The following is a 72,089-nucleotide window of genomic DNA, read 5'->3' on the forward strand; positions in this document are numbered from 1 at the left end:
AAATAGAATACAAGAAAGTGAAAGAAAATAAGGTAGTTGATGCCTTATCTAGGCTTCCATCAGTAGAGTTAACAACCATAACCATCACAACTGTAAAGAATGAGTTGTTAGAGATGATCAAGAATAGCTGGGAAACTGACAGTAAAGGGTATGCCTTTGTGCATGATCAGCTAAGGAAGAATGGCAAAGTTATAGTGGGACCTAACAAGCAGCTCATAAAAGAGATGTTGCAACTCTAGCACAGCACACTAGTAGGTGGATACTCTGGAGCTAATAATACTTATAAAAAGGTATCTACACTTTTATATTGGAAGGGAATGAGAGAAGAGGTACATGAGATGGTCAAAACCAGTGACATATGCCAAAGGCATAAATATGACAATGCACCATACCCTGGACTACTGCAACCACTTAAAATACATGTAGTTGTTTGGTGTAGCATCAGTATGGATTTCATAGAAGGCTTGCCAAAATCCAAGGGAAATCAGTAATTTGGGTAGTGATAGACATGCTTACTAAGTATGCTCATTTTATTAGATTATCTCATCCCTATTCTGCAACTGATATAGCCAAGTTGTTTATGGATAACATTTACAAACTACATGGAGTACCTAAAGACATTGTTAGTAACAGGGATCCAGTTTTCACTGGCACGTTTTGGCAAGAATTATTCTCTATGATGGGAGTAAGTTTGAGCACTTCAACAACCTATCACCCCCAAATAGACGGGCAAACAGAAGTGGTAAATAGATCCATCCCGGAATATATATATATAAACATAAGTGGTAAACAGATGCCTAGAGAATATATATATATATATATAGGAAAATATTGGTATCAATATTTAGTAATGTCATTTGGACTAACTAATTCCCCCTCTAGTTTTCAGGGACTGATGAACCATATATTCGAGAAGCACCTTAGAAAATTTATCCGTGTTTTCTTTGATTACATTCTGATCTACATCAAGAACTTAGCTGACCATTTAGAGCATTTAAAGATTACTTTTGATTTATTGGTTCAACATCAGTTGTTAGCCAAAAGGAGTAAGTGTGTATTAGCAGCAAGAAGGGTAGAATACCTGGGGCACTACATCGCACCTAATGGTGTATCAACTGACCCTATGAAAATTGAAGTTGTGCATTCTTGGCCAGAACCAAAATTTGTTTCATATTTGAGAGGATTCTTGGGACTGGCAAGATACTATAGAAGGTTCATCAAGGGATATGGTATCCTCAGCAAACCTTTGAGTGATCTTCTGAAAAATGATGGATTCAGATGGTCCGAGGAAGCTATAAGTTCATTTGAACAATTGAAAAGAGCCTTGATCACAGCTCCCGTCCTAGCATTGCCAGATTTTTCATCTACATTTGTAGTGGAAACTGATGCCTGTGCTGTAGGGATTGTGGCAGTACTTAGGCAAGATAGATAATCAATTGCATACTTGAGCAAGGGTCTGTCAAGGCAACATCAGTCCTTGTCTATTTATGACAATGAGTTATTAGCTTTGGTAATGGCTATGAACAAGTGGTATCATTACTTAATAATCAGGCCTTTTGTTATAAAGACTGATCGAAAAGATCTCAAGTTCTTATTGGAGCAAAAACTACGTACTGGGAATCAACTCAAATGGATAACTAAGGTGATGCAGTTTGACTTTGAAATAGAATACAAGAAAGTGAAAGAAAATAAGGTAGTTGATGCCTTATCTAGGCTTCCATCAGTAGAGTTAACAACCATAACCATCACAACTGTAAAGAATGAGTTGTTAGAGATGATCAAGAATAGCTGGGAAACTGACACTGAATTAAAGAATTTAATTCTGCCCTTGAGGAGGAAGGGAACTGACAGTAAAGGGTATGCCTTTGTGCATGATCATCTAAGGAAGAATGGCAAACTTATAGTGGGACCTAACAAGCAGCTCATAAAAGAGATTTTGCAACTCTGGCATAGCACACTAGTAGGTGGATACTCTGGAGCTAATAATACTTATAAAAAGGTATCTACACTTTTATATTGGAAGGGAATGAGAGAAGAGGTACATGAGATGGTCAAAACCAGTGACATATGCCAAAGGCATAAATATGACAATGCACCATACCCTGGACTACTGCAACCACTTAAAATACATGTAGTTGTTTGGTGTAGCATCAGTATGGATTTCATAGAAGGCTTGCCAAAATCCAAGGGAAATCAGTAATTTGGGTAGTGATAGACATGCTTACTAAGTATGCTCATTTTATTGGATTATCTCATCCCTATTCTGCAACTGATATAGCCAAGTTGTTTATGGATAACATTTACAAACTACATGGAGTACCTAAAGACATTGTTAGTAACAGGGATCCAGTTTTCACTGGCACGTTTTGGCAAGAATTATTCTCTATGATGGGAGTAAGTTTGAGCACTTCAACAACCTATCACCCCCAAATAGACGGGCAAACAGAAGTGGTAAATAGATCCATCCCGGAATATATATATATATATATATATATATATATATATATATATATATATATATATATATATATATATATATATATATATATATATATAGGAAAATATTGGTATCAATATTTAGTAATGTCATTTGGACTAACTAATTCCCCCTCTAGTTTTCAGGGACTGATGAACCATATATTCGAGAAGCACCTTAGAAAATTTATCCGTGTTTTCTTTGATTACATTCTGATCTACATCAAGAACTTAGCTGACCATTTAGAGCATTTAAAGATTACTTTTGATTTATTGGTTCAATATCAGTTGTTAGCCAAAAGGAGTAAGTGTGTATTAGCAGCAAGAAGGGTAGAATACCTGGGGCACTACATCGCACCTAATGGTGTATCAACTGACCCAATGAAAATTGAAGTTGTGCAGTCTTGGCCAGAACCAAAATTTGTTTCACATTTGAGAGGATTCTTGGGACTGGCAGGATACTATAGAAGGTTCATCAAGGGATATGGTATCCTCAGCAAACCTTTGAGTGATCTACTGAAAAATGATGGATTCAGATGGTCCGAGGAAGCTATAAGTTCATTTGAACAATTGAAAAGAGCCTTGATCACAGCTCCCGTCCTAGCATTGCCAGATTTTTCATCTACATTTGTAGTGGAAATTGATGCCTGTGATGTAGGGATTGTGGCAGTACTTAGGCAAGATAGATAATCAATTGCATACTTGAGCAAGGGTCTGTCAAGGCAACATCAGTCCTTGTCTATTTATGACAATGAGTTATTAGCTTTGGTAATGGCTATGAACAAGTGGTATCATTACTTAATAATCAGGCCTTTTGTTATAAAGACTGATCGAAAAGATCTCAAGTTCTTATTGGAGCAAAAACTACGTACTGGGAATCAACTCAAATGGATAACTAAGGTGATACAGTTTGACTTTGAAATAGAATACAAGAAAGTGAAAGAAAATAAGGTAGTTGATGCCTTATCTAGGCTTCCATCAGTAGAGTTAACAACCATAACCATCACAACTGTAAAGAATGAGTTGTTAGAGATGATCAAGAATAGCTGGGAAACTGACACTGAATTAAAGAATTTAATTCTGCCCTTGAGGAGGAAGGGAACTGAAAGTAAAGGGTATGCCTTTGTGCATGATCAGCTAAGGAAGAATGGCAAACTTATAGTGGGACCTAACAAGCAGCTCATAAAAGAGATTTTGCAACTCTGGCATAGCACACTAGTAGGTGGATACTCTGGAGCTAATAATACTTATAAAAAGGTATCTACACTTTTATATTGGAAGGGAATGAGAGAAGAGGTACATGAGATGGTCAAAACCAGTGACATATGCCAAAGGCATAAATATGACAATGCACCATACCCTGGATTACTGCAACCACTTAAAATACATGTAGTTGTTTGGTGTAGCATCAGTATGGATTTCATAGAAGGCTTGCCAAAATCCAAGGGAAATTAGTAATTTGGGTAGTGATAGACATGCTTACTAAGTATGCTCATTTTATTAGATTATCTCATCCCTATTCTGCAACTGATATAGCCAAGTTGTTTATGGATAACATTTACAAACTACATGGAGTACCTAAAGACATTGTTAGTAACAGGGATCCAGTTTTCACTGGCACGTTTTGGCAAGAATTATTCTCTATGATGGGAGTAAGTTTGAGCACTTCAATAACCTATCACCCCCAAACAGACGGGTAAATAGAAGTGGTGAACAGATGCCTAGAAACCTAATTGAGGTATTTTGTTCTGATTCTCAAACTGACTGGTACCAATATCTGGCTGCAGCAAAATGGTGGTATAATACCACTTTCCACTTATCAATACAGTGCACTCCTTATGAAGCACTCTATGGACAACCACCACCCTTACACCTCCCTTATGTAGATGGTGATTCAGAATCCATGGAGGTTGACAAAAGCCTGGTCACAAGGGAATTCAAGTTGCAATTGTTGAAGTAACATTTGTAAAGGGCTCAGCAAAGAATGACTGAGCAAGCTAACAAACACAAATCAGATAGACAGTTTCAAGAAGGGGATTGGGTATATGTGAAAATTCAGCCTTATAGGCAAATTACTATGTCTAGGTCGCATTTTACCAAGCTATCAGCCAAATATTATGGGCCTTACCAAGTGTTGCAGAAGGTGGGGTAGGTAGCGTACAAACTTTCACTTCCTCCCCAGTTATTGCTACACCCCACCTTCCATGTGTCTTAATTGAAGTGATGTCATGATCTGCCAAAGGCCATATCTCATCCACCAGTGCTAGAGCTAGCAAGTCCCTACTGCCCTCAGCCCCACAAAAGTTTAGACAGGCGCATGATTCAAAAGGGGAACAAAGCAGTCGCCCAAGTTCTCATCCAATGGGAAAGGTTGCCATCTGATCTTGCAACCTGGGAAGACTACCAAGCCTTAAAGACTCACTTTCCAAAGTTCTTTCCTTGAGGACAAGGAAGTACTTAACGAGGGGGAAATAATGTGAGATGAAATGAAGAAAGCGTGCGTCGATGGTACTGGAGGCTTGCGAGGTTGTATGTAGCCGTTATAGGTGGTTAACTTAGGTTCAGAGTTAATTTTTAAAGTTATACAGTTGAGTCCCTCGTTCGTTTATATTATAGGTTTTTATAATTACATATTAGCCCGTAAGTTGTCACTGTTGAGGCACTTTAGGTCCTGTCAGAGTTAGTTATATATCCTTGTCTTGTAGTGAATAGTGAAGGCTTATATATAGTCTTGTATGCAGCTGAATGGGTATCAATCAAAACCCTATTTAAATTTTTGCCGTAGCTTTTCTATCTTGTAGCCGTAGCTTTTTCTTTATTGTTCTTCGATTATTCTCTCGTTGCAACAAATTTTGCTTATAAGTTGACGTAGTTTTCAATTGCATAATTCATAACATTATAGCTTGTAAAGGTCCTTTTTTATGTTTATTGACTACCGAAATATTTTTAAAAAAATACAGAAAAATATAGGCAGCCGGCTTGAGGCATTCATATAAGAGGAATTTACACAGAATACAGCTTATTTAAAAATTTCCCTTCATATAAATAGGAAACAACCCCTAAACCCCTTAAAGTAAGCATCAATTACTGTTGATTCAAGAGTTGTATTGTTGGACCACCCCAATTTCCCAGGATTCTGTTTGTGGCTGAGGATTATAAGGTATTATATGTGCATGTGTTGGGACACAACATCTACTATATTTGCATGTGTTGGGACACAACATCTACTATATTTTTGCAACTGATAGTAATACTTTCATAGGGTACGAAAAGTGTCACATAAATTGGAATAAGAAGAGTAATTGTTGACATGGTAAAGAAGCAGAGTACCAATAATCTGAACCTACAGAGAATCATTGAAAACGTAGTTTTTAAAATGAAACAATCAAATTTCAGCATTCTCCACTGCCACGGGAAAGCCAACCAAGTGGCTGAGTTTCTAGCCAAGTTGGGATCTTCCACTGGACAGAAACAATCTTCTTGAATTATCGGGATCTACCTGCTTGTGCCAAGGGCTTGATATTGTTAGATAAATAGAAACTTCCTTCGATTAGATCCAAATACGACAAGGCTAACTTTTGTGTGAGCTTAGTAACGTTGAATAGGCCGGATAGGATGATTGTGTAGGATTGTAATTTGGAGGTAAGGTTTGGTCCCCCTCGTGTAACCACCTTTTCTGATGAAATACAACTCCTAGGCAATGCCTTATTTCTTTTAAAAAGATTGAATTTTGTCTAACCACTCTAATATATTTCTTCTCAGGTCAACATAGTCAAGAAAACTAAAAATAATGGAGTTGGAATAAAGAAAAAAAGTGGATAAGTTTAGCAAAACATACAAGACACATTTTTATTTTTCCCTTTATTATATACTTTATAATTTTCTGTATAGACCTTTTGTGTATTAGTTTTTTACATTTGAAAGCAAGTTAACTTATGTTTTTCAGTTTACCTTATTGACAAGCTTTTATAACCACGAGAATGTTATGACATGTTTATAATCATAAATTTCGAAAAGATTAATTTTTTTCTTAAACTCTGTGCTCCTTGAAATTAATTGAAACAGAGAGAGTATTATTTTTTTAGGAAATTTGTTATATAGATTATTTTAAATGTCGGAACTTTAATGTGACATTTCAATATTGAACTTTGTGACACTTATTTCAAATCTAACTTAAATGTCGGTGAGTGAATTTGCGCCATTTAAGTTGCATTATACAACGTTTATATAATGTCGTCGTATGTTGGTAAGTGAATATCATGTGCATTAGTATGAACTCAAAAAAAAAGAGGAGGAAGTATTACGAATTAAGTGAAAATTGCACCGTAATAAACAACATGTTCCATGACTATTTTACTGGCGGATCTAGAAGGTCGATTACGGGTTTAGTAATTATATATATATATATAATCCACTGTCTAATTGCATGTGAACTCAGTTATTATTGTAGTATAAAATTGAGGTCATTATAAGAACTCATAAACATCAAATTCGGAATCTTGTAATTCTAATATGGATCATATTGGACAAAACTCAAGGCCTTCGATGATAAGACCACACTTAGCATGAAAAGGCCTAGAATCCAACAACCAAGCTTCTACATCACCATTATCATCTCCTTCACCATTGTAAAAGTTTCCAATTTCTACTTCTAACCATCCATCTGTTCGTTTTTCTGGTAATTTTTCTTTTAGATGCCTCGGCGCTCTTGCTGCAAGTATTACAGTAGTAGCTCTTTTTTCAGCCTCGTCTTCGCTTTCTTGATTAACAAATCTAACCATTGCATTTGTTGATTCAAGGCCATGGTACCTCTCTGATATTTTGAACACTAGATAAGCTGCATATTTTGTTCCTAGAGATAACGCTCGAGTTCCAATCTTACCTCGGATATCTAGTAAATCAACAGTGTTGAGGAATGCTACTTCTGGGAATCTGTAGTTGAAGAAATATTACCTCAAATAGAATCTCTAGTTTTTGTGTACTATTTAGTTTGAAGATATTGTACCAAAAAAATTAATAGCATGTAAAAATCAACTTATTTTGAGAAGTTGTTTTTCTCAAAAGTACTTTTGGCAAGAAGCAATTTGTGTTTGACAAACTTATTTGAAAAACACTTATGAGCAGCAATTACTATTTGACCAAGCTTTTAAAAAATGCTTGTAAGTCTATTTTTTCTCAAAAGTGTTTTTGGAGATAAGCTACTTTTTTCTACTTCTACTCAAAAGTATTTTTTTCCTCTAAAAGCTTAATCAAACACTTCAACTTTGAAAAAAAAATACTTTTTTTGGGAAAAGCTTGACGAAACATGCTATAAGTTTAATTTGAAGGTATGAAATTTCAAGAGCAGAGCTGCTGTAAAACATATTGTGAATCTTATAGTAACCATCTAAGGTTATATACGATGATTTTATTTCTGAAAATTGGTATCTAAGATATTAAAATTATGTCACGAGTTTGAGCCGTGAAAACAGTCTCCCAGGATTTTATACAAGCGGGTTCAGTCAAAAAGCATAGTAGCCACTTGTATAAGCGGCAGCGGTAAATAGAATTTGCTCACTACTCATTTTTGCTCATCATGTGACCTCAAAATAAAGTCATTGACGCTCTTTTTTAATCAAATTTGAGAATTTAAAAAAAAAAAAAAACTAATTACTTTTAATAAAGTCATTGAACCCTCTTTGTCGCTGCTTTTCAGTTTCCATTTGTGTCAAGTGGGTTCATGTTTCATAATATTAACTGCTTTCATGATTTTCTGAAGAAGAACACAGGTGAGAATAATTAATTTTTTTAACGAATCTACTAAACCCGTTACTATAAGGCGGGTCCGCCCCTGCTAGTATATAGCTTCCAAGGAGGACAATAAGAAACTCATTTTGATCTAAGCAAATTTTGACAAATGATTAACAGTGGTTAGTTGGTAACCTTAGTCAGGGGCGGATCCAGCATTCTTGCAACGGGTTCAACTGAACCCAATGCTTTTATTGCGAAGTATAAATTTATGTATAAAAATTTATTAAAATTACAATAAATAATAAATTTGAACTCATAACTTTAAAAATATAATGATGTAATACTAAAAACCTTAATGGTTGAACCCATAGAATTTAAATCTTGGATCCGCCTCTGATCTTAGTTAATAGTTAGTTAGATTTAATTTGTACAGCTGGATATTAGTTGTATTAGTCGGTTAGTTAGTTAGTTGGTTGGTTAGATAAATAGAGTTGAATCTCTTCTATAATTCATTCTAAGCAATTGGAATCAGTTGTTGCTCTCATTTCCTCTCTTCTCAATTCTGTTATCTGAGTTTCTTCTTGCATTGATGGGCAATGTTTGACAAAGTTGAACATAAAAGTGTCATTGTCACTTCCTCATAGGAGAAAGGGTGCGCGCATACCGAAAAGAAGAACAAAAGGGAAGATCGCATAAGAGCCTCACGTAGAAAACGGAATCAGCGAGACCTGGGGACTCATCGAACGAGAAGTTCGAAGATGGAGACCAGGTTCACGGGGATTGAGTCCTTTTATTCAGACGCTTAGTTTGACGACCTTTTTTTCGGTAAATGAAAAAGTCAATTTTTTTTATAGAAGTTCATTAAACATAATGGTTTGGTTCATTCTTTGGCTGCTCTATTCCCCCAAACAAAAAGAGAGACAAAGTCGTCCCTTCTACTGACCAAACCCTCAGTTCGGGGGCCTTCGTCAACATGTTACGAAGCTCCAGTCTTCGGTACTCAACAAAAGTGTAACACGTCCAAATTTGATATAAAAGACTCAGGTTACACTACTAATTAATCTATCTTAACCCAACTCATTTTGACCTGAATAACCTTTAGAAAAGTTGGATCATAACTCACGTGTTGAATCAACCGTTTAATTCGTCGCCAAACTTGTAACCTACTCATTTGACATAGGGGTGGAAAGTGGGCCGGGCCCGGTCCTAAGTGGGCCGGTTCTAAGTGGGCCGGTCCTATACGGTCCGGTCCTAAATGGTCCTGGGCCTCGCGGGCTTATTGCTGGAACCGGCTAACGGGTCCGAGTTTAGTGGGCCGGTCCCGGTCCGGTTCCGGGCCCGAACGGGCCTAAACGGGCCCAACAGAAACTTTTTATTTTTAATTTTTTTTTGTATAGAAGTTAGAGAAAAAAATAGTAATAAAGATATATAAGCTATATTCGATTTATATACTATATATACATCTTAAAAAATATATATACAATATTATATATACATAGTATACATCTTAAAATATACTATATATACATCTTAAGATATACTATATATATATATAGTATAGTATAGTAGATCTTAAGATATATATACATCTTAAGATATATAAGCTATATATATATATAGTAAGATGTATATATAGTATATCTTAAGATGTATACTATCGAATATGACTTATAAACTATGTATATATATTATAGTATATATAGTATATTATAAGATGTATATATATAGTATAGTATATACAGTATATCTTAAGATGTATATATAGTATAGTATATATAGTATATCTTAAGATATATATATAGTATATCTTAGTATACTTAGTATATCTTAGTATATCTAGTATAGACTATAGTATAGTATATATATATATATATATATATATACTATAATATATATACATCTTACTATATATAAGCTATATTCGATTTATATATTATATATACATCTTAAGATATACTATATAGTATAGTATATATAGTATATCTTAAGATGTATATGTAGTATAGTATATATAGTATATCTTAAGATGTATATATAGTATAGTATATCTACTATATATATCTAGTATATCTAGTATACTATGTATATATAGTATATCTTAAGATGTATATGTAGTATAGTATATATAGTATATCTTAAGATGTATATATAGTATATCGAATATAGTTTATATATCTTATGAGATGTATATATAGTATAGACTATAGTATAGTATAAATATAAGCTTATATGTATACTATACTATACTATAATATATATACATCTTACTATATATAAGCTATATTCGATTTATATACTATATATACATCTTAAGATATACTATATATACATGTATATCTACTATATATATCTAGTATACTATGTATATATAGTATATCTTAAGATGTATATATAGTATAGTATATATAGTATATCTTAAGATGTATATATAGTATAGTATATATAGTATATCTTAAGATGTATATATAGTATAGTATATATAGTATATCTTAAGATGTATATGTAGTATAGTATATATAGTATATCTTAAGATGTATATATAGTATATCTTAAGATGTATATGTAGTATAGTGTATCTACTATATATATCTAGTATACTATAGTATATATACTATATCTTAAGATGTATATGTAGTATAGTATATATAGTATATCTTAAGATGTATATATAGTATATCTTAAGATGTATATGTAGTATAGTGTATCTACTATATATATCTAGTATACTATAGTATATATACTATATCTTAAGATGTATATGTAGTATAGTATATATAGTATATCTTAAGATGTATATATAGTATAGTATATATATAGTATAGTATATGTATAAGCTTATATATATATGTATACTATATATAAGCTATATTCGATTTATATACTATATATACATCTTAAGATATACTATATATACATGTATCTCTACTATATATATCTAGTATACTTAGTTTATCTTAAGATGTATATATAGTCCAACGTTTTCTTTTCTTTTTAAAAAAAAAAAAAATTTAAAAAAAATTAGCCGTTGGGCCCGCTAGGCCCGTTAAGAGGACCGGGCCAGTCCCGGACCTGACGGGCCAAATCATAGAACCGGCTCACAAGACCGGACCAGGCCCGCTAAAACCGGACCAAACGGTCCTGGCCCAAAAGACATTTTTGATATGCTTTATTACGGTTGTAAAACATTTCTTGTTACCTTCCTCGGATAACAAAATAGTCTAACATCTACTAGAATATCAACAGAGCATGTCAGAGTGTAAATTGTAAAGTCCATTTAAAATATATTCGAAAATCACATGGAGTAACCAATTTTATATTTTAACGAGGCAGAGTAAATACCTTGAATCAGTGTCAGATATCCATTCCCAGAATAATTGTATGTCTGAAAAGGAAATTACCAGTCGCCTTGCAGATAGTAGATAACATTTCTTCCCACTTGTTTTGTCAAGCCAAAAACTCTGCTAAAAAAGTACAAGTCAAATATAAAATAATATTGTTTTTATTTAACCGAACCCCCTTCGCCAAATCAGTAAAATGGGAAATTTAAATATAAATTTTGTTTTTGTTTTGGAACCGACTAAAAATATCACATAAAATGGATGTGGGCAAGGACAAGTCTCGTATATTAAGCTTTCGCTATGCACATGGTTTAAGAAAAGATCATACCAATGAACGGTTCGAACCCGTGACAAGCTGGTCAAATAAAATGCAACTAAAAATTACCAGTCTGCCCTCACGAAGAAGGATAGGAGAATGAGAGAGTCTAAAGTAAAGGTCTTTTTTGCAATCAGTAACAACCACAGAAACTGATGTGGAAACTATATCTTGATGATCGGACGGCAGAAATTTATCCCACACGACATCAGACTCAGCTGCAGACTTGAAACCTTTTGAGATAGCCGATGATCTTGCAGCGTCCGCCGGAGTTGTGAATGATATGATCTCTGATATGCAGCCCTCCGGCAAGATTGTAAAAGGATTTAATGACTTTGTAGTCATTGGTTTTTCTCTCTATTGTGTTTAAAGAAGAAGAAGAAGGTACTGTGATATTGATATACTTATAAGTTACCAAAATGAAATTTTGAGACTGATAAGTGATAGACTTAGAGCCCGGTTGGACATAAAATTTGATGGAAGATTTTTTCAAAAAAAATTTATTTTTTCGAAATCAGTTTTTAATTTTTATTTGTAGATGCATTTTGAATTTTTTCGAAAATTTGAAAAACTATAAAAAACTGTTTTTCAAAATTTTAACTCAAATCACTCACAAAACTTCAAAAATAACCCAAACTGAAATTTATGTCCAAAGACAACTCTAAATTTCAAATATTATTTTCACTTGAAAAATAATTTCATCATATTTTCAAATTTTACAATTCTTATGTCCAAACGCCCACTTATAGTCAAGTAAAGTGAGCTGCCAAAGTGGATATTAATAGTCAGCCTCACAAGGTGAGGATAATCCTGTCTTTTTTTCTTTTGTTTTGGTTTTTTACCCCTTTAAGACTGACCGATAATATTTGTCTATCAACTCATATTAAGCCGGCGTTTCGTTATAGATTTTCAAATTTGTTCTGAAAAATCTGATTTGGGTGAAGTTTGGTTTGAAGATGAAAATGTGTTTGGACATCAGTTTTCAAAATATATTTCCTAAATTTATTTTGAAAAAAAAAAAACATGACTTATGCCCACAAGTTTTAAAAACTATCACAAATATCTAACAGTACCATTATCAATAACATTCATTATATTATCGCAAACCATAGTCCTGAAAATAAATAAATTTGATACAAAATTATCATTTTTATATGAACTACATGATACACTATCAGGTGACCGAAAAGACGAAGCAACATTGTTACAAAATAATAAATGGTGGGTTCTTTTATAAAATACAAAAGTTTGGAGCAATTTTTTAAAATGTAATTGTGATATTTTGGAGATGGTTTTGAAATTTAGAATTTTGCCAAAATGTAGGCAAAATCTATGGCCAAACATGTGTTTGTCAAATAAAACTCAAATTCATCAATTTATTTGGCAGTACTTTGATACAGAGTTAAAGAGAAAGAATTTATTTTTTGAGTTTATGGTCCTAAATATACCATCATCGTTCTGTTGCTATAGAAGCAGGTCATTAACGGTAAATATAAGTTTAAAGTTAAATTATTTATAAATAAAAAAATATTAATATATAATAATTTTAAATAGACAAATAAGAAAAAAGTGTCGCATGAACAATTGCAGTATCATTTTATTAATTTTTATTTCATTTTTAAGAACTTGATTTTCTGTAACAATCCGAGTTTAAAGGTTTTCAATCTCACAATAATGTTTTTCAGTCTTCAAGAATTAGCCAATGTGCTGGTATTTAACTTTTGTTTCCGTTTGTTTTAGAACTTTGTAACTATGGGTCCAGCGGCAAAATTTCTGCTCCTCCTTAATTCTCTAAATTTCTGCAATGGGAAATTTTGAATTTTGTTGTTGCAGAACAGAAAGTGATGTTCAAAGAAGAGAAAAGAATCAATGATATTATTAATGTTGCTTCTCCTGTGAACAATTGAACAACACATTCAAGTTTTGTCAATTGAGCAAGATTTATCAATAATTTGACAAGATAGCTATATAGAACGAAGATAGTATGACGTCTTGCTAATTCAGTAAAACTTGTGAACAATTGAATAACACAGACAAATTTTATCAATCCGGCAGAACTTATGATCAAATTGTACAAGTTATGTCCACCCGTCTTAATTTGTGAATAAGGCAAGTTTATGCCTCACTTATCAAATGTAATCTTAGCTTTAGCCTTGATATAAGCCATTTTTTGTCCAAGGATGAATTATTCATCTTTATTGCATCACAGAGGCAAGGAAAAAACATCCACCTCCATGTAACAAGTTCCTTCTTAATATGAAATGAAACTAAACCTCCCAACAATCTTAGGTGGCTTTTGATTTATAAAAACGAAAACAAATTGCAAGTTTTGCCAATTCATCAGAACTTTACGAATAATTTGTACCGAAGTTATCTAAGTTGTGAACAAGACAAGTTTTGTGTGATGTTACGTTCAAGTAGATTTGTGTATATCCATAGCTCCAATAATTAATACTCCACGAATATCTTTTATGAGGGTTAAATATTCTTCTCTTCGCAAGTTGAATTATTGGGATATCAATTGTTAAATGGGTTAATATATAATAGCATGAATGCAAATAAGTTATTAGTAGCTTAGTTTTTAAACTGAAATGATAACTACATGACAGAGAAAACAATGAATAGACCACCCTAAAGTTGATTTGTTTTCTTGAAATCTAAGAATGTAAGTAGTGCCAAAAGCAGTGTAAGATGCCTGTTTATAAGAAGTTTAATTTGTTTTATTGAGCATTATTCTAATACAATATATCTTGAAATATTATATTAGAAATTTTTGAGTGAAGAAAAGCACACATGAGAAAAGAAATGCTCTCAATCACCCTTCTGTCAAATGATCAGAAATGAAAACAAACATAATGCAGGGATAACGGAGGGTATTAATTAGAGAATGAAGACAACCATTAAATAAAATTGTATATATACCTCCATAAAAAATTATGAATAACAATTACCACATGTTATACAAAACTGGGAATTCAGAAAGATTAATAAAACATATATAGAACATACTGTATTCAGTAATCTAGAAAGTAATGTATATAATGCTTATTCAAGAATTAACAACAGCAAATTAAACACAAATAGACACTCTTTTTATCTTCTCTGGAAGTTGAATGCCTTAATACCCAAAGCAAATGTGAAGGCGAAAACAACAGCAAACGCAACGATCACAGCTGCAACAACTCCAAGAAAATCATGCTTAAATCCAAAGTTACTTCTCAGGAATTGTTCCACAGTTTGATTCTGATCAGTAAGTGGATCTTGGAGGTCTCCAAATTGAGATGCAACCAAACCATACAAAGTCCATGCAATAGGGCAAGCCCAGTAGTACCATCTCCACCATATCGGAATACGCTGTTTTTAGCCAAAAAGAAAAAGACAATGTCAAATTTTTATCAAGCTTTGTAACAGTAAAAGATATCTGGTATTAGGCTGGATTGGAAAATCAGTTTTTTTGCTTTTTGGCGTTGCCATGTGGTTATTATGTAAGGTAAATTGTTGATGTCGCTAGTATTTACATGACAATGTTATAAATGTGATCAGTGGTGTAGACACACTATGCCAAGGGTGGTCAAGCAAACATACTATGTCAAGGAAAATTATACTGCATATATAAGTCAACTACTATTTTATATGGTTAATATATTATATTTTGAACATCCTTAATATAGTTGAGTGAGGTAGTTCAGCAGTCTAGAGTATTCAAAGGGATGTGTTTTTCACGGATTCAAAGTTATCTGCCCATTTTATTTGCCAAAACTAAACGGAGATCACCGTCTAATGGTCTATTTGACTCTTTTTCAAATAGTTTATACCATTTGTCAACAAAAAAAATTATTGGCTAGTTTAAAGTGTGAACACCCTTGGCGGTCCATTTGTCGACAAAAATAATTTATTGACTTGTTTAAAATTTTAACACCCTTGGCAGAATTCCTAGCTACACCCCTGAATGTGATCGATCATACATGAAACTACTCTCAATTTGTTTTTATGTACTACTAGAAGAAAAGTTGAAATTAGATTTAAGAACTTACAGGTCGTGGAACGATGAAACCTGAGAAGAGATTCCATACTGTATAGAAGAATCCAGCGACAATTGAAGCAACGTTTTGATTCGGGGTCACAGCCACGGTCATCATACCAAAGAAGGTGAAGTACAAGAAGGTGAAGAACATGAAGAAGAAGTACCAAAAGAATTTTGCAACAGTCCATTCAAATCCAATCATAGAATAGACAATGAGACCATAGACAGTAGCTTGTACAAATACATAAGGTATTTCAATGAGAACCTGCAAGAAAATTAAGTATTTATAAACAATGTGAACTATTTAAGCCTTAAAACTTGTAATGTTATAATAAAATTCAACTATCTGCTCACTTGTGCAAAGGCATATGGTATGGCAGAGTACATTCCAGCAGCTTTTTCTCTGTAAAATACAGTACGCTCAACGGATACAACGGGCTGAACTGATGATGAATTTTGTACACCAAGGAAGAGAACAGCAGCATACATAGATCCCATAGCATTAATTAGATCTTGGTTCCTACTCCTGTAATAACAAAAAAACAAAGAGGAAATGTTAGCATTAAGACTTTAGAGTTGCCAGTTTGTCTTCTTATTCCTTTTGTGTGTGTGTGTGCGTGTTATTGTACTTACACTTTGGTACCAATATCCCAGAACATTGTCCCGAAAATGAGTGCTATAAAGGTTGTGAAGATAAATCTGACTGCAGTGTAAGCCGGATTACGCCAATACGACCAGTGTTGCTTCCATAGGCAAGCCATACATTGGGTCCAAAATGGCTGTGAGAATTCAGAATCAAAATGCAGGTCACTTGTACCAGGCCGCGGCACACTTAGTTCATCAATCAAGGCTTTGTTCCTCCTGTAGAGGTCTGACTTTTTGTACAATTCAGTAAAATCAACTCCTAATGCCATTTCTTGAGATGTGGCTGTGACTTCTAACATCCAAGTTGCTGGATTGTAACCCTCCACTATTTTGCTTACTCCAGGTATTGACTGAAATTGTAACAAAAACTAAACTCAGTGCTTGATCATATAAACTCAGTAAGAGGAACTTATTTTCTATAAAGAGAACTTACCTCAAAATATTTTATCAAATGGCATGATTGGCGGCCTAATGGACCAACGTATATCTCTTGTCCTCCTCGTTTCATTAGAAATAACTGTAAAGATGTATTTTTCATATTAGTATCTGATATCTAAAGGGAAGGCATAAGACAAACTAGAAATAGATGCAAAAGGTGTTCAATTTACCTCGTCGAAAGCCTCAAAAATGTCAATGCTAGGCTGATGAATGGTACAAACAACGGTTCTTCCTGTATCGACAGTGTTCCTAACAGCTCTCATCACAATGGCAGCAGCTCTTGCATCTAACCCTGAAGTTGGTTCGTCCATAAAAATGATAGAGGGGTTTGCCACTAGTTCAACTGCAATCGTCAACCTTTTACGTTGCTCAGTTGACAGACCGTTGACTCCTGGCAACCCGACTAAGGCTGATCTTAATGGTGTAAGCTCCACAAGATCCATAACTTGCTCAACAAACATCTGCCAATAGAAAAATCTGTCAACTGCCACTTTATTTATAGGATAAATTCTCATTATAGAAGTAAATGAAGTAATGTAAGGGGAACTTACCATCCGTTTTTTTTCATCGACGTCTTGAGGTAAACGCAGCCAAGCTGAGTAAACCAATGACTCAAAAACTGTAACATACGGTGAATGGATGTCATTCTGTTCACAGTATCCGGAAATACGCGCAAATGTTTCTTGCTTCTTGGGATATCCAGAAATCTTTATGCTCCCGTCAATGTAACCTCCGGTTTTCCTTCCAGCCAAGACATCCATTAATGTTGTTTTACCAGCCCCACTAACACCCATTAAAGCTGTGAGAACACCCGGCCTGAAAGCGCCACTCACACTCTTCAAAAGTACCAATCTATTGTCACTGGTACCTGACTCTCTCATTTCCTGCAAGTCATCAAAATATTTAGTCACATTTTGATTTGAGGAAAATTGAAGCATTAGTTTTTGATGACTAGCAATTTTTCGTTACTTACCGGAGGCATATCAACGGAGTATACAACTTCATCGAAAGTGATGGAATGGGGATCAAATGGAAGAACCATTCCCTTCTTATTCTCACTGACAGAATCTCCTTGTGTGCTAGTTATCTGGGGTGATGATTCAGTATTTTCGTTGTTCTCACTCTCGTCTGAAATCGTAGCTTGTGGCTTATCAAATGCTGCAGATACTCACTCTATGTCAGTACATATCATCTTTTTTATTTAAGGATATATTGAAGAAGAAACTCGAGGATACTCACGATTAAGATAAGCGAGAGCAACACTGTAGGCGATGTTAAACATAACTGTGAATCCAGCAAGTGCCCCTACACCTATCCAGTACCAATATGCATCGGGGAAGAACCCTCGAGCTCTTACCACTGCAGCTCCAAGCGGCTCAGTTCCACCGGCTACAATCTGTTTTACAAGAGAGTGGATTCAGCATTCATTTATACTTGAAGAATTTTAATTACTTGCAAGGACTAGAGGTATTGAAAGTTACATGTTTCCACTTTTTCCCATCAAATTCATTCACAAGAATTGCATTCACAGAATACATCAATGGTGACGTCCAGTATCCCCAAATCCACCAATCCTTCACATCATCTACACCATTTTGGAGAAAAGAGAAAGTAGACATCAGTCATTGTACAAGACAAGAGCTATATATTTCAAACATCTAAATCACAAACTTACTTCGTGCTAGAATAAAACCGCCCAATGCAAACTGTAAAAGAAGAGCAAATGCTCCAAATGTGCTAGCAACTCCCATGGTCCTTCCTACTGCTGCAATAAATCTGAACAACGCTGATGCCATCTGGTTTACTAGTAAGAGTAGCAAGAATTGTTTGAAAAATCTGCATACAAGATAGTCGATCAATAATCAGCATATTTGTGACATTAAACCAATGACTATATACCATAGTCTTTCTTTCCTTACCTTCCAACATTGGGATCAAATCCGATGACATAATACGTGAGGAACACCCACATCCCAACTTCAGCAAAAGTTACAGGGATTTTGAGGATCCATGAGGGAATTGCGTAAGCCCACGAAGGATAGAAGAGAAAGTCTCTTTGCTTGTAGAAGACCGGAAGCTTGTAAAGTGTCATAGGGAGCTCAGATAAACCATTAAACATAATCATAATAACCACAAAAAAGAGAGCACCAGAAAATATATTTCCATCTTCTGCAGTATCCCGAGGCATCTTAGTTCGGAAAAATATGGTCATTGTCATAAGTGCAATTACCAGGAGCTGATCATAAAACAAAGAGAGGATTAATAAATTGCACATGTACATGACAAAACAATGACATAAATCAATATATCAAAAAGACCAAGCTAAGTAGTCACCTGAAAGAACTTGAAGAGGTAAACAAATGAGTTTCTTTGCATTAGCAGTAGTTCTCTTTCAGTGCAAACCTTCAAAAGTTGTTTCTTCCCTATACCAAATTTTTGAGTAGTCAAAGCAGCAGGGTGGCTTTTACTCTTGTCAAATGCGGTTGTGAGCTCATCGCTTACTTTTCTTCCAACATGGAAAGACTGATAAGCTTCAGCAAATTCTTTTGATGTGATGAACCGGTACGGCTCATCCCTCCTTACCCAATATTGTTGTTGATCCTTCTTAGATGTCACCTGCCAAAAATCCAAAAGTTTCCGTCATTAGAACCAAAAATGCATTAATGCTTCTAATCGAAACAGATTTTATAAATCAGTAGTAATGTATTTGGAGAGAAGTGCTGAAACTGATAATTGACATACTTCTTGTAAGAAGTCAGCGGCGCCTTTTCTCTCAGGGCATTTAAATCCCATGGATTCAAAGAAGCTGAGCACGTCCTCTCGCGGACCCTGATAAACAATATACCCATCGGATAACAGAATAATATCATCGAACAGGTTGTAGGTCTCGGGGGCAGGTTGCAAGAGAGAAATCAGAGCTGTTCCCTTCATGATTCGAACAGATTGCTTTAAGGAATTCACAATGGAGTAAGTAGTGGAACTGTCCAATCCAGTTGATATTTCATCCATGAAAAGTGCTTTAGCTGGTCCAACAATCATTTCACCAGTCGTCACACGCTTCTTCTGTCCTCCTGAAATACCCCTTATCATTTGATCTCCCACCATAGTATCTGCACAAATATCCAGTCCCAGAATCTGCACAATTGAATTTACAAACAAATGAATTAACTAATTATTTATCAAAATTCCCCGGCCTTTCGATAGCACTAATGTAATAACAATGATTGGAAAATGAATATTACCTTAAGAATATAATCTGTAACCACTTTGGCTTCTTGTCCTTCTGTTGATGCAGCCTACATTTCCATTCAACAATAAGAATATTAATTATTCACTCTGTTTCTTAAGAAAAAGGAAAATTGTGCTACATGAAATATCTCAAAGAATTTTTTTTATTATTATAATTTAACATATCACCAGTTAAGAGGATTCAGTTTCTTTCTTACCTTCATGAACATGTCAATATCAGCATCTGGTTTGATATTAGCTGCTTTCTCTCTTCTTGATAGTTCAGCCAACATTTCTGGAAAACAATTAAAAAATCATGATTCATTTAATTTCACTATACATATTGAAAGGATTCAACTTATATACACTAACAGCGCAAAGAGTTTTTACATTCTTAATATAATTTAACATGCTATATAACTCTGCATGTTTTATTTTTCAGGTAACTAGTTCTATTTATTATGGACAGTATAGAAATTCTTTTACACCGTCAGTGTATAGGAAGTTAAACTGATACTGAAAGCGAAGTTAATAAGAATTAAATCGAACTAACCATAACGAGAGCCAATGCCTTGGCATCTTGCAGAGAACTCCAAAGTTTCTCTAACAGTCATTTCTCCAATATGCAAATCATGTTGGCTAATATAAGCTGCTGTTCTTTGTGGTACAAACTCATGTAATTCATGTCCATTATATGTCACCTTTCCAGTGACCTGATTTCCAATCACATTAAAAAAAAAAAAAAGTTAGGTCTTATTTTGAAGGGAAAAAAACACTGTTTTTTGTAAGTTGTTTTTATTATTTTGGAATTTGTAGTGATCTTACCTTTAGAGCAGAGTCAAGTTTACCAGCCAAAGCAAGTAACAAAGTAGTCTTTCCAGAACCAGGAGGTCCCAAAAGAAGAGTCATTCTACAGGGCTTAACTATGCCACTAACATCCTTCAGAATTGTAACTTGACGTTTTCTCGATGGAAGTATGTGAATTGAATCCAATAGGCCCTTTAAAACCAACAACAGAAGAGAAAAAAGTTAGTTTGAGAACATTGTAATTTGTAGAAATTTTTTCTAAGTCATACTTATTACTAGTATTATATCTTTTTCATTTGTGGCAAATGTTGTGGTAAGCACCCTCCAAGAGGTTATAACTTCGAGTCACCCCAAAAGCAAGGTGAGTAGTTCTTGGAGGGAGGGAGCCGAAGATCTATCGGAAATAGCCTCTCTACCCCAGGGCAGGGTAACATCTGCGTACACACTACCCTTCCCAGACCCCACTAGTGAGATTATACTTGGTTGTTGTTGTTGTGGCAAATGCTAAAGCATTAGTTCTTCTATAGGTGATACATACATATAGATATACATATACATTTTTATGCATACATTCAAAACCAATATAAATCTAATAGTTGTTGAGATTCTTACCTCAACGAAGTTAGAAATGAAGTTGGTAAATGTAGGCAAAGCTCTGCTTCCTACATATGCATCTGCGTCGATATTTAGATGCTCAAATCTCACTTCTATTGATGGAAAATCAATCCCAACTCTGTTTTTCCAAAAAAAAAAAAAAAAAAAAAACGTCAGAACTTAGCACCAAATTAAATAATCAAGGAAACCCAACTCAATTATAGAAGCAAAAAATTTTCTTATTTGATAGTGTAAATAACTTTTTCCCTACTAGTGTATTATAACATGACATGTTATAATAAATAACTAGCAATATTTTACTAATACTACATACCTCTATATAACAATCATTTATATATAACAATCATTTACTACAAAAACTAAATTTTTCTCGGATCCGATTTTTGATGTTATGTTATAATATATGTCATATATATGAGCACTTTACTATAGCAGCCAAAAAATATCGAAACAAACGGGGCTGTTATGGAAAGATTTGACCGTATTTGTAACTATTTTTTAGCTAACCTGGTAGTATTAAATATTTTTTTAGCACGATTAGTGTATAGAAATTAAACTCAAAGTGAAGTTTTAAAAAGTAATAGTAATTTCACTTGCCTGTCAATTCTATTCTTGAGTTTCAACAAGAACTTCTCATTATCTTCATCAGCAACTTTAACAAGCCTCTCAAGCAAATTCTTCCTTTCTAAAACACCAAGATCATCCACATCAACTTCAGCAGCAGCACCTTGTGATCCAAATAATATACCTTTTCTTAATCTATCATAAGTTGGTAATTTTTCAAGTGCAGCCCATTTAAGTGCTTCTTCATCATCTTCATCCCTTGCCGAACGCGAAAATACCTCAGCACCATTATTTCTCCATATTGAATTGCTATTTTCCCTTATACTTCCTCTCATACTTCCCCTTATACTTGCTCGTAAACTTAGGCCTCGCAAATTACTTAAATCTGCTGGCTCCATCTTGAGCACTAATTAAGTAGTTCGACTTTCAAAATATTTTCAAATTTTATCAAATGAACTGAAAATGGAAAAGTAGTGTAATTAGTTAGAAGAACAAAAGAATAGAAGGAGAAGTTAAGAGTAGTTGTCCAAGGCAAAGGACTTATATAGCAACAAAGAAAAGGGAGAGGCGGCTATGGCATTGATTTTTTTGATTTGTCGTATACATGCATAGTACTTTGGTCTTTGGAATTATTGACCTAACATTTTGACGAAATTTAATTTGAATTATTTGACGTATACAGTACTTGTATAGGAAACTTCTATAATCACTGTTCATAAGGAGTCATATGTGACCAAATGAGAAAAAGACTTGAAAGAAACTTCGGGGGTAATTAACGTGTGAATTATTAGAATAGGAGCTTATAATTTGGAGAGGTTGCAGTCAAAGCAGCCAAAGAAAAAAAGCCGCCAGCCACCAACGTCTAGAAACATGCCAAGTCAGCATAGTATTTTATTTCTATTATTAATTTTTATTATAAATATTTTTCTATAATTAATTTAACAGAATTTATATATGCTTTTATTTGATTTTTAATAGCATTGGACTTGTGATTTTACCGAAAAATGTGAAAGTTACAACAAGCCAGCCGGTCAAAAAGAGAATTGATATTTGGCTTAAAATATATATATTTATATGTTTATCATCTCATGTTTTACTCGTATCTCTTAGATTTCGGATATAAAATGTATTGATTTATGTTAATTTGTGGTATTTCTATAAGTATGTAAAAATCATCCGGATGCAATAGGGGGCGAAAGGTGCGAGATTAGAGCCAAAACGAAGAAAAAATGGAAAATGTTGAATTCCAGCGCCACAAGCAGCCCACGCCACCTGTGGCGCCGTTTACAGAATGCTCAATTTGCCAGCGCCCCACGCTCACCCCCCCCCCCCACCCCCCAACTCGAATAAAACCAAGTCTAAACCTAATTTGGAGGGTATCTAACATATTTTTTAGGGAGAACATGTCACTTTAGAGGAGAACATAAACCACGCTTGGAGCAAGGATTCTCAGTTTTTTTCTCGTCTCTTCCTTTAATCTCATAGTTTATTAGTTCTAGAGTTTTGGGTGCTACATGAACGTTGTAGTTTGAAGCTTGAATTGTTCTTATTATTTTATCATATTGGTTTATTTATTCAATCTTGTGCTTAATTATTTGATTGCTTGATCACCAATTAAATACTATCTACGAATCTAGGATTGAACTCAGGAGAGGGAATTCTAGATTGCATATAAGATTGAGTAGAGCAAGATCTTGAACTAGAGCATCGGGAACGGATTTGCGATTAGGATAGGAAAATACCTAATCGCCTTGCTTGGTTATTATACGGGAATTATTAATGCGTTCTTGTTAATCCTAATTCTATAGGAATAGAGGCGTTAGGTTAGTTTGAATGGGCGAGTAGTACTTCGGGAGAAAGCTCGAGTAATATTAACCCTGTCAATCAATAAACTGAATAAATTAATTCGACAATTTAGGTAGAAAACTCAACGGGATTATTAGCTAACCTATAACTCTAGAATATCGTCTCTCATAATTTTGCCAACTTATTCCTTTAATCTCTTTGTTTGTTACCGTAGATTAGTTTGAGTTAATTATTCATACTTTAGGAATCGCTTGAATAAATTAATTGTTTGGGTTTAATTTAGTTGATAGTTAATCACAAGTCCATGTGGGTACGATATCTGGACTTACAATCCTATATTACTTGTCGATCACGTATACTTGCGTATGCGTTTGGGAGCAATAAGTTTTTGGCGCCGTTGCCGAGGACTTAGAAATTAACTATTTGACTAGATTAGATTTTTACTTTTTGTCTATATAAGTTTTATTTATTTATTTTATCTTAGTTTAATATTTTATTATCTTTATTGATATGGCATCTTGGAATGAGGATTGGTCGAATATTAGTTATTCTTATTATGGTGACCCTTGTCCATATTGTGGAGGACCACACTTGTGGCAAAATTATGAATCTCAATCTTATGAGTGGAATATTTATAATGTGTATGGTGGTCAAAGTAGCTATTGGGATGGTTATCCTAATTCTTATTATCCTTCCCAGAGCTCTTATTATGATGTTTCTAATAATGTTTATGAGTTTGATAGGAGCAATGAAGTGGAGGATATGAAACGTGTTGCTCGTATTATGGACATGATGAGGCAAGTAGCCGAGCAACAAGATAAAAGTCAAAAAAAGACTGCCTTAGCAATCGAAGGATTGCAGGCTAGAATGGGCGAATTAATGGCCAATTTTCAAGAAGAACCTCAACTCGACTAAGACAGCGAGTTCCCGCGAGAAGATAACTTTAAAAAAGAAGATATCGTGAGCCAAACTTGGTTAGAGGAACAATCTCAACGGGTAAAATTTCATGGGATTCCACGTAATGATCTTTCAAATATGACAAAACAGCTGATAGATGAAAGAACTGAGCTCGAGCAGGAGAAAGACCAATTTGGCTCAAATATCCATGACTTGCAGGCTCAATTGAATAAAAAGGTTGAGGCGTATGATGCCCTACAATCAATTGATGTGGATACTGGTCAGCTTGTGAAGCAAAAAGAGGAGTTCCAACTATTCGACCATAATATTATTAATGATGCCAAGGTTGACGAAGTGTGCAAAAGTGAGGATGTTAAAAATGAAACGATTTTAGAGTTGGAGCGTATTGGATCTCATTCTAACCACTTTTCAATATGGAAGAGTCAATGGATGGGGAACAAAGTGCATACATTCTGAAAATTACAATGCCAAGGAGACAAAATGACATCCCTCACTTAAGGGCCAAGAAGTACAAGATGTGATATCTATTACTTGGTTCCTTTATTTTCACACCACCACCCAAGGAACGTGACAGAAAAATTGATGCAAAATTGGGGGCGCAATTCATATCCTCAAAGTGGAAGAAAAAGTGGTGAAAGTGATGGCGTCATGGCGCGACTATAAATAAAGTGTTTGTTGGAAGGCAACCTAATTCTACTGTTTCTTTTTATTTTGTTTATTTTTTTAATTTATTATTGTATTAGTTTTGTAGTGTTATTATTGTATTTTGTAGGAGTAGGAGGATGGAGTCAAATCTAATAGGCGACTGCAAAAGCGAGCAGGTAGTTGAAATTAAGTGTGAGGTACCCGCACAAAGGATCATACCTAGGAGAAGTCTAAGTATTCCGTGAGTTGCTAATACTTCGGACTTCGGCCTACCATGGAGTCTCTTTTACCTTTTTATTATTTATTGTATGTATTGAGGACATTGCACTATTTTAAGTGTGGGATGAAGAAATTGTTTGAATAATTTTTCGTGCTACTCTAGCTTGGTTGTAATATTCTTTCTTAGTGTAGTGATTTTTGAAAAACAAATTGAAAAAAGAAAACGAAAAGGAAATATATTTTAGAAATTTGGACTTTTCCCAGCGATGGATTTTGTGGAGAGCTTTCTTGAGGGATTAAAGTCCGATTAAAAAATACCAAAAAGAATTTTTTTTAGGATAGTTAGGTAGGATCTCTTGGTTCTTTTTTTGGGCGCCGGTTCTTTTCCAAGTGTGTATCTTGAACCGGGTACTTTATTTTTTTTTTTAGGAGTAGGTTAGGAAGAAACTGAGTTTCTCTGAGGTGCCTAGTGATATGTTTGGTGCTGGCACATTAGGCTATGACATGCGATCTATCTTCCTGTACATTTGATTTGATTTGTGATGCCTCAGTAAAATAAATAGCCTATGACGCCTTCTCTCAGTTGTTTGACTTTTTATGCCACATAGTACAATATTGCTTAAAATTTTTCAATTATATGTGCTTGCTGGACTTGAGAGTTGAACAGAACCGTCTTGATTGAGTCATGTGCAATGTATGCGTGAGGATTTGTGATCTTTTGCTCTATCCTGTGTAGCCTAGAACTTTCCCCGTGTGTTAATTGAAGAGAAATCATTAAGTTGAGCTTGTCTAAGAGATGACATAGGCGTTTCTTGCTTGATAATAGACATGCTTGTCACATAAAAATAAAATTTTCCGTCACTAACCCCTTTGAGCTTATAGACCTTTTCTTTGGCACCCACATTACAAGTCGTGCCCCTATTTTGTTCTTAATTAAAGATTGTTGAACCTTTACCTCCTAAGGCACTTAGTCGCTAAAAGACGTAAAGTGAGATATTGGAGAGTAGCTTTCGAGTGGAACCATGGAAGGGCCCTTAAAGCGCACTAAAGTTGTGAAAAAAAGTCACTAGCCAATGACCTTAATGTATGGAGTGTGTGTAGAAAACAAATTGCAAGAAAGAAAAAGAATAGTTCAAATAAGGTAGAAAAACGCACATCTCCTAATCTTACTAATTCGTGCTAGTGGAAATATAGAGGTGCTTAATTGAAAAGAGGGCTATGTTATATATGGTGTATGACGAGTGAATTGGTTGAGAAGAAGATATGCTCGATTGTTTAGTGTAGTGTATTAAAGTACTTAGGAGGGTTAGTCATTATTCCTAAATATATCCTACCCGTCCCTTAGCCTACATTACAACCTTAAAGTCCTAATTGATCCTAGATTTGGCTAGCTTAGATTGGTAGAAATTTACACTACGGACAAGCTTATGGTACGACCACGAGATGCACATGAATTCTTTGTGAGAGTGAGCGAATTTTGTTCAATTGTGTGATGTCCTTAAATTATATTCAAAGGCATACTTGAATGTGTGGACTATTCTATATTCACTTTTTTGTTTGTTGGTGAGGGCATATGATCTCATGAAGGATTAGTAATGTTATAAACTTCTCTTGTTGGATGAGTGCGCGAGTGAGGGTGCTTAGTGGTAACAAGTCGGCTCTTGAGGTAGGGTGGTTACGGATATGTTATTTGTATTCATTGGATTGAAATGATATACTTGGGCATGTTTAAAATAGGAAGAATGTGAAATTTGTATGTTCGTGCTTGATTGCCGGTATCGATCATAGTCAAGGGTAGAGTGTATAGTTAAAAAATTGAACTAGTTGGGATGTGTACGTTGTTGGGGTGTAGTTGATAGTCCCGTTGCTCGAGGATGAGCAAGATTCTAAGTATGGAGTGTTGATATTTGACTCAAAGTATATATATATTTATATGTATATCGCCTCATGTTTTACTCGTGTCTCGTAGATTTCGGATGTAAAATATATTGATTTATGTTAATTCGTAGTATTTCTCTATGTAGGAATCATCTGGATGCAACAAGGGGCGAAATGTGCGATATTAGAGCCAAAATGGAGAAAAAATGGAATATGTTGAATTCCAGTGCCACAGGCAGCACCCCACTCCACATATGGCGCCGTTTATAGAATGCTCAATTGCCCAGCGCCAGGGCTAGCACCCCACGCTATCCTAGGTGCTGGTGACGGGAAATATCTCCTACTTCGCTCGCGACAAGGTTATTTTGGCCCAAGACCCTCCCTCCCCCCCTCCCCAACTCGTATAAAACCAAGTCTAAACCTAATTTGGAGGGTATCTAACATACTTTTGAGGTAGAACATGTCACTTTAGATGAGGAGAACACAAACCACGCTTGGAGCAAGGATTCTCAGTTTTTCTTCTCGTCTCTTCCTTTAGTCTCATAGTTTATTAGTTCTAGAGTTTTGGGTGCTACATGAACGTTGTAGTTTGAAGCTTGAATTGTTCTTATTATTTTATCATATTGGTTTATTTATTCAATCTTGTGCTTAATTAATTGATTGCTTGATCACCAATTAAATACTATCTACGAATCTAGGATTGAACTCAGGAGAGGGAATTCTAGATTACATATAAAATTGAGTAGAGCAAGATCTTGAACTAGAGCATCGGGAACGGATTTGCGGTTAGGATAGGAATATACCTAATCACCTTGCTTGGTTATTATACGGGAATTATTAATGCGCTCTTGTTAATCCTAATTCCATAAGAATAGAGGCGTTAGGTTAGTTTGAATAGGCGAGTAGTTCTTCGGGAGAATGCTACGAGTAATATTAACCTTGTCAATTAATAAACCAGATAAATTAATTCAACAATTTAGGTAGAAAACTCAACTGGATTGTTAGCTAACCCATAACTCTAGAATATCGTCTCTCATTGAATTTGTGTCTAATTTCGCCAACTTGTTCCTTTAATCTCTTAGTTTGTTACTCTAGATTAGTTTGAGTTAATTATTCATACTTTAAGAATTGCTTGAATAGATTAATCGTTTGGGTTTAATTTAGTTGATAGTTAATCACAAGTCCATGTGGGTACGATATCTGGACTTACAATCCTATATTACTTGTCGACCACGTATACTTGTGTGTGCGTTTGGGAGCAACGGATTTTTGGCGCCGTTGCCGAGGACTTAGAAATTAACTATATTACTAGATTAAATTTTTACTTTTTGTCTATTTGAGTTTTATTTATTTATTTTATCTTAGTTTAATATTTTATAATCTTTGTTGATATAGCATCTTGGAATGAGGATTGGTCGAATATTGGTTATTCTTATTATGGTGACCCTTGTCCATATTGTGGAGGTCCAAACTTGTGGCAAAATTATGAATCTAAATCTTATGAGTGGAATATTTATAATGTGTGTGGTGGTTAAAGTGGTCATTGGGATGGTTGTCCTAATTCTTATTATACTTCCCAGAGCTCTTATTATGATGTTTCTAATAATGTTTATGAGTTTAATAGGAGCAATGAAGTGGAGGATATGGAACGCGTTACTCGTATTATGGACATGATGAGTCAAGTAGCCGGGCAACAAGATGAAATTCACAAAAAGGTTGCCTTAGCAATCGATGTATTACAGGCTAGAATGGGCAAATTAATGGCCAATTTTTAAGAAGAACCTCAACTCGACGAAGACAGCGTGTCCCCGCGAGAAGATAACTTTGAAAAAGCAAATATCGTGAGCCAAATTTGGCTAGAGGAACAACCTCAACAGGTAAAATTTTATGGGATTCTACGTAATGGTCTTTCAAATATGACAAAACAGTTGATAGATGAAAGAACTGAGCTCGAGCAGGAGAAAGACCAATTTGGCTCAAATATCCGTGACTTGCATGCTCAATTGAATAAAAAGGTTGAGGCGACTGATGCCCTACAATCAATTGATGTGGATACTAATCAGCTTGTGGAGCAAAAAGAGGAGTTCCAACTATTCGACCATAATATTATTAATGATGCCAAGGTTGACGAAGTGTGCAAAAGTGAGAATGTTAAAAGTGAAACGATTTTAGAGTTGGAGCGTATTGGACCTCATTCTAACCACTTTTCAACATTGTGTTTAGTTGGTGATACGAGAATTGATCCATTCAAGCATATGGAGGAGTCAATGGATGGGGAACAAAGTGCATACATTCTGAAATTTGCGATACCAAGGAGGCAAAATGACATCCCTCACTTAAGGGCCAAGAAGTACCAGATGCGATATCTATTACTTGGTTCCTTTATTTTCACACCACCACCTAAGGAACGTGACAGAAAAATTGATGCAAAATTGGAGGCGCAATTCATATCCTCAAAGTGAAAGGAAAAGTGGTGAAAGTGATGGCGTCGTACCGCGACTATAAATAAAGTGCTTGTTGGGAGGCAACCCAATTCTACTGTTTCTTTTTATTTTGTTTATTTTTTTATTTATTATTGTATTAGTTTTATAGTGTTATTTTTGTACTTTATAGGAGTAGGAGCATGGAGTCAAATCCAATAGGAGACTGCAAAAGCGAGCAGTTGGTTGAAATTAAGTGTGAGGTACCCGCACAAAGGATCATACCTAGGAGAAGTCTAAGTATCCCGTGAGTGAGTTGCTAATACTTTGGCATTCGGCCTACCATGGAGTCTCTTTTACCTTCTTATTATTTATTGTATGCATTGAGGACATTGCACTATTTTAAGTGTGGGGTGAGGAGATTGTCTGAATAATTTTCCGTGCTACCCTAGCTTAGTTATAATATTATTTCTTAGTGTAGTGATTTTTGAGGGAAAAAAAAGAAAATGAAAAGGATATATTTTTTTAGAAATTTGGACTTTTCCCATCGATGGATTTTGTGGGGAGCTTTCTTGAGGGATTAAAGTCCGATTAAAAAATACCAAAAAGAATTTTTTCAGTATAGTTAGGTAGGATCTCTTGGTTTTGTTTTGGCGCTGGTTCTTTTCAAAGTGTATAGCTTGAACTGGGTACTTTATTTTTTTTATGAGTAGGTTAGGAAGAAACTGAGTTGTTCTGAGGTGCCTGGTGACATGTTTGGTGCTGGCACATTAGGCTATGACATGCGATCTATCTTCCTGTACATTTGATCTGATTTGTGATGCCTAAGTAAAATAAATAGCCTATGACACCTTCTCTAAGTTGTTTGACTTTGTATGCCACATAGTATAATATTGCTTAAAATTTCTCAATTATATGTGCTTGCTGGACTTGAGAGTTGAACAGACCCGTCTTGATTGAGTCATGTGCAATGTATGCGTGAGAATTTGTGATCTTCTGTGCTATCCTGTGTAGTCTAGAACTTGCCCCGTGTGTTAATCGAAGCGAAATCATTAAGTTGAGCTAGTCTAAGAGATGACATAGGCGTTTCTTGCTTGATAATAGATGTGCTTGTAACATAAAAATAAATATTTCCGCCGCTAGCCCCTTTGAGCCTATAGACCTTTTCTTTGGGACCCACATTACAAGTCGTACCCCTATTTGTTCTTAATTACAGATTGTTCAACCTTTACCTCCTAAGGAACTTAGTCCCTAAAAGAAGTAAGGTGAGACATTGGGGAGTAGCTTTCGAGTGAAACCATGGAAGGGTCCTTAAAGCGCACTAAAGTTGTGAAAAAAGGTCACTAGCCGATGAACCTTAATGTATGGAGTGTGTGTAGAAAAGAAATTGCAAGAAAGAAAAATAAATTTCAAATAATGTAGAAAAACACACATCTCCTAATCCTACTAATTCGTGCTAGTAGAAATATAGAGGTGCTTAATTGAAAAGAGGGTTATATTATATATGATGTATGACGAGTGAATTGGTTGAGAAGAAGATATTCTCGATTGTTTATTGTAGTGTATTAAAGTGCTTAGGAGGATTAGTCACTATTCCTAAATGTATCCTACCCGTCCCTTAGCCTACATTACAACCTTAAAGTCCTAATTGATCCTAGATTTGGCTAGCTTAGATTGGTAGAAATGTTCACTACGGGCAAGCTTATGGTACGACCATGAGATGCACATGAATTCTTTGTGAGAGTGAGCGAATTTTGTTCAATTGTGTGATGTCCGTAAATTATATTCAAAGGCATACTTGAATGTGTGAACTATTCTATATTCACTTTTTTGTTTGTTGATGAGGGCACATGATCGCATGAAGGATTGGTAATGTTGTAAACTTCTCTTGTTGGGTGAGTGCGCGAGTGAGGGTGCTTAGTGGTAACAAGTCGGCTCTTGAGGTAGGGTGGTTATGGATAGGTTGTTTGAATTCATTAGATTGAAATGATATACTTGGGCATATTTAAAATAGGAATAATGTGAAATTTGTATGTTCGTGCTTGATTGCCGGTATCGATCATAGTCAAGAGTAGATTGTATAGTTAAAAAATTTGAACTAGTTGAGATGTGTACATTGTTGGGGTGTAGTTGATAGTCCCGTTGCTCGAGGACGAGCAAGAGTCTAAGTGTGGGGTGTTAATATTTGGCTTAAAGTATATAGATTTATATGTATATCGCCTCATGTTTTACTCGTGTCTCGTAGATTTCAGATATAAAATGTATTGATTTATGTTAATTCGTGATATTTCTATATGTATGCAATCATCTGGATGCAATAAGGGGCGAAATGTGCGAGATTAGAGTCAAAACAGAGAAAAAATGGAAAATGTTGAATTGCAGTGCCACAGGCAGCGCCCCACGCCACATGTGGCGCCGTTTATAGAATGCTCAATTTCCCAGAGCCAGTGTGTAACGACCCGGCCGGTCGTTTCGAGAGTTATTACCCCGTTTTCCCCATTTCTACTTCTTTTTATGTTATTCAACTATATTATGTTATATCGGGTTAGTTGGTTCGGGACCAGAGTGGTTTCAGAGTAAATTGAGACACTTAGGACCCGTTTGGCCATGAGTTTTGCCAAAATAAATTTGGGATAAATTTGGAATTTATTTGAAAAACACATGTTTGGCCATAGATTTTGGCCACATTTTAGCAAGATCCCAAATCCCAAATCCCAAAATCACCTCAATTGCTGATTTTGGGCCAAAACATGATCATTATAATTTTTAAAATTTTTAAATATTACCCCAAACTTTTATAGTTTGTAAAAGAGCCCACATTTAAATAATCACCTCAATTTCTGCTCTTGTTCCTGCTTCTCTCTTTGTATCTGCTCTCGAAAGAAACTGAGATTGATATCTACTTTGAGGAAGCTGTGACTACCCACTTGCAATTTGTCTTGCAAAAATATGGTTTAGCTGACGAAAAATTTTCACCAGCAGTGTCTTTCTTGCTTAACCCCAGCTTTTGCAAGATATTTGTTCATATGACCGAAAAAAATCAAGTCGAATGGTTTAATGACTTAAAGAAAAATTGAGCTAACTGTTATTTTCATTTTGTTATGTTGTACTCTAATGCATGAAATGCTGATGCTAATTATTTTAGTTGTACGTTGTGGTGTAGGCATGATTGTAATATGAGTAATGACTTCCTATGTGTAATATGAGTAATGACTTCCTATGTGTAATCTGAGTAATGAAGGTTTTGTATATACAAGATAGCAAGTTTGTTTGTTTGGTACTATTGGGTATTTGTGATAGTTTTTGGAACTTGTGGGTATAAGTCATGTTTCATGTTTTTTCAAATAAAAAGTAAAATATGTTTCGAAAAATCATGTCCAAACACATTTTCATCTTCAAATCAAACTTTACCCAAATCAGAATTTTTAAAACAAATTTGGGAATCTACGGCCAAACGCTAGCTTAGTCTCTTAAGTAGAAACTTAAGTTGGAAAAGTCAATCGGATGTTGACCTATGTGTAAACGATCTCGGATTTGAATTCCGATCATTCCGTTAGCTCCGTTATGTGATTTTGGACTTAGGAGTACGTCCGAAATGTGATTTGGAGGCCCGTGGTAGAATTAGACTTGAATTGGCGAAATTGAAAATTTGGCGATTTCAGTCGGCAGTGGAAAATTTGATATCGAGGTCGGAATGGAATTCCGGAAGTTGGAGTAGGTTTGTAGTGTTATTTGTGACGTGTGTGCAAAATTTGAGGTCATTCGAACGTGGTTTGGTTGGTTTCAGCATCGATTGCCGAATTTGGAAATTTAGAAGTTCTTAGGCTTGAATCCGAGAGTAATTTGATGATTTGATGTTGTTTTGAGTGATTCGAAGGTTCGACTAAGTTTGTATATTGATATATGACTTGTTGGTATTTTTGGTTGAGGTCCCGAGGGCCTCGGGATGATTTCGGAAGGTTAACGGGAAGTTTGAAGTTAGAAAAATACAGTTGGTGCTGTTGTTCTGGTGTGGCCACACCTGCGGGTAGGGAACCGCAGGTGCGAGTTTCGCAGGTGCGGGGTTTGGAAGCCTAGGGTTTTATCGCAGAAGCAGATGAGGGGTCGCACCTGCGAGACCGCAGGTGCAAAGAGGTGATCGCAGGTGCGGGTTTTAGGACCTTAAATGACTTCCGCAGATACGGGATTTTGGGTGCAGAAGCGGAGGTCGCAGGTGCACTATTTGGACCACTGATGCGGGTTTGCTCGGCGGAAAGGCATAAATTGAACCCTTCGCAAATTTTGGTCATTCTTCACAATTTCAACTCGGGTTTTGGAGCTTTTGGAGGGTTTTGAAGAGGGAATCAAGGGGGTTTCGTTGAGGCAAGTTACTTGATCCCTAATACTTGTATATATGATAATTTTCAGTTGTTTAATCATGGTAATTAGTGAAAATGAGGGGTTAGGGCTTGGAATTTTTTGGAAGTAATTTAAGGATTTGAAGGACTAAACGATGTCGGATTTTGATGAATTTGGTATGGTTAGACTCGTGAGTGAATGAGCTTTCTAGTTTGTGAATTTTGTCGGATTTCGAGATGTGGGCCAGGGGGCGGGTTTGAGTCAATTTCGGGTTTTGGTCTAATTTTGTAGCTTTTCTTGTGGAATTCATTCCATTAGCGCGTATTGATGGTATTGTACTGATTGTGAATAGATTCAGAGCATTTAGAGGCCGAGTCCAGAGGCAAGAGCATTGCGGGGTAGAGATTTGACCGGTTTGAGGTAAGTAACGATTGTAAATCTAGTCCTCAGGGTACGAAACCCTGGATTTTGTATCATTCCACTATTTTTAGTGACGCACATGCTAGGTGACGGGCGTGTGGGCGTGCACTATTGGGGATTTGTGACTTGATTTGTCCCGTAGCAACTGTAAAGTTGCATACTTTGTTGAAACTATATGATACTTATATGTTTTAGAAAGAATTTCAGTAAATTGGGCTGAATGCCATGTTTGGGCCTTGCGGCAATGCTGTTTGGACCCTTAGGGGCTGTTTCTTACCATCCTCTCATTGTTTTCGATTGAAAATTTATACTCAATCATGTTTATACTTGTTTACCGCATAACTCAGTTTTATGACTCTATTTTGATGCATATAAATGTTTTGGGCCGAATGCCCTGTTTTACTGAGATGCCCGAGTGGCTTGAAAGGTTTATGACTGAGTGAGGCCGAGGTCCTGATTTGTGAGGATGATTGTGGATCGGGGCTACCCGCCTGCAGCATACTTTATTATTATGGCACGTGAGTTGTCCGTGCAGCACGTGAGTTGTCCATGCAGATTATAGCGCTTGGGCTGAAGGAGCCCCTACGGAATCTGTACACACCCCCAGTGAGCGCAAGTACCTACTGAGTGCGAGTGCCGAGTTCTGAGTGACTGGGAGGCATGAGTGATTGTGAGGTATGCCCGAGTGGCAAGAGTGATTGTGAGGTATGCCCGAGTGGCATGAGTGACTGTGAGGTTTGCCCGAGGGGCTGTATATGAGTGATGTTTTGCCCGAGGGACTGTTTATGATTTCATCATTTTTGCTCACCTTTGCATTGATCCTTTGTTTGAAAAACTGTTGGAAAAATATCTTTAAATGATTTTTGCTTGAACCGGGTTTAAACGAGATGATTTGATTCAAACACTGATTTTTAAAACCTGTTGTACTTTACTGAGATTTCATGATATGAACGTTATATGCTTTATTGCTCGTCACTACTGCTCAGTCTTTATTTATTGTTGTTACTTACTAAGTTTGCGTACTCACGTTACTCCCTGCACCTTGTGTGCAGATTCAGGTGTAGCTGGACACGGTAGCAGTTATTGAGTGTTCTGGTTGCAGATGTTTTTCTTGGAGATAGCAAGGTAGCTATTTGGCGATCGCAGCCCTTGCTCTTCTCCCACTTATCTTCCTCTAGTTGTATTTAGCTATTTTTCAGGCTGAGTTAGCCTTGATATTGTTAGACAGATTGTACTAGATGCTCTTGACTAGTGACACCCCGATGTCGGGCTTTTCTTTTCCGCACTTCTATTTTCTTTGATTTGAACTCCTTAAATGAAGGTTTTATGTTAAATAGTATTGAAATTATCTTTGAAATGAAAATATTGGTTTGTTTGTAAATGAGTCGGCTTACCTAGTTCCACGATAGGCCCCATCACGACAGATTAGGTTTTTGAGTCGTAACAGATTGGTATCAGAGCCTAGGTTACATAGGTCTCACGAGTCATGAGCGGGTTTAGTAGAGTCTTGCAGATCAGTACGGAGACGTTAGTACTTATTTTCGAGAGGCTGCAGAACCTTTAGAAAACTCCACATTCTTGAATTCTTGTCGTGCGAATCTGTTGATTCTAGTAACTAAACATTTGTTGTTTCATTCTCTCACGGATGGTGATGACTCGTACTACCAGTCAGGAGGGCCAGCCACCAGTACCACCAGCCAGGGCCGCGAGAGGCTGAGGCCACGGTAGAGGCCGTGGTAGGGGCAGAGGTGCAGCCCGTACAGCAGCTGGGGCAGTACCTGCAGATCCACCGATTGTCCTAGATAAGGACCAGGTTCCAGTTGTTGATGCACCAGCTCAGGCACCACATGTGCCTATTGTGATTCCAGGCCTTCAGGAGGCCCTAGCTCAGATTCTGACAGCGTGTACTGGCCTTGCTCTGGCGGTCTCTATTTCGACGGCCGCAGCCACTTCTCAGGCCAGGGGAGGCACTCAGACTCCCATCGCTCGCACACCCGAGCAGGTTATTCAGGGACTTCAGACACCAGAGGCCCAACCAGCCCAGGCAGTTGCAGTTGCTCAGGATTATGTGGTTCCTGCTATGCCTGAGGATGATCAGCATAGGTTGGAGAGGTTTCGGAGACTCCAGCCACCACCTTTCAGTGGCACAGAGAGAGAGGATGCTCAGGACTTTTTGGACAGGTGTCAGAGGATACTCCGTACTGCTGGTACTTTAGAGACTTGTGTGGTCTCCTTCACTACCTTTCAGTTTTCTGGGGCTGTACTCAGATGGTGGGAGATTTACGAGAGGCGCAGGCCTGTTGGCGCAGCACTCCTTACTTGGCAGCAGTTCTCCGTGGTCTTTTTGGAGAAGTTCATGCCTCGATCTCGCAGAGAGGAGCTACGCAGACAGTTTGAGCGGCTTCGCCAGGGTGATATGTCTGTGACACAGTATGAGATGCGATTCTCTTATTTGACCCGTCATACTATCTGGTTAGTTCCCACGGACAGAGAGAGGATCATGAGGTCTATTGATGGTCTCACTTATCAGCTACAGTTGCTCATGACCAGAGAGAGGGTTTCAGGTGCTACTTTTGATGAGGTTGTCGACATTGCTCGGCAGATTGAGATGGTTCGCAGTCAGGAGATGGTTGAGAGGGAGGCCAAGAGGCCTCGTGGTCAGGGTGGATTCAGCGGTGCTCCTTTTAGGGATCAGTTCCAGCATGGTAGAGGTCATCATTTCAGACAGGCTCAGTCAGCTCGGCCATTTCATCGGGGTGCATCATCTGGACATGGTTCTCACAGTTCTCATCAGGGCCACTCATCACTTAGTGCCCTTCCAGTTTAGAGTTTGTCCCGTGCTCCACCTGTTCAGGGCCCTTCCTTGCCAGGTTCTTCTACCAGTCATCCCGGTGCTAGGGGTTCCCTTCAATTTCCGCCGCCAGCACCAGGGAGTTGTTTTGAGTGTGGGGAGCTTGGGCATATGTGGAGGCAGTGTCCTCGTCGTTATGGAGGTCTATCTCAGCAGAGGAGTCAGCTTATGACTACAGCACCAGTTACCTCACCACCTGCCCAGTCAGCTCAGGGTGGAGGTCAGTCAGCTAGGGGTCGCCCTAGAGGGGGAGGCAGATCAGGGGGTGGTCAGGCCGGTTTCTATGCCCTCCCTGCCAGACCATATGATATTGCTTCAGATGCTGTGATTACAGGTATTGTCTCAGTTTGTCATAGAGATGCCTCAGTATTATTTGACCCTGGTTCCACGTATTCATATGTTTTCTCGTATTTCGCCCATTTTCTGGATATGCTCCATGAGTCCTTAGTTTCAGCTGTACATGTATCTACTCTTGTGGGCGATACTATCATTGTGGACCGCGTATATCGGTCATATGTGGTGACTATTGGGGGTCTGGAGACCCGAGTGGATCTATTGTTGCTCAGTATGGTTGACTTTGATGTGATATTGGGTATGGATTGGTTATCTCCACGTCATGTTATGTTAAATTGTCACGCTAAGACGGTGACGTTGGCTATGCCGGAAATTCCGAGGGTTGAGTGGAGCGGTTCTTTAGATTATGTGCCAAGTAGGGTGATTTCATATTTGAAGGCTCAGCGCATGTTTGAGAAGGGTTGCCTATCTTATTTGGATTTTGTGAGGGATGTTAGTGCAGAGACTCTTGTCATTGATTCTGTTCTAGTGGTGCGTGATTTTTCGGATGTATTTCCTGCAGGCCTGCCGGGTATGCCGCCTGACAGGGATATTGACTTTGGTATTGATTTGGTGTCGGGCACTCAGCCCATTTCTATTCCACCGTATCGAATGGCACCGACGGAGTTGAAGGAATTGAAAGAACAACTTCAGAAACTCCTTGATAAGGGGTTTATTCGGCTTAGTGTGTCACCTTGGGGTGCACTGGTTCTATTTGTGAAAAAGAAGGATGGTTCCATGAGAATGTGTATTGATTACAGGCAGTTGAACAAAGTCACAGTCAAGAACAAGTATCCTTTGCCTCGTATTGATGATTTATTCCACCAGCTTCAGGGAGCGAGGGTGTTCTCTAAGATCGATTTGAGGTCCGGTTATCACCAGCTGAAGATTCGGGATTCATATATTCTTAAGACAACTTTTAGGACCCGATATGGCTATTATGAGTTCTTGGTGATGTCTTTTGGGCTGACCAATGCCCCAGCAGCGTTCATGCATTTGATGAACAGTGTATTCCAGCCCCATTTAGACTTATTCGTTATTGTATTCATTGATGACATCCTGGTGTACTCTCGTAGCCAGGAAGAGCACGCTCAGCATTTGAGGATTGTATTACAGAGATTGAGAGAGGGGAAGCTTTATGCAAAGTTCTCCAAATGTGAGTTTTGGCTCAGTTCAGTAGCATTCTTGGGGCACGTGGTGTCTAGTGAGGGTATTCACGTGGATCCAAAGAAGATAGAGGCGGTGCAGAGTTGGCCCAGACCATCCTCGGCCACGGAGATTAGCAGCTTTCTTGAATTGGCGGGTTATTACCGTCGCTTTATGGAGGGATTTTCATCTATTGCATCGCCCTTGACCAAATTGATCCAAAAGGGTGCTCCATTCAGTTGGTCGGATGAATGTGAGGAGAGCTTTCAGAAGCTCAAGACTGCTTTGACCATAGCTCCAGTGTTAGTTCTGCCATCAACTTCAGGTTCTTACACCGTGTATTGTGATGCCTCGAGGATAGGCATTGGTTGTATTTTGATGCAGGATGGTAGGGTGATTGCCTATGCCGAACTATCATGTCCATGATCTTGAGTTAGCAGCCATTGTTCATGCCTTGAAGATTTGGCGACATTATGAGATCTATACTGATCACCGGAGTCTGCAGTATCTGTTAAAGCAGAAGGATCTTAACTTGCATCAGCGGAGATGGTTGAAGCTTCTTAAGGACTATGATATCACTATTTTGTACCATCCGGGGAAGGCCAATGTGGTGGTCGATGCTTTGAGTCTCCGGGCAAAGAGTTTGGCGAGTTTACCATATCTTCCAGCAGCAGAGAGACCTTTGGCATTGGATGTCCAGGCCTTAGCGGTCCAGCATATCAGATTGGATATTTCGGAGCCTAGTCGGGTATTGTCTTGTGTGGTCTCCGGGTCTTATCTTTATGACTGTATCAGGGAGCATTAGTATGATGAACCCCACTTGCTCGTTCTTCAGGATAGGGTTCGGAGAGGTGATGCTAGGGATGTGACTATTGGTGATGATGGCATGCTAAGAATGCAGGGCCGGATATGTGTGTTGATGGGCTTCGAGAGTTGATTCTTGAGGAGGCCCACAGCTCGCGGTATTCCATCCATCCAGGTGTCGCGAAGATGTACCAAGATTTGAGGTAGCATTATTGGTGGAGGCGGATGAAGAAGGATATAGTTGGGTTTGTGGCTCGGTATCTCAATTGTCAGTAGGTTAAGTATGAGCATCAGAGACCGGGTGGCTTGCTTCAGAGATTAGATATCCAAGAGTGGAAGTGGGAGCGAATCACCATGGACTTTGTAGTTGGGCTCCCACGGACTTCGAGGAAGTTCGACGTTATTTGGGTTATTGTGGATCGGCTGACCAAGTCCGCGTACTTCATTCCAGTTGGTACTACTTACTCTTCAGATAGGTTGGCTGAGATTTACATCCGAGAGATCGTCCGCCTGCATGGTGTCCCAGTTTCCATCATTTCAGATAGGGGTACTCAGTTCACATCACAGTTTTGGAGGGCCGTGCAGCGAGAGTTGGGTACTCAGGTTGAGTTGAGCACAGCTTTTCACCCTCAGATGGATGGGCAGTTCGAGCGCACTATTCAGATATTAGAAGACATGTTGCGTGCTTGTGTCATTGACTTTGGGGGTTCATGGGACCAGTTTCTGCCACTCGCGGAGTTTGCATATAACAACAGTTATCAGTCGAGTATTCAGGTGGCTCCGTACGAGGCTTTATATGGGAGGAGGTGTAGATCTCCAGTTGGATGGTTTGAGCCGCGTGAGGCTAGGCTCTTAGGTACAGATTTGGTCCAAGACACATTAGATAAGGTGACATTGATTCAGGAGCGGCTTCGCACAGCGCAGTCTAGGCAGAAGAGCAATGCGGATAGGAAGGTCTGTGATGTGTCTTTTATGGTTGGGGAGAAGGTCTTGCTGAAGGTATCACCCATGAAGGGTGTTATGAGGTTTGGTAAGAGGGGCAAGTTGAGCCCCCGGTTCATTGGGCCTTTTGAGGTGCTTTAGAGAATAGGGAAAGTGGCTTATAAGCTTGCCTTGCCACCCAGCTTATCGAGTGTGCATCCAGTGTTTCATGTTTTCATGATCCGGAAGTATATTTGAGATCCGTCCCAAGTTTTGGATTTCAGCATGGTTCAGTTGGAGGGTGATATGACTTATGATGTGGAGCCGGTGGCTATTTTGGATTGGCAGGTTTGAAGGTTGAGGTCAAAGGATATAGCTTCAGTGAAGGTGCAATGGAGAGGTCAGCCTGTGGAGGAGGCCACCTGGGAGACCGAGCGGGAGATGCGGAGCAGATATCCAAGCCTATTCGAGACTCCGGGTATGTTTCTAGACCCGTTCGAGGACGAACAGATGTTTAAGAGGGGAAGGATGTAACGACCCGGTCGGTCGTTTCGAGAGTTATAACCCCATTTTTCCTATTTCTACTTCTTTTTGTGTTATTCAACTATATTATGTTATATCGGGTTAGTTGGTTCGGGACCGGAGTGGTTTCAGAGTGAATTGAGATACTTAGTCTCTTAAGTAGAAACTTAAGTTGGAAAAGTCAACCGGATATTGACCTATGTGTAAACGATCTCAGATTTGAATTCCGATGGTTCTGTTAGCTCTGTTAGGTGATTTTGGACTTAGGAGTGCGTCCAGAATGTGATTTGGAGGCCCGTGGTAGAATTAGGCTTGAATTGGCAAAATTGGAAATTTGACGATTTCGGTCGGCAGTGAAAAATTTGATATCGGGGTCGGAATGGAATTCCAAAAGTTGAATTAGATTCGTAGTGTCATTTATGACGTGTGTGCAAAATTTGAGGTCATTCGGACGTGGTTTGGTTAGTTTCGGCATCGGTTGCCGAATTTGAAAATTTAGAAGTTCTTAGGCTTGAATCCGAGGGTAATTTGATGATTTGATATTGTTTTGAGTGATTCGAAGGTTCGACTAAGTTTTTATGTTGATATATGACTTGTTGGTATTTTTTGTTGAGGTCCCGAGGGCCTCGGGATGATTTCGGAAGGTTAACGGGAAGTTTGAAGTTGGAAAAATGCACCTGGTGCTGCTGTTTTGGTGTGGCCGCACCTGCTGGTTGGGAACCGCAGGTGCGAGTTTCGCAGGTGCGGAATTTAGTCGCAGGTGCAGGGTTTGGAAGCCTGGGGTTTTATCGTAGAAGAGAATGAGGGGTCGCACCTGCGAGACCTCAGGTGCAAAGAGGTGATCGCAGGTGCGAGTTTTAGGACCTTAAGTGAGTTCTGCAGATGCGGGATTTTGGGTGCAGAAGTGGAGGCCACAGGTGAGCTATTTGGACCGCATATGCGGTTTTGCTGGGCAGAAAGGCATAAATTGAACCCTTCGCGAATTTTGGTCATTCTTCACAATTTCAACTCGGGTTTTGGAGCTTTTGGAGGGTTTTGAAGAGAGAATCAAGGGGGTTTCGTTGAGGCAAGTTACTTGAGCCATAATACTTGTATATATGGTGATTTTCCGTTGTTTAATCATGGTAATTAGTGAAAATGAGGGGTTAGGGCTTGGAATTTTTGGAAAGTAATTTAAGGATTTGAAGGACCAAACGATGTCGGATTTTGATGAATTTGGTATGGTTAGACTCGTGAGTGGATGAGCTTTCTAGTTTGTGAATTTTGTCGGATTTCGAGACGTGGGCCAGGGGGCGGGTTTGAGCCAATTTTGGATTTTGGTCTAATTTTGTAGCTTTTCTTGTGGAATTCATTCCATTAGCGCATATTGATGGTATTGTGCTGATTGTGAATAGATTCAGAGCATTTAGAGGCCGAGTCTAGAGGCAAGAGCATTGCGGGGTAGAGATTTGACCGGTTTGAGGTAAGTAACGATTGTAAATCTAGTCCTGAGGGTACGAAACCCCGAATTTTGTATCATTCCACTATTTTTAGTGATGCACATGCTAGGTGACGGGCGTGTGGGCGTGCACTATTGGGGATTTATGACTTGGTCCGTCCCGTAGCAACTGTAAAGTTGCATACTTTGTTGAAACTATATGATACTTATATGTTTTAGAAAGAATTTCTGTAAATTGGGTTGAATGCCATGTTTGGGCCTTGCGCCAATGCTGTTTGGACCCTTAGGGGCTGTTTCTTACCATCCTCTCATTGTTTTCGATTGAAAATCTATACTTAGTCATGTTTATACTTGTTTACCGCATAACTCAGTTTTATGACTCTATTTTGATGCATATAAATATTTTGGGCCAAATGCCCTGTTTTACTTAGATGCCCGAGTGGCTTGAGAGGTTTATGACTGAGTGAGGCCGAGGGCCTGATTTGTGAGGATGAGTGTGGATCGGGGTTGCCCGCCTGCAGCATACTTTATTATTATGGCACGTGAGTTGTCCGTGCAGATTATAGCGCTTGGGCTGAAGGAGCCCCTCCGGAGTCTGTACACACCCCCAGTGAGTGCAGGTACCTACTGAGTGCTAGTGCCGAGTGCTGAGTGACTGGAAGGCATGAGTGATTGTGAGGTATGCCCGAGTGACAAGAGTGATTATGAGGTATGCCCCAGTGGCACGAGTGACTGTGAGGTTTGCCCGAGGGGCTGTATATGAGTGATGTTTTGCCTGAGGGGCTGTTTATGATTTCATCATTTTTGCTCACTTTTGCATTGATCCTTTGTTTGAAAAACTGTTGGAAAAATATATTTAAATAATTTTTACTTGAACCGGGTTTAAACGAGATGATTTGATTCAAACACTGATTTTTAAAGCCTATTGTACTTTACTGAGATTTCATGATATGAACGTTATATGCTTTATTGCTCGTCACTGCTGCTCAGTATTTATTTATTGTTGTTACTTACTGAGTTTTACTCCCTGCACCTTGTGTGAAGATTCAGGTGTAGCTGGACACGGTAGCGGTTATTGAGTGTTCTGGTTGCAGATATTTTTCTTGGAGATAGCAAGGTAGCTGTTCGGCGATCGCAGCCCTTGCTCTTCTCCCTCTTATCTTCCTCTAGTTGTATTTAGCTATTTTCCAGGTTGAGTTAGCCTTGATATTGTTAGAGAGATTGTAGTAGATGTTCATGACTAGTGACACCCCGATGTCGGACTTTTCTTTTCTGCACTTCTGTTTTTTTTTTTATTCGAACTCCTTAAATGAAGGTTTTATGTTAAATAGTATTGAAATTATCTTTGAAATAAAAATATCGGTTTGTTTGGAAATGAATCGGCTTGCCTAGTTCCACGATAGGCGCCATCACGACAGATTAGGTTTTTGGGTCGTGACACAAGGCCAGCACCCCACGCTATCCTGGGCACTGGTGACGGAAAATATCTCCTACTTCGCCTGGGACAAGGTTATTTCGGCCCAAGACCCCCTCCCCCCCAACTCGTATAAAATCAAGTCTAAACCTAATTTGGAGGGTATCTAACATATTTTTAAGGGAGAAAACTTTGGAGGAGGAGAACATAAACCACGCTTGGAGCAAGGATTCTTAGTTTTGCTTCCCTTTAATCTCATAGTTTATTACTTCTAGAGTTTTGGGTGTTACTTGAACGTTGTAGTTTGAAGCTTGAATTATTCTTATTATTTTGTCATATTGGTTTATTTATTCAATCTTGTGATTAATTATTTGATTGTTTGATCACCAATTAAATATTATCTACATATCTAGGATTGAACTCGGGAGAGGGAATTCTAGATGGGAATTCTACATTGCATATAAGATTGAGTAGAGAAAGATCTTGAACTCGAGCATCGGGAATGGATTTGCTGTTAGGATAGGAATATACCTAATTACCTTGCTTGGTTATTATACGAAAATTATTAATGCGTTCTTGTTAATCCTAATTTCATAGGAATATAGTCGTTAGGTTAGTTAAAATAGGCGAGTAGGCTACGAGTAATATTAATACTGTCAATCAATAAACCAGATAAATTAATTCGACAATTTAGGTAGAAAACTCAACGAGATTGTTAGCTAACCCATAGCTCTAGAATATCGTCTCTTATTGAATTCGTGTCTAATTTCGCCGACTTATTCCTTTAATCTCTTAGTTTGTTATTCTAGATTAGTTTGAGTTAATTATTTATACTTTAGGAATCGCTTGAATAGATTAATTATTTGGGTTTAATTTAGTTGGTAGTTAATCACAAGTCCCTTTGGGTACGATATCTGGACTTAATTAAAATCTTATATTACTTGTCGACCACGTATATTGCATGTGCGTTTGGGAGCAACATAGTTTATTTCTGACATGATTAGGCTCGTAATAGGACCCTAACCCTGGAACCCATCTTGCAATTGCTATCTTCTTCTCACATAGGTATGAGATAGCTCATATCACAAAGGTTTAGGTAATGTTTTAAAGGAATATTAAAGTTGATATTACTTTTTTTTCAAATAATCATCTTCTGATGATCCCAATTATTTATCGTTGAGTAGAATGTCAAATATAATTTCATAGTTCGGACGAAAGTTTACTTGTGCTCTGGATTTTGGTTAAATTCTTTCAGACTATGCTTTTTACTTTGTGTTACTAAAGAGCTACTTGTGTTTTCTTTAGGAAATTTTCATCCTTTGAGTTAAATTAGGAATTTTTGACTTTTATTTAAACCAAACCTGTGAGTTCGCCCTAATTATTGCTAGACGCGACATTAATCTTGTAAACTTGCAAATTTAAGGCTTTGTTTCTCACAATACCAATTTCTTTGTCAGGTTTTAATTGAAAGTGAACACACAAAAATATTAATTTCTCGAAGTCATGTACAGATTTTTTTTTTTTGGGGGGGCATGTAGAGAATTCTTTCTATTTTTTTTCTTTTTTCTTTTTTTTTTTAAATGGCGTGTGGAGAATGATGATGAAATTCAGAATTGCCAAATGCCCTTTATCGTTTGACTCTTCAAATCTATCTAGAAAGAAGTAGGGGTGTTCAAAACCGAATCGGAATCGGAATCGAAATCGAAGCTTAATGGCTTATTGGTATCGGGTTAACGGTTTAACGGATGGGGAACGGATTGAATTTTTTTTATTAACGGCTTATCGGTTTGGGGGCGGATTATTCAATTTTCTTAACGGATAATCCGTTAACCCGTTAAGAATATATATATAAAATTTATTTTTATCCATATATATATATATTAAATATCAAAAACCCTTCCACTTCTTCCAGTACTCCACTTCTTCAAATCTATCTAGAAAGAAGTAGGGGTGTTCAAAACCGAATCGGAATCGGAATCGAAATCGAAGCTTAATGGCTTATTGGTATCGGGTTAACGGTTTAACGGATGGGGAACGGATTGAATTTTTTTTATTAACGGCTTATCGGTTTGGGGGCGGATTATTCAATTTTCTTAACGGATAATCCGCTAACCCGTTAAGAATATATATATATAATCCAATCCAAACGCTATCGGTGATATCATATCTCTATGTTCCGCATCCAATCCAAACGCCACCAGTATCATAATCAGCCAAGCGTTACAATTGACCTTAAGTACTCTATCTCTAAGTTCTAACACCTAATTCCTAAACAATCAGAACCCTTACGTACTATGCATCAGAAGATCCCAGGCTTGGCTTAGCTTAGCTTATTCTCCCACCCTACAACAAGATTGTTTAAGTTGCTGTATATGGTTCACCTCTGCTTTTATTTTTTTAAAACTAATGCCTGCTGTCTATGTTTAATAGAAGAACAATAGTGTTGTGCCATAACTTTTTTCACTCTACAACACATGACACACTACATCATTCTTATGTAGGCATTAACAGACATGTATGTCTGGACTCAATATGTAATTTTCTATTCTGAATTTGTATGCTAGGCGGTCAACAAATAATTAATGCACGCAATATAGATTGAATTAGGCCGATAAACCGCCCGATAAGAGCTAAACCGATATCAATCCGCCCGATATCTTATCGGGTAGCTAGCGGATTAATATATTTAAAAGCCGATAACCATTAAGCCAAACTGTTAAGAGTAATTAACCGCACAATCCGTCCGATAAGCAGCCCTAGAAAGAAGCTAGCTGAGCTGAGATTTTTCTTCTTACTTAGAAGTTGCTTAATATAATATAAACGACGAATATAGGGTCCATGAGATTAATATATCATATCATAATACTAATCAAAGTGCAATCAATTGATTAGTTGTCTTAATTACCATTTCTACTGTTTAAGAATTGTACAAACACTACAATTCATCAAATTTGCAATATTTTTTATCCGTATCAAATCTGTAATATTAAGAAAAGGGAAAATTACATTTTTTTTAATTATAAAATCTTTTTTGACGGGAAGTTCTGTTTTTTGACAATTAATATTCAAATTATCGAGTAACTTTCTTCTTTGACCAAAACCTTCTGGTCTTTTTACTTGACTTAGCAAAGCAAGAATAACGAACTGCGAGGATAGTAAAAGCACAGAAAAGAGATGCAGCCTTGTTCTTGTAGGTTAACGTCGTTGTTCATATGGAACAAATTTGCTCATATATTATTTTGAACATTTTCGCCGTTATAGGTTGAAACTCCGTTAATGGCAAGGACAAATAAAAACAAATCTACCTTGGCAAAAGTATGAATAAACTAAATTTTATACTGGATGATAAAATTGAGCAATCTACAGTAGCACAAGAACAAATTTGTACATTCTTAAAAAAATATCAAAAGATTTTTCATTTGATGCCAAAACGTCATTAACATAGGCACTATCAATAATAGACTTTGACAACTAAGAGACCTTCTCGAATGGCCTACAAATCGTAGAATTGTCTATGTTGGAATAGTTATTGCATAACGTTTTTCCATTGGATAGAAGTTGGAGTAGTTATACATTGCAGACCATTTTTTGGGCTACATTTCTCTCACAAGCAGCTCTCAAATCTTGAATTTCGGCAAATACGGTCGCGGCTAGAAAACTGCCAAAAATCGTCCAAAAAGATCGATTAAAATTGGTCGGAAAATTTAAAAAACCGATCGATTTTAGTTCCTCGAAATTAGGCTGGTCAGTAATAAATAGCGACCGAAGTCGATCGCAATTTCCAACCGATTTTGGTCGATCAATAAAATTTCACAAGAGACCAAAAAAGAAAAAATCTGCCGAAAAACCCGATCGAAGTCGGTCGGTATTTTTAATTATGCAATTAAAAAATGCACCATCTGGGAATCGAACCAGGGTCTGTACTGTGGCAGGATACTATTCTACTACTACATTATTGGTACATTTTGGTTTAAGACTATCTTTTATTTTATTTGTACTCTTTAATTGTATTTTCGCGCGAAAATATCCGACCGATTTCGGTCAATTTTATTAAAAATATAAAACTACCGACCGAAATCGGTAGTATTTTGAAGGCCCAAATTCTTAATCTATTATTATTATTATTATTATTATTATTATTATTATTATTATTATTATTATTATTATTATTATAAGCAGAATTATTATAGTATATTTCTTCGTTATTTGATTGGGGTTATTTTATACCAAATAGTTCATAAATTATGATAATTTTATTACATTGGTTTATTTATTATTTATTTTAGATATTCACTAATGAGTGTTACTTAATAGAATGAACTGCAATCATTGTTTAAATTGATTAGAAGGTGAAAATATTTTTAACACTGTCAATACTCAAAACTTAAACTATTATGTTGTGTACTTTCATTTTTTTTCTTGTTTGTGATGATAGCCAAATCAAAATTTTCGCTTGGAGTTTCGGACCTCAACATCCGATAATCCACCACTTTATTCTTTGTGCTCTTCTTCCTATTTTTTAATTTTTTGGAATTTGCTATTTTATATCGTAAATAATTCATTTGTTGTTTAGAAAGAATTTTTTTTATTAGTGTACAAATTTTATAAAATAAATTTAAGAGCCTCTGAATATAGTTTTGTCTTATGCCACGAGATCCTTAGAGAGCCACGGGTACAAATAGAAATTTTCCCTTTACGTGTTCAAATCAACTTTAGTTCTTTGATATATTTTACAGCCATCATGTGAAAATTACTCAAACTTAGAGTTTTCAAACTTTGAACAGCAATCGCGCATGTGCCTATTATATAAACCCTTAAACTATTGTAATTTTGTTTTGATGTCCGACACATTTTTTCTAGAGTAGAAAATAAAGTTAAGCACCTTAGGGTGAAGTGAATTTAAATTTTTTATTATCTATATTTAGTCTTTTTTTTAGTGTCCTTAACTAGTCTTATAAACTCTATTTGTCAAAAGGTTACAACTATAAGAAACTACCATTTTTCATGTATCATTAGCTCAATATAAACAGAAATTTTCTCATCCTTTTCTTCTTCTTCTTCCTAAAGATCAAGCAAAAATTACATGTAGAAATTGAAGCTTATTACTTTTTTCCTATTTTGTATATATAATATGGATGTCAGTTTGATACATGGCATTAAGAAGATTTTGAAGGCTCACAAAGTACTTTCATTGAAGAAGCTTCACCATTTTCCATCAAAGAAACTGCATAATCAAAGTGCAAAAGGTGAATATCTTTTTTACCGTTTTCAAATTATTGTGCTTAGGTGAAATTATAATATATCCTTTTTAGTTTACAATGTCCGGGTGATATTCCGATGCGAATTCAGAATTTAGAGGTAGTGAGTTAAAAAATGAGTATGATTTTATAATATGTAGCATTTTAAGAAATATATTTTGTATATTTATATATAGTTCAAGCTGAAAGCAATGTGTTGAGTTAGACCCATTTAACTGGCCCTAAATCCGTCTAGTGTACTATTAATCTTTGATCAATTCTTGTTTTTGTTTTCTACAGAAGCAGTATTCTAGTAAGAAGCCACATTAATTCTTGCGCCAGTATATGTGCAAACTGAAAGTTCGTCATCTCTTAATCCAATATTCCAATCAGTCAAGATAGCAAAATTAACCTGGATCCATTCCTATATGTAAGAATCAATTTCACAATAATCCTTACACCCTGAGTTCCAGAAGAAATCCAGGTATGGTAATATATGTTTATATTTCCGAATGTGTTCATTTTTTCACTTTTATCTTATTATTCAAACACTTAAGGGTCGTTTGGTTGGGAAACAAGTTATCCCGTGATTAATTATCTCGATATTAGTTATTCCGCCCTCCCATAGGGATAAGAAAATATTATAATCCCGAGATTAGTTATATCACAATTTTATCTCAGCCAAACGTCGGATAAACTCATCTCAAATTTAATTCCGGGATTAATTATCCCTTATCCTCGTACCAAACGAGCCCTTAGTATTCTTGAACAATTCAGAAAACATGTATACCTAATCTAATCAAGCTAGTCCAAGACAGTGATCAGCTTTATATGTTTCTCTTCTTAACCACAAATTTCATGTCGAGATGCGGATCCAGTATTTGAAGTTTATGGTACAACCACGCGCATCATGAATATTGATTGGGCTGGTAAGATTCGCGCACATACAAAACAACATATGTGCTGGTCTTTCTTGGCCATTTTTCATTTCCAGTATAAAAGCAGAACATCAAATCATGACTCACACTATTGCTAATCCTCTTCAAATTCAAAAATTGTTACAAGTTTTACATGCTTTTTTTACTAAGCCTCTGTTATTTACTGTGGATACACAATTTGTTAATCTGAATAGTTTTCATCATAATCTTGATTGTTGTATACCATTATCTTGTAACTGTCATTTATCTATATACTTTACTTACCTATCTCTTTTTATAAGGAAAAAATATTTACTACATAGAATAGAGGAGGGATGTCAGTATTTAACAGAAATAATACTGGTAACTAAGAACTTCAGATTGAAGTAATAGAATTACTAAATCATCATAAGTACTTAGATATATACAACTTTCGGTCTTCCATTTCTTGGTTCAAACTGTTAACTGAATTATCTCTGATTTCATCATTTTTATTCAAGAATCTACACATCTCAAGCATTATTTCTTGACTTATCCGTTTTCGCTCATTTCTTTGTATTTTTCTTCTATTTTTCTATTCCAATCCTTCTCTCTACTCTTCTTTTTTCCCTTTCTTTCCTTGTTTCAGAAGAAGAAATCACTGAAATTTGAATGCTTAAATCAACAATTGTCCCTATTATCAATACTCATTCTTTAGCTTGTGTTAAATCAACTATCTGTGCTGAAAAAATAAAACTATTTGGAGAAGAAGGTAAAACCAAAATGAAGCCAACCATGGAACAAAACTGCTGATATGTTAATAAATAAAGTTTGGATTTCCAATGAATATTACAAGAACATACACCTAGTATTCAGAAGTTGAAAAGAAAAGACTTTCTCAAATAGTAACCTATACATACTAATTTTGTAACCACTGCTTCCTCAAAGCTCTTCAGTCGATTAAATTCACTTATCTTCTCTGGAAATTGAACGCCTTGATGGCAAAAGCAAATGTAAAGGCAAACACAAAGACATATGCAGTGAGCACAGCTGCAACAACTCCAAGAAAATCATGCTTAAACCCAAAGTAACGTCTCAAGAATTGTTCCACAGTTTCATTATCAGATAGTGTCGTTTGGATGTCTCCGAATTGTGATGCAACCAAACCATACAAGGTCCATGCAACAGGGTTAGCCCAGTAGTACCATCTCCACCATACAGGCATACGCTGTAGAAAACAAAACAAAAAAAGTCATTTTTTCGAGCTATAGATCCATTTTACATTTGTATCTTATAACTAGGATATACGAGTTTGAAGATCTTACAGGTCGTGGAACGATGAATCCTGAGAAGAGATTCCATACACCATAGAAGAAGGCAGCAACAATCGAAGCCACGTTTTGATTTGGTGTGACAGCCACACTCATCATACCATAGAATGTAAAGTACAAAAGGGTGAAAAACATGATGAACAAGTACCAAAAGAACTTGCCAACATCCCATTCGAATCCAATCATAGCATAGACGATGATACCATAAAACACAGATTGTACAAATATGTAAGGGATTTCAATGGAAACCTGCAATATAGGAAGTTTTCATGAATACTAGGAACTGAATTCAAATCTGAAGTTGGTATATTTACCAGAAAATAGAACTTGTTATTCACCTGTCCAAAGGCATAGGGGATGGCAGAGTACATTCCAGCAGCTCTTTCTCTGTAAAATACTGTACGCTCAACGGCTACAACTGGTTGCACTGATGATGCATTTTGTACACCAAGGAAGAGAACAGCAGCATACATTGATCCCATGGCGTTTAAAAGATCTTGGCTCTTGCTCCTACAGCAAATAAATTCCAGTTTAGTATTAAGGATTTTAAGTAGTAATCTACTTTCTATAATTGTTTAGTTTTCATGATTCTGTGCTTACACTTTAGTACCAAGATCCCAGAACATTGTCCCGAAGATTAGTGCTATGAATGTCGTGAAGATGAATCTGACTGCGGTGTAAGCTGGATTACGCCAGTATGACCAGTGTTGCTTCCATAGGCAAGCCATACATTGCGTCCAGAATGATTGTGAGTATTGAGTTTCAAAATGCAAGTCCTTTGAACCAGGGCGAGGGACGCCTAATTCACTAATCAATGCTTTGTTCCTCCTGTACAGGTCTGAGTTCTTGTATACGTCGGTGAAATCAACGCCTAACATCATTTCTTGAGCCGAGGCTGTGACTTCTAACATCCAAGTTGCTGGGTTGTAACCCTCCTTGATTTTTGCTACCCCAGGATTTGACTGTATTCAAGGTAAAACTAAGGTCAGTGTTTGATCATATACAGTGGAAAAGGAAGAGTCATTTTCTCTTTAGTACAACTTACCTCAAAGTATTTGATCAAATGGCAAGAATGGCGACCCAATGGACCTACGTAAATCTCTTGTCCTCCTCGTTTCATTAGAAATAGCTACAAAGCCGCTTAAGAGTTTAGTACTCGATTTTATAAAAAGATAAAATATAAAGACTAGCTGGGTTGTGCTTAAATGATATGAAATCCACCTCATCAAAGGCTTCAAAAATGTCGATGCTAGGCTGATGAATAGTACAAACAACGGTTCTTCCAGTATCGACAGTGTTCCTAACCGCTCTCATAACAATCGCAGCAGCTCTTGCGTCCAGCCCTGAAGTTGGTTCATCCATGAAAATGATAGAGGGGTTTGCTACCAATTCAACCGCAATGGTCAATCTTTTGCGTTGCTCAGTTGAGAGACCGTTGACTCCTGGCAACCCGACTAAGGCTGATCTTAAGGGTCTAAGCTCAACAAGTTCCATAACTTCATCAACAAACATCTGCAAAAAGACAAACAAAGAAAATGTTAAGAAAACTGCTACTTTCTCAAATGGTTTGAAGGATGAGAGAATTTCAGAGGAATTGACCTTTCTAGTTGTTTCATCAACATTTTGGGGTAAACGAAGCCATGCTGAGTAAACCAGGGACTCGTAAACTGTAACATAAGGTGAATGGATGTCGTTCTGCTCACAGTAACCAGAAATACGAGCAAAGGTTTCTTGCTTCTTGGGATAGCCAGAAATCTTGATGTCGCCGTCAATGTATCCTCCTGTTTTTCTTCCCGCCAAAACATCCATTAATGTTGTTTTACCAGCCCCACTAACTCCCATCAAAGCCGTGAGAACACCTGGTCTGAAAGCTCCACTCACACCCTTTAGAAGTACCAATCTATCTTCACCAGCACCTTGTTCTTTCATTTCCTGCGAGTAGTCACAAGTTTAGTTAAATATATTAATCTAAAGGTAGCGATGTTGACATAGGCGCGAATTTCTCATTTAGTAACAAGTCACCTGAGGCATGTCAACGGAGTATACAACATCATCGAAGGTGATAGAATGGGGTTCAAATGGAAGAACCATTCCCTTCTTATTATTATTTTGGCTCTCAGTGATAGAATCTCCTCCATCTGTGCTAGTTATCTGGGATGAAACTTCAACATTTTCAGCATTCTCACCGTCTTCTGGTAGCACTGCTTGTGGCTTATCAAATGCTGCAGATATTTACAGTATGTTAGTAATTTTACTTTTTTGATTCTCTTGGTGAAACATGAAATGGTAATACTCATAGGGAAACTCACGGTTGAGAAAAGCGAGTGCAAGACTGTAGCAGAAGTTAAACACAATTGTAAATCCGACAAGTGCCCCAACACCAATCCAGTACCAGTATGCCTCGGGAAAGAATCCTCGAGACTTCACAACTGTAGTTCCAAGGGTCTCGTTTCCACCTGACACAATCTGATTTATGAGAGCGGAAGTTAGCATTCATAGACGGAAAGGATACATGATTGAAGGTGGAATTAGTTATAGAGCCTTACATGATTCCATTTTTTCCCATCGAATTCGTTCACAAGAATTGAATTCACTGAATACATCATCGGCGAAGTCCAGTAACCCCAAATCCACCAGCTTTTCACATCATCTGCACCATTAGGCAAAATAAACATGAACATTAGTAGGTTTGGTTTAACAAGAAAAGATTTTCTGCATTAAATCACAAAATATACCTCGTGAAAGGACGAAACCACCCAATGCAAATTGTAAAAGAAGAGCAAATGATCCAAATGTACTCGCAACTCCCATGGTCCTTCCCATTGCCCCAATGAATCTAAACAATCCTGATGCCATCTGGTTTACAACTATAAGCAGCAAGAAATGTTTCAAAAATCTGCAAAAAAAAAAAAAAACAATAGTGATTAACAATCGTGGGGAGAAAATAAGTACGTATTAGTTAAGATATCATCATCACTGGCTTGTGTAGCCTATATATACTCCGCATACCTTGAAATATTAGGATCAAATCCAATGACATAATATGTTAAGATCACCCAAAGACCGACTTCAACAAGTGTTACAGGGATTTTGAGGATCCATGATGGAAGTGCATAAGCCCATGAAGGGAAAAAGAGAAGGTCTCTTTGCTTGTAAAAGACGGGAAGCTTGAAAATTGTCATGGCAAGCTCAGACATCCCGTTGAACATAATCATAATCACCACGAAAAAGAGAGCACCGGCATATATTCCTCCATCATCTGTAGTATCTCGTGGCATCTCAGTACGGAAGAAGAGTGTCATTGTTATAAGAGCCATTATCGTAAGCTGACAAGACACAGGCAAATACAAAGCAAACATTAGAACGTTCGTGCACATGGATATGACAAGATAAAGGACTTAAATCAGAATTTCAAATAGACCAACCTGAGAGAACTTGAACATGTAAACAAACGAGTTCCTCTTCATTAGTAGAAGTTCTCTTTCAGTGCAAACCTTCAACAGCTCTTTCTTTCCTATACCATACTTATCATTAGTCAAAGCAGCAGGGTGACATTTGGTCTTGTCAAATGGAGTAGCAAGCTCGTCGCCTAGTTTCCTTCCAACATGAAAAGACTCATATGCCTCAGCAAATTCTTTCGATGTGATAAACCTATAACGCTCATTCCTCTTTGACCAATATTGCTGTTGATCTTTCTTTGATGTCACCTGCAAAATCAAACTTTCAACATTAGAACCGATTTTTCATCAATGCTTCTAAACTTTATCGTTCTTTGTTTCTTTGGGAAAACATACTTCTTGCAAGAAGTCGGCCACGCCTTTTCTCTGGGGGCATTTGAATCCCATGGATTCAAAGAACTCGAGCACATCATCACGCGGACCCTGATAAACAATATACCCGTCGGATAACAGGATAATATCATCGAACAGGTTGTAGGTCTCGGGGGCAGGCTGCAACAGAGAAATAACAGCAGTTCCCTTCAAGATTTGAACAGATTGCCTTAAGGAATTCACAATGGAGTATGTTGTAGAACTGTCCAATCCAGTTGATATTTCATCCATGAAAAGTGCTTTAGCTGGTCCAACAAGCATTTCACCGGTCGTCACACGCTTCTTTTGTCCTCCTGAAATACCCCTTATCATATCATCTCCCACCATAGTATCAGCACAAATATCCAGTCCCAAAATCTGCAGCAGTATATATTCATTGTTGTAATTCAATCTTTGTTATTTATAATTCACATGTAAAACATGATTGGATATTGTAAGTGTTACCTTAAGAACATAATCTGTAACAACATTGGCTTCTTGTCCTTCTGTTGCTGCAGCCTAAATTCCACAAAAAAATACAGCGTATGATTACTTTTAACAAAATGAAGGTTCATTTTCATAAATGGATTGACAAGTTTCCTAATTAGATATATCTGCTATGTATTCTTTTCAATTTTTTATTTCCAAAGGTTATTGATTAAATTATTAATATCCTGAGGCCTGGAGCCAAAAAGGACATAATTTATACTAATATACACTAACAAAAAAAACTCGCTACACAAGTCATCTCGCGCAGATAGTTTGCCCTAATATACACTAACAAGTTTTCAAACTTTCTGTATTAACTTGTCTAGGAAATGGCAAATTGTCTGCATAATGAGAAAAAACTTTTCATTGTTGCGTATGTGTGTTTCTTTTTTTACTTTTTACGTTTTTACTGTTGTTTCAATTGCAACATTTGAAGTAATCTAAAGTCAATGTTGAAGTATGAATAAGAATAAATTACAACTGCCACTTGGAATTATATAAGGTCGTTTCTCCTTTTGATTCTCTTTCCGATAGCTTTTTGTTTGCTTTTGCTAAATTTCTGCCTCCTACCTAGTGGTTTCTTTACAGTAGTGGGGTCAAAAGTGTAATATAGTCTTACTTTGTTAGCCACCTTATTGGACCCAAGGAATACTACTATTTAAATATTACTCCACTAAACAGCTGTCCAATAATTTTGTAATAATAAATTCATTTTTTCTGAACAGAGTACGTGTATACTAGTGTGTCTTTTTCTCTATTATTTCTGTCGGGTCTGTTAAGAGATTAATATATTTCTTTTTGTGGGTTGAAGATATTTCTACTATTAAATCATTTTCACACAACTAAACACAGTATAGCTCAAGTCTAACCTTCATATAGATGTCAATATCAGCATCTGGTTTGATATTAGCTGCTTTTTCTCTTCTTGACAGCTCAGCTAACATTTCTGCAAAAAATGACAAGAAAATTAATTTTATTACTTACTTTAATATTTCAATTTTAACCAAACAAAAAATTTATTACAATTAAAATACTAACCAAAACGAGAGCCAACGCCTTGACATCTTGCAGAAAACTCCAAAGTTTCTCTAACAGTCATTTCTCCAATATGCAAATCATGTTGACTAATATAAGCTGCTGTTCTTTGTGGCACAAATTCATGTAATTCATGTCCATTATATGACACCTTCCCCGTTACCTGATTTTCCAAGAAAATTAAAAAAATAATAAATATTTTTTGTTTATATGTTTATGTTTCTAGACATAAACATAAATTAATCGGACCAGTGAATTTCGATACGAAGAAAGATAATTTTACCTTTAGAGCAGGATCAAGTTTTCCAGCCAAAGCTAACAACAAAGTTGTTTTTCCAGAACTAGGAGGTCCCAAAAGTAGAGTCATTCTACAGGGCTTGATAATACCACTAATATCCTTAAGAATAGTAAGTTGCCTCTTTCTACTTGGAAGAATATGCAAAGAGTTCAACAATGTCTAGAACCAAAAAAATAAAAATAGTTATAAATTTTTTTGTTAGATTCAAGAAAACTTTTAATCAAATTAGTAACGAGTTGATAATAAATAAAAAGGAATTATCATCTTTTTACCTCAACAAAGTTAGTCATGAAGTTCATAAATGTAGGCAAACCTCTACTTCCCACATATGCATCTGCATCAATATTTAGATGCTCATATCTCACTTCTATTGTTGGCAAATCAATTCCAACCCTGCAAATTTTAAAAAAAAAACATTAATAACTAATTCAAAACCTTATCCGGTGCGAATCTGAATTAATCAAAGAATATAAAAATACTTTATATTTACCTGTCAATTCTGTTCTTGAGTTTCAACAAGAACTTCTCATTATCTTCGTCAGCAACTTTAACAAGTCTCTCAAGCAAATTCTTTCTTTCTTGAAAACCAAGATCATTGATATCAACTTCAGCAGCAGCACCTTGTGATCCAAATAAAAGACCTTTTCTTAATCTATCAAAAGTTGGAAGTTTTTCAAGAGCAGCCCATTTAAGTGCTTCTTCATCATCTTCATCTCTAGATGAACGTGAGAAAATTTCTACACCATTATTTCTCCATATTGAATTACTATTTGCCCTTAAACTCCCTCTCGTACTTCCTCTTAAACTACTCCCTCGCAAATTACTTAAATTTGCTGGCTCCATCTTGTAACTAAAACACTTAAATCACAACTTAAGACTCAATGCACTAATATTTTTTTATAATCACAAACTTGGATTAAAAAGAAATGAACCTCAAATAATCCCAAATGACACAATGGGGTGTCAAGAAATTTCGAGTTTTTTTTTTTGTTGACTTTAGAGAGATGTAGTTCTCTCTGTTTCAAAATGGTTAAAATGAACAAAAGAAAGAAAAGAGTTGCTGTTTAAGTCTAAAGGTTTGAGAGGGTTTATATAGTCAACTATTTCAAAATAGGCGGCTGTTAAATTTGATGAAGGTCAGCATAAAAAGAAAAAAGAAAAAAGAAAAAAGAAAAAGGAAAATTTGTGACTTTAGTCCCTTAGAATTTGATGATTCTGATCTTGGTCCATGTAACGTTTGGTTAAGCACGTTTAACTTTTAATTAATTGGTATTTTCTTTTTCATCTCGCTAACCGTTAATCTCACAAATTTAGCTAGTAAGTGCAACACCATTAAATTATCGATGTGTTACGTTAAATTTATAATATTCTTACAAATTTGAGAGTAATGTAGAAATACTTTAAATATGAAATCCTTCTAGCATAGAAAGACCAAAAACACATATTTGAGCTAATTGAGGGTGAAATGTGCTTGGCCAAATGTATCAGGACCAAAGTTAAAATTTACTAATGATTGAGAGACCAAAAGTACAATTATGCAAAATAAAATATATGTATTGTATTCATTGAAAATATAAACTACTTTTATTGGAATATTGATTACTATAAGCATGTGGAGAGTACAGACATAATATTTGAAAACCCCAAATGCCACTTTCTTTGAATCTTCATAATAACCACACGCTTTAAAATATACTTCCACTTACTTAGAAGTTGCCTAAAATAATATTACAAAAATAAAGAGGAATAAGGCTAATAAATGATGGTAGAAATGGGAAGAAACAATGGATGTATGGAGCATGGGGTCACTGATGACCTAATTGACGGTCTCAATTCTCAACTTGTAACTATACAGTATGAACTTAATTTTGTCGACATTTATTACCTTTATCCGATTTTTTCTACTTGGAGTTGCCTTATCTTTGATTGCATTTGCCTATCATTCTTGAATCTCGATTGACTTATTTCTATGTTCATACAAATGCTTATATTACTTCCGGTTCCAAATATTAATAGTTTTAGCAAATTAAGTTTATTTTGAAAAATAGTGGACAGTTTGAAAAAGTCACTTATTTCTACCTTTAATGTTTCAAGTAGTGAAATGGAAATTACATAAGACAATTAAGGAGAGAAAGTAGTTTGTAAAAATATACTTATTATTAGAGCTGGCCCTTAAAACTATCAATTTTCTTCTTGTAGCACTCCTCAAATCTATAAAAGTTTCAAGACACGCTAAATATAAAATTTAATTTTTTTTTAATCTTGCCTTGAGTGCATAAAATTATACTTCTATTACGGATTTAAACCCTTTTGATTCACTTTTGAGTTACTTTTAGTTATAAATAATTAGATATATAATTAGAAAAATATTAATAATTTTAATATTATCAAACAAAAAAAAAAATGGGGAAAGCGGGGAGCCTAAAGCTCATAAAGGGCTGTTGGAAGGCAAAAGGATTAACAATCCTTATACGAAAAACATAACCAGTGTTTCTATTCACTCACGAAATTGAGGTTGCCTTACTCACGCATGCAACGGAAATTTCTAAGGTTCTTTAAAAATTACTAATTCTTGAACTTAGGAATATAAAATTTTCTATTGTCAATTATCCTACAATAGTAGTAGAAACGAATTGAATAGTTAGTTCCCTTCTTTCTCTGTATCAACAGTAAGTTCCATGTTTAGGTGTGAAACTTTAAAATTAATTAAAATGCACTGATTATTGTAAAATCGATTGTTTGACGGGTATAAATTGGACTGGGCCCTACGTATTGGCTCGAGAAGTTTTGAGGTGAGTTGATATAACTCTTTACTAAAGTGGCTTAACTCACAAAAGCACGCATACAAGGTGTTTGATGAATTGGTTAAAATAGTTAATATGTACTTAATTGGAGCGAGTGAGTACCTATTAACTTAGAATTGATCTGGCTAAAGTTTAGATGAATTATTTTGATATATGTGCATAAATTTTTAAACTTTTGTGTTATTCTTATATGCCATTTTCATGTTGAAAATTCATTAAGAAGCAAGAATCTTTAAAAATACTTTTGAATATTTATTTCATGCTTTTGCCATGCTTTACATTTAAGGATGCCACTATGAGTATGTATAGGTTGTTCCAGAAAAGATTTAGACTTGAATGGTCAAGAAAGTTGAGAGGTTGATTTAGATCCTAGCGAGGTCACATGGAATAATTTATTATTAAAGTATTTTTGGGAGTATCCTCTATTCTGAGAAGGGATCATCGTCGAGGCCGAGGGTCCTGATCAAGGTATTGACTTTCTGAAACTACTTGTGCCAAAGTAGGGAGCACAATTTACTTATCCAGGCTAAGGTATAATACATGAGCGCTGAGAATCACGAAGCGAGTGGCACCTCGTGGATTGGGCTTATTCGACCAGGTTGGGATCGAACCCATGCCGATCACATGGTGACTATGACAGAAATAAGTCTAGATAGTTGGAACTCCCGAAGCATAAAGTGAAGTATTTTTTTTAGATAAGAAAGAAAAAAAAAAGAATTTCTTTTAGAATATTCATAAACTGTTGTTATGCAATTAGTTTAGAATTGTTCGTAGAAGTTTTATATTTTTCATGCATTTAGAATCTTTGCTTATAATATATATTTTATTAAAGTTTCGTCCCATGTCGTTGAAACTCACTGAATACAATGGATGGTACTGACATTCTCTTTGGGGAACCTACATTGGTCTGCGGTACAACGTAGGAACCGGTTTTGCAGGCAAGCAGGCTAAAGGTTAGGACTTCCCTCACATCTAGTGATATTGGTGAGCTCCGCTTTTATTCATGGAGTACTCCTTCGAGTAGTCAATATTTAGCTATTTCTTCATTTACTTGGAGAAATGGCCAGAAAATCTTATCTCCTGAGCAGTGCGTCAGTTTATCAGTAGAGGCTTCATAGACACAGACGGTGGGTTAAGATTCAGGTATTTTTTATAATAACTTTGCAGTATTTCAGTAGTTACTACGAATAAAGTTTTGGAGTTGGTTTATTTTAGATATTCAAATTAATTAAAAGTATTTGGTTAAAGTATTGCCTTGTTGCATATAGAGTTTGAGGTTATAATATTTTTGATAAGCGGAGATGGTTTGCTCAGTCAAATTTAGCGACCAGGTGCCGATCACATCTTGTTCAGAAAATAGGTCGCGACAAACTTGGTATTAGAGCCATGTATATGGAGTCCTAGGGGGGTCTATGAAGTTGTGTCAGTAGAGTCTTATTTATGGATATGAAGCGCGACATACTTATAAATAGGAGGCTATAAGCATTTAGGAAAAGTCCTATTATTTTTTCATACTTTAGATCGCGCAATAGAGCCTACTTCTAAGAAATTATCTAATATATTCATTTCTCCAAAACTCGCAGAAATGGCTCGTAATCGTAACTCTGACAGCGATACTCAGGATGTTGCTCAAGAAACTATTGCTACTATTGTGGCTCAAGTTAGAACTAAGAAGGCTTCAACTTAGAAAAGGAAGGGTAAATCTACAATGGGGTTCAAGTATCGCGGGTTGAACATGAAGAAGGGGTGGATCATGATGAGCAAGTACCTCAGGATCCAGTGCCACCCCCAACAATAGTTCCGGCTCAGACAGCTATATCTCTAGAGGTGGGTCAGATGTTTAATGTTGCCAACAGTGCTTATGGAGATGTTTAAAGCCTTCATGGCCTACCAAAATGAGAGAAGAGCTGAGATTCTACCTCAATCAAATAGACAGAATAATTCTGAGTTCTCAAGAGTGAATGAATTTTTGAAGCTGAGTCCTCTATTGTTCTGGGGTATTATAGTGTATGAAGATCCAATGTTGTGGCTGGAGGGTGTCAAGAAATTCCTCCGAGCGATGAAAGCATTTGATGATGAAGCTATGGAGTTGCCTGCCTACCAGCTTAAAGATATGGGTGGCGCTTGGTTCGAGATGTGGGAAAATGAAAGAGATGAAGATGATAGTCCGCCTACTTGGGAAGAATTTGAAGAGGCCTTCATGGCTAATTTTATACCAGAAGAGGATACGGAAGCTAAGGCTACAGAGTTTGAGTAGCTCAAGCAAGGGAATAAAAGTGTGCAAGAGTACTACATAGAATTTATAAGTTTGGCTAAGCATGCTCCTCAGGTTAAGACATAAAAAGCAAAGATCTGCAGGTTTGTTGGCGGTTTAGCTTACCGCATTAAGGATACGACATCAGCTGCAGCGCTAGGAATGACAACATTCTCCTCTATTGTGGTTTTCACCAAGCACTTAGAAAAAGACAGACAACAAAGGAGAGGAAAAAAAAGAGCATAACAAGAAAGCTCGGACAACGGGCGGGTTTAGTGGTACATCTAGCTGAGGAGGAAGGGGGGTCATTAGCACCAGCTTAGTCCAGTCATCATTCGGGTGGTGGGTCTTCCTTCAGACATACTCAAGGTTATGGAAACCACTCTCGCCAGAATTAGAATTTTTGAACACCATCCTCATATAGCCAGAGTCATGTTGAGCAACATTCACAACACCAAGGTCTTTGTGGTACATGTAAGTGGTAACATTCAGGTCAGTGCAAGTTCGGGTTCCACGGTTGCTATCATTGTGGAGACAGTGGTCATATAAAGGCAAACTACCCAAAGTTGTGATATAACTTCAGTGGGGGATCAACTCGTCCTTCTAGTTCCTCAGATACTAAAGTTGCACCACCTCAGGCTCATGGTTCTCATAATCAGGCCAGGCATAAAGCGGGCAGAGGTGCAGATCTAGTTACTCAAGGAGGGGGACAACCCCATTTGTTTGCTACATATCGTCAGAGTGCAGAGGCATCTACAAAAGTTATTACAGGTATACTTTTAGTCTGCTCACATAATGCTTATGCCATAATTGATCCAGGTTCAACATTTTCGTACGTGACTCCATACTTTGCAATTAACCTCGAGCTAGAAACTGAATAGCTTAGTGAGCCATTCCTAGTATCTACTCATGTTAGCGAGTCAATGAAAACCACAAGAGTCTATAGAGGTTGTATAGTTTAAGTCCATGGTCGCAATATCGAGGCCGATCTCATAGAGTTAGAAATGGTGAATTTCGATGTGATTATGGGTATGGATTGGTTGTCTTCCTATTATGCCATATTAGATTGTGTGCCAAGATAGTAAGGTTCCAATTTCCAAATGAAGAAGTCTTAGAGTGAAAGGGTAGTTTCGCATCGCTTGTAAGTAAGTTTATTTCTTACCTTAAGGCACAACGAATGATTGGTAAGGAGTGTCTCGCCTATTTGGCTCACATCATTAATCCAGAATCAAAACCACCAGCTCTTCAGTCTATGCCAATTGATAGAGAATTTTCAGAAGTTTTTCCAGATGACCTTCCCGAACTTCCTTCTAAAAGAATCATAGACTTTGGCATCGATCTCATGCAAGGCACTCAGCCCATATCTATACCTCCTTATAGGATGGCTCCAGCAGAACTTAATGAGTTGAGGGAACAGTTGAAAGACCTTCTTGACAAGGGCATCATCAGGCCGAGTATTTCACCGTAGGGTGCCCCGGTCCTGTTTGTCAAGAAGAAAGATGGGTCTCTCAGAATGTGCGTCGACTATCGGCAATTGAATAAAGTTACCATTAAGAACAAGTACCAACTGCCAAGAATTGATGATTTATTCGGAACCAATGCACTTGAGTGAGACAGAGGAAAGTGGAATTTCATGTGTAGGGGTGAAATCCGGAGATCTACGAAGGAACGCCAAAAGCGAAGGCAGCTCTCTGGGTCCCTAACGACGTTGAGGTGTGAAAGCCAACTTCAGGGTGCAACATTCTTTTTAAAGATAGACTTGAGGCCGGGGTACCATCAGTTGAGAATAAAAGAAGAGGATATATCTAAAACAACCTTTAGAACTTGCTACGGGAACTATGAATTTCTAGTAATGTCCTTCGGGTTGACAAATGCTCCAGTTGCATTCATGGACCTCATGAACAGAGTTTTCAAGTCATTCCTTGATACATTTATTGTCGTGTTTATAGACAATATTCCGGTATACTCTAAAAGCAAGGAAGAGCATGCAGAGCACCTCAAGATAGCCTTGCAGACCTTGAAGGAGAATGAGCTTTATGCCATGTTTTCAAAATGTGAGTTCCGGTTGCAGCCAGTGGCATTCTTAGGCCACGTGGTATCTAATGAAGGCATAAAAGTAGACCCTCAAAAGACAGAAGCAGTCAAGAACTGGCTAAGGCCGACAACGCCAACCGAAATAAGAAGTTTCTTGGGATTAGTTGGCTACTATAGAAGGTTTGTACATGGATTTTCCTCACTTGCAGCTCCATTAATGAAGTTGACTCAAAATGCAGTTAAGTTCCAGTGGTTAGACGCTTGTGAGTAGAGCTTTCAAGACTTAAAGAAGAGGTTGACCACTGCACTTATGTTAACCTTGTAGATAGGTTCGGGTGGGTTCACGGTGTATTGTGACGCCCCCAGAGTTGGTCTTGGTTTTGTTCTTATGCAAGATAAAAAAGTTATTGCTTATGCTTCTAGACAGTTAAAGAATCATGAGAAGAACTACCTCACACACGACTTGGAGAGCTTGCAGTAGTGGTGTTTGCATTAAAGATATGGTGACACTACCTTTATGGCGAGCATTCTAAAATGTTTATAGATCACAAAAGCCTCCAATACACTTTCAAGTAGAAAGAATTAAATTTGAGACAGAGAAGGTGGCTCGAGCTATTGAAGGATTATGACATCAATATCCTTTATCACCCGGGCAAAGCTAATGTGGTAGCATATACACTTAGTAGGAAGTCAATGGGCATCTTGGTCCATCTTGCAGTAAAAAGGCGATCTTTCGGTCTAGAAATTAAAAAACTAGCAAATGATGGAATTAGATTGGATGAGACCGAAGAAAGAGGTATAACTGCTTATGCCTTAGCGCAATCCTCTCTTCTTGTGCATGTTAAATCTAAGCAAGATGAAGATCTGTACTTAGTGAAGTTAAAAGAAGGAGTCAAAAATAAAGAAATCACTGGTTTCACTCTAGGAAGTGATGGAATTTAGAAGTTGGATGATCGGTTATGTGTGCTTGATGTAGATGGGCTTAGGAAGGCCATAATGGAAGAAGCTCGCAGCTCGAGGTACTCTATCCACCCAGGTGCTACCAAAATGTATCTGGACTTAAAAGAGTTGTATTGGTGGAAAGTCATGAAGAAGCAAATAGCATATCATGTGGCCAAATATTTGAATTGCCAGCAAGTCAAAGCCGAGCATCAGAGGCATGGTGGCCTAGCTCAGGATATAGAAATGCCACAGTGGAAATGGGAGATGATTAATATGGATTTTATAGTAGGTCTACCTCACACATACCGTAAGCATGATTCAGTTTGGGTTATCGTAGACTGACTCACAAAGTCTGCCCATTTCCTACTAGTAAAGATGACAGATTCTGCAACGCATTATGCGTAGTTGTACATCAAAGAAATAGTCTGATAGGCCCTCAATTCACAGCGCATTTTTGGCAGGCATTTCAGAAAAGATTAGGTACGAAGGTCAATTTGAGCATCGCTTTCCATCCACATACCGATGGTCATGCAGAAAGGACCATTCAGACTCTCGAAGATATGTTGCGAGCATGTGTTATAGATTTTATGAGTAATTGGGATGATCACTTGCCACTTATAGAACTTGCTTACAATAACAGCTATCAGACCATCATTGATATGGCTCCTTATAAAGCGGTGTATGGGCGAAGATGTAGGTCTCTAGTGGGTTGGTTTGAACCAGCAAAGGTGCCATTGGTTGGTCTAGAGTTTGTTTTGAGGCCTTAGAGAAAGATTGAAAGCGGCTCAGAGTCGTCAAAAGTCCTATTATGACAAGAGGCATTGTGACTTAGAGTTAATGGTTGGTGATAAGGTATTTTTAAAAGTTTCACCAATGAAAGGAGTTATAAGGTTCGGTAAGAAAGGGAAACTTAGTCCTAGGTTTATCGGGTCTTATGAGATTATAGAAAAGAAGGAAAAAGTGGCTTATGAACTAGCGTTGCCCGTTGAATTGCCCTCTGTTAATCTTGTCTTTCATGTATCTATGCTTAGAAAGTACATTCATGATGAGTCACATATAATACATGCCGATACTATAGAAGTTAAAGGAGGCTTAACTTATGAAGAGGTATCTATAAAAATTCTCGATAGGCAAGTAAGAAAGTTGAGAACAAAAGATATAACATTGGTAAAAGCTTTGTGGAGTAATCATGATTCAAAAGAGGCTATGTCGGAGGTCGAAGAAGATATGAGGAAGAAGTATCCTTATTTATTTGAGGAACAAGGTATGTGAACCTAGGTTTGGCTTGACATTTACATTTCATTTATTAAATACAATTAGCAATTATTTATGTCCTTGCTAGATTATACTTAGTTGTTGAAGTAATTTAGTTTCTGTCAGAGTATATTTAGTTATTAGATAATTCAGTACCATGCTAGAGTATATTTAATTCATTAAAGTGATTTACTTTTGCTGAAGTATTGTGCTTTAGATTTTGGTTGGTTATTGTGGTACCTCCTTGCTGAAGTGGGAGTAATTAGTTTATGAGTCGTGTATGATGCATATGAATAGCCTGTTATGGTATATTTGTTTGTTGTTGGTGTAGTTGTGGTATTGGTGACATGGATATTTTTGGATAGTCCAATTTATAGGGGAGACTCTGCCGAAATTTTTAAAAATTTAGGAAGTTAGACAAAATTTTGAGTCCCTTGGGAAAGTGAGTAGTGCTAAGAAAACTTAAGAAGTTCAAAGACTTAAAGAATGATTGCTAGCTTAAGAATAAGGCTCTAGCAACACTTGAGGACGAATGTTTTTAAGGAGGGAAGATTGCAACACTCCTCAAATATATAAAAATTTCAAGACACGCTAAATATAGAATTTAATTTTTTTTAATCTTGCCTCGAGTACATAAAAATTATACTTCTATTACGGATTTAAACCTTTATGATTAACTTTTGAGTTACTTCTCTATTTATAAATAATTGGATATACAATTAGGAGAATATTAATAATTTTAATATTATTAATTATAAAAAATAGGTATCATTAATTATTAGTTAAGTCAAAAAAAAAAAAAATTAAAAAAAAATAGGGAGCCAAGCCTAAAGCTCATAAAGGGCTGTTGGAAGGCAAACAAGTGTTCTATTCACTCACGAAACAAAGAACCACAAAACAGAGACTGCTTACTTACACAGGCAACGGAATGTTTTGGGTTTCTTTATAAATCACTAGTTCTTGAACTCAGGTATACAAAATTTTCTATTGTCAATTATACTACAGTAGTAGTAGGTAAGAATTGAATTGTCAATTCCTTTCTTTCTCTGTATCAACAGTAAGTTTCATGTGTAGGTGTGAAACTTTAAAATTAATTAAAATACACTGGTTATTGTAGAATTGATTGTTTGACGGGTATAAATTAGATTGGGGCCTACGTATTGGCTCGAGGAGTTTTGAGGTGAGTTGATATAACATTTTACTAAAGCGGTTTAACTCACAAAAGTACGCATATAAGGTTTTTGATGAATTGCTTAAAAGAGTCAATATGCACTTAATTGGAGCGAGTGAGTACCTATTAACTTAGAATTGTTCTAGCTAAATTTTAGATGAATTATTCTGATATATGTGCATAAATATTTCCAGACTTTGTGTTATTCTTATATGCCATTTTCATGTTGAAAATTCATGAAGAAGCAAGAATCTTTAGAAATACTTTTGAATGTTTATTTCATGCTTTTGCCATGCTTTACATTTAAGGATACCAGCATAAGTATGTATAGGTTGTTCTAGAAAAGATTTAGACTTGAATGGTCAAGAAAGTTGAGAAGCTAATTTAGATCCAAGCGAGGTCACACAGAACAATTTATTATTAAAGTATTTTTGGGAGTATCCTCTATTCTGAGATGGGTTCATCGTCGAGGCCGAGGGTCCTGATCAAGGCGTTGACTTTCTAAAACTACTTGTGCCAAAGTAGGGAACACACGAGTCGAGGGTCTCGTTGTTGAGAATTTACTCAGCTAGGCTAAGGAATGATACATGAGCGCTGAGAACCATGAAGCGAGTGTCACCTCGTGGATTGGGCCTATTCGATTAGGTTGGGATTGAACTCGTGCCGATCACACAGTAACTAAGACAGAAATAAGTCAGGATGGTTAGAACTCCTCGAAGTATAAAATAAAGTATTTTTTTAGATAAGAAATAAAAGGAAAAGAATTCCTTTTAGGATATTCATAAACTGTTGCTATGCAATTATTTTCGAATTGTTCATAGAAGCTTTATGTTTTCCATGCATTTAGAATCTTTTCTTGTAATGTATATTTAATTAAAGTTTCGTCCCATGTCGCTGAGACTCACTGAGTACAATAGATGATACTGATATTTTCTTTTGGGAACCTACGTTGGTCTGCGGTACAACGTAGGAACCGGTTTTGCAGGCGAGCATGCTACAGGTTAGGACTCCCCTCACTTCTAGTGCTATTGGTGAGCTCCACTTTTATTCGTGGAGTACTCCTTTGAGTCGTCAATATTTAGCTATTTCTTCGTTTACTTGGAGAACTGGCCAGAAAATCTCATGTCCTGAGCAGTGCGTCAGTTTATCAGTAGAGGCTTCATACACACAGTCGGTGGGTTAAGATTCAGGTATTTTTGATAATAACTTTGCAGTATTTTAGTACTATGAATAGCATTTTGGAGTTAAAATATTTTCTTGTTACATATAGAGTTTGAGGTTATAATAATTTTGATAAGCGTAGATGGTTCGCTCAGTCAAATTTAGCGACCGAGTGCCAGTCACGGCTTGTTCAGAAAATGGGTCGTGACAAACTTGGTATCAGAGACTGCTTTATGGAGTCCTAGGGGGTCTATGAAGCCGTGTTAGTAGAGTCTTATTTATGGGTATGAAGCACGTCATACTTATAAATAGGAGGCTACAAGAATTTAAGAAAAGTCTCATTTTTTTCTCATACTTTAGATAGTACAGTAGAGCCTACCTCTAAGAAATTATTTAATGTATTCGTTTCTCCAAAACTCGCAGAAATGGCTCGTACTCGCAACTCTGACACCGACACTCAAGATGCTGCTCAAGAAACTATTGCTACTATTGTGGCTCAAGGTAGAACTAAGAAGGCTTCAATTCAGAAAAAGGAATGGTAAATCCACAAATGGGGTTCAAGTACACCGAGTTGAACATGAAGAAGCGGTGGAACATGATGAGCAAGTACCTTAGGATCCAATGCCACCCCCAACAGCAGTTCCGACATATACAACTATATCTCTAGAGGTGGGTCAGATGTTTAATGATGTCAATAGTATTATGGAGATGTTTAAAGCCTTCATGGACAACCAGAACGAGAGAAGAGCCGAGATTCCACCTCAATCAAATAGACAGAACAATTCTGAGTCCTCAAGAGTGAATGGTTTTTTGAAGCTGAGTCCTCCATTGTTCCATGGTACTATAGTTGATAAAGATCCAATATTGTGGCTGGAGGGTGTCAAGAAATCCCTCCGAGCAATGAAAGCATTTGATGATGAAGCTATGGAGCTGACTGCTTACCAGCTTAAAGATGTGGGTGGCGCTTGGTTCGAGATGTGGGAAAATGAAAGAGATGAAGATGATGGTCCGCCTACTTGGGAAGAATTTGAAGAGGCCTTCATGGATAATTTTATACCAGAAGAGGATAGGGAAGCTAAGGCTATAGAGTTTGAGCAGCTCAAGCAAGGGAATAAAAGTGTGCAAGAGTACTCTACATGGAATTCATAAGTTTGGCTAAGCATGCTCTTCAAGTTAAGACAGAAAAAGCAAAGATCCGTAGGTTTGTTGGCGGTTTGGCTTACCGCATTAAGGATACGACATCAGCTGCAACGCTAGGAATGACAACTTTCTCCTCTATTGTGGGTTTCGCCAAGCACTTAGAAAAAGACAGACAACAAAGGAGAGAAGAAAAAGAGTATAACAAGAAAGCCCGGACAGCGGACAAGTTTAATGGTACATCTAGTGGAGGAGGAAGGGGTTCCTTCAATAAGGGATCAGTAGCACCAACTCAGTCCAGTCATCAGTCAGGTGGTGGGTCTTCCTCCAGACGTACTCAAAGTTATGGAAACAAAATTTTATCCATATTTTGTTTATAAATTTTATCCATATTTTATCCATATTTTGACAGATTTTGAAAATAAAATTTTCAAATCTCAAAACTAGCTCTACACCTCTTTTGGTCCAAAATATTACCTTTGAATTTTTTAACAATTTTAAAAATTACCCCAAACTTTTATATTTTATAAAAACGCATAATCTATTATAACCCAATTAATCCACCGGCTAGTTACTATCATTTTTTTGGACTGATGGATCTTGTAATATTATTGCAAATTTGGAATTGTAGTAGCTAGTGATTGTGTTACTAGTAGTTGATTTTAAAATATCATGTTATGATTTTAGGATAGTGTATTGTGTAGTTTATTATAAAAATAATTATTTTGTGCCAAGCTTATCTATGTTCAAGACTATGGTGTGTGTTAATGATAATGGATGGAATCGATGAAAGTTATGCATATACAGGATTAGCAGATTTGTTTGTTTGTTTGGTATTGTTGAGTATTTTTTTATAGTTTTTAGAACTTATGGGTATAAGTCATGTTTCATATTTTTTCAACAAAAAAAAATAGTAAAATATGTTTTGAAAAATGATGTCTAGACATATTTTCATTTCCAAATCAAACTTTACCCAAATTAATATTTTTAAAATAAATTTAAAAATATGGTCAAACGTTAGCTTAATAGCACGGGGAGGTCCTGAAAGGCTGAAACTATCTCTTCAATTTTCTACTCTTTGATTAACTTTGTTATTCGCATAAATTTGAAGCCATTTACTTTTGACCAATTACACGTTGAGAATTTGAGATTAACCAACTAATAATGGCAAGTTCCATTAAGTTAATCAGTTTCAAAAATCTCTTAATGAATCAATAATAACTTTCCCATGTGCTTAACCCAGTGCGGCTCTTTTCTTATTTTTGTACAAGACTTCTAGAAGATAATCATTGTGTATACCATACCTTACTACGTCAAGTTTTTGGGAAGGTAAAAGTATTAATTTTTCAAATTAAAAAAACACTTATGTTAAAGGAGTAAGGTATTTGGCAAGTTTTTAGGAAAAAAATAAGTGTTGTTGAAGAGTAGAAAAAAAGTAACTTTTCTCCTGAATCACTTTTGAAAATTTGCGAGCACAATTGTTGTTTTAATATTGGAAATATATTTTTCAAATTGATTATACAAATACAAACTACTACTCTTTAAAATTATTTTTTCGAAAAGTACTTATAACAAAAGGCACTAATAAAATTAAGTAAATTTTTGAAAGTTTGGTCAAACAAACTAATAAACAAACGGTCCCGAAGTCTAAATTATCACATTATTAGTTAGTAGCGTAAGGATTATAAAATTCAGTCAATAGTTCCACTAAAACTTTTGTTGAAAAAACATAATATAATACTACTATTTTAAGTATCTCATCCTATTTGACCAAATTATTTCTCCGAATTTAAAGTTCGGCAGACTAGAATTCCAATCCCCTTTTGCTTTTATCTTTAATATTATAAAAAATCAAACCAATTAAATCAATTTCTGAAGACTGCCAGTTTTACGTGACATTTCTTTGTCCTTTTTTATTGGAAATGGATGATATTTGGTCTTTTCGCTTTTGTTAAGTTGGAAAACAAATAAATATGTAAAACTT

The 72,089-nt window shown here is 36.6% G+C and overlaps 3 protein-coding genes across 4 annotated transcripts; all 3 read right to left on the minus strand.

The window, feature by feature from the left end:
- Nucleotides 1–6,960: 6,960 nt before the first annotated feature.
- LOC107829209 (putative F-box protein PP2-B12) lies at nt 6,961–12,537 on the minus strand. 2 transcript variants are annotated; one of them, XM_075229442.1, is made up of 4 exons: nt 11,929–12,537; nt 11,545–11,663; nt 7,358–7,407; nt 6,961–7,288 (listed from the first exon to the last, which is right to left on the minus strand). In XM_075229442.1, the coding sequence occupies exons 1-4, from the start codon at nt 12,202–12,204 to the stop codon at nt 6,993–6,995; spliced, it is 741 nt and encodes a 246-aa protein (XP_075085543.1). In that variant the 5' UTR covers nt 12,205–12,537; the 3' UTR covers nt 6,961–6,992. The 2 variants fall into 2 exon arrangements, with proteins under 2 accessions (XP_075085543.1, XP_075085542.1); XM_075229441.1 differs by having other exon boundaries at nt 6,961–7,407; nt 11,929–12,519.
- Nucleotides 12,538–14,759: 2,222 nt separating this feature from the next.
- LOC107829208 (pleiotropic drug resistance protein 1) lies at nt 14,760–22,693 on the minus strand. The gene is made up of 20 exons (XM_016656677.2): nt 22,214–22,693; nt 21,614–21,734; nt 21,020–21,193; nt 20,748–20,907; nt 20,413–20,489; nt 20,209–20,262; nt 19,709–20,101; nt 19,301–19,582; nt 18,886–19,202; nt 18,642–18,802; nt 18,448–18,551; nt 18,206–18,362; nt 17,940–18,124; nt 17,518–17,850; nt 17,137–17,427; nt 16,962–17,045; nt 16,517–16,878; nt 16,238–16,409; nt 15,894–16,148; nt 14,760–15,213 (listed from the first exon to the last, which is right to left on the minus strand). The coding sequence occupies exons 1-20, from the start codon at nt 22,576–22,578 to the stop codon at nt 14,953–14,955; spliced, it is 4,308 nt and encodes a 1,435-aa protein (XP_016512163.2). The 5' UTR covers nt 22,579–22,693; the 3' UTR covers nt 14,760–14,952.
- A 28,489-nt stretch (nt 22,694–51,182) lies between these two features.
- Nucleotides 51,183–58,446, minus strand: LOC107795637 (pleiotropic drug resistance protein 1-like). Its single transcript, XM_016618300.2, has 20 exons — nt 57,839–58,446; nt 57,621–57,741; nt 57,334–57,507; nt 57,054–57,213; nt 56,885–56,961; nt 55,992–56,045; nt 55,512–55,904; nt 55,143–55,424; nt 54,727–55,043; nt 54,453–54,613; nt 54,264–54,367; nt 54,027–54,183; nt 53,740–53,939; nt 53,317–53,649; nt 52,939–53,229; nt 52,763–52,846; nt 52,318–52,679; nt 52,056–52,227; nt 51,712–51,966; nt 51,183–51,614 (listed from the first exon to the last, which is right to left on the minus strand). The coding sequence occupies exons 1-20, from the start codon at nt 58,189–58,191 to the stop codon at nt 51,357–51,359; spliced, it is 4,308 nt and encodes a 1,435-aa protein (XP_016473786.2). The 5' UTR covers nt 58,192–58,446; the 3' UTR covers nt 51,183–51,356.
- Nucleotides 58,447–72,089: the final 13,643 nt, after the last annotated feature.

The sequence above is a fragment of the Nicotiana tabacum genome, chromosome 14, assembly GCF_000715075.1.
Source record: "Nicotiana tabacum cultivar K326 chromosome 14, ASM71507v2, whole genome shotgun sequence".
Lineage (NCBI taxonomy): Eukaryota > Viridiplantae > Streptophyta > Magnoliopsida > Solanales > Solanaceae > Nicotiana > Nicotiana tabacum.

What these genes read in the sequence shown, in the direction of transcription:
- LOC107829209 (XM_075229441.1), bottom strand. Translation starts at nt 12,204, where the DNA reads ATGACTACAAAGTCATTAAATCCTTTTACAATCTTGCCGGAGGGCTGC. An exon ending in TTCTTCGTGAGGGCAGACTG is followed by an intron (nt 11,664 to 11,928) that starts GTAATTTTTAGT and finishes CTTTTTTAGCAG; the next exon opens with AGTTTTTGGCTTGACAAAAC. An exon ending in ATATCTGACACTGATTCAAG is followed by an intron (nt 7,408 to 11,544) that starts GTATTTACTCTG and finishes CTTCAACTACAG; the next exon opens with ATTCCCAGAAGTAGCATTCC.
- LOC107829208 (XM_016656677.2), bottom strand. Translation starts at nt 22,578, where the DNA reads ATGGAGCCAGCAGATTTAAGTAATTTGCGAGGCCTAAGTTTACGAGCA. An exon ending in AGGCATTGGCTCTCGTTATG is followed by an intron (nt 20,490 to 20,747) that starts GTTAGTTCGATT and finishes ATTGTTTTCCAG; the next exon opens with AAATGTTGGCTGAACTATCA. An exon ending in TTACAGATTATATTCTTAAG is followed by an intron (nt 20,102 to 20,208) that starts GTAATATTCATT and finishes TCAATTGTGCAG; the next exon opens with ATTCTGGGACTGGATATTTG.
- LOC107795637 (XM_016618300.2), bottom strand. Translation starts at nt 58,191, where the DNA reads ATGGAGCCAGCAAATTTAAGTAATTTGCGAGGGAGTAGTTTAAGAGGA. An exon ending in TTTGATCCTAATATTTCAAG is followed by an intron (nt 54,614 to 54,726) that starts GTATGCGGAGTA and finishes TTTTTTTTGCAG; the next exon opens with ATTTTTGAAACATTTCTTGC. An exon ending in TCCCCTATGCCTTTGGACAG is followed by an intron (nt 51,967 to 52,055) that starts GTGAATAACAAG and finishes CCTATATTGCAG; the next exon opens with GTTTCCATTGAAATCCCTTA.